General features: G+C 38.9%; 2 protein-coding genes and 1 long non-coding RNA gene across 3 annotated transcripts; all 3 read right to left on the bottom strand.

Annotated features, from left to right (window-relative positions):
- Window positions 1-5,424: 5,424 nt before the first annotated feature.
- On the bottom strand, window positions 5,425-10,355 carry LOC144664223 (polycystin-1-like protein 2). The gene is made up of 4 exons (XM_078525332.1): window positions 10,350-10,355; window positions 8,918-10,171; window positions 8,209-8,377; window positions 5,425-7,049 (listed from the first exon to the last, which is right to left on the bottom strand). Exons 1-4 carry the CDS (start codon window positions 10,353-10,355, stop codon window positions 5,425-5,427), a joined length of 3,054 nt encoding a protein of 1,017 aa, XP_078381458.1.
- A 1,469-nt stretch (window positions 10,356-11,824) lies between these two features.
- On the bottom strand, window positions 11,825-69,680 carry LOC144664222 (sperm receptor for egg jelly-like). The gene is made up of 14 exons (XM_078525331.1): window positions 69,664-69,680; window positions 65,227-65,278; window positions 56,815-57,021; window positions 26,530-26,688; window positions 20,552-20,854; window positions 19,237-19,527; window positions 18,215-18,620; window positions 17,069-17,690; window positions 16,350-16,505; window positions 15,828-15,953; window positions 13,805-13,981; window positions 12,887-13,135; window positions 12,052-12,330; window positions 11,825-11,965 (listed from the first exon to the last, which is right to left on the bottom strand). The coding sequence occupies exons 1-14, from the start codon at window positions 69,664-69,666 to the stop codon at window positions 11,825-11,827; spliced, it is 3,171 nt and encodes a 1,056-aa protein (XP_078381457.1). The 5' UTR covers window positions 69,667-69,680.
- On the bottom strand, window positions 34,132-45,738 carry LOC144663613 (uncharacterized). The gene is made up of 3 exons (XR_013572638.1): window positions 45,306-45,738; window positions 45,078-45,233; window positions 34,132-35,865 (listed from the first exon to the last, which is right to left on the bottom strand). It is a non-coding gene; the product is annotated as an uncharacterized LOC144663613 (long non-coding RNA).
- Window positions 69,681-72,089: the final 2,409 nt, after the last annotated feature.

Genomic DNA, 72,089 nt, shown 5'->3' with positions numbered 1-72,089 from the left:
AGCAGAGGAAATAGTTGACAAATTAATCACGAAAAATAACCTGCTGGCTCTATCTCTGTTCATTTTTTTGTATTTCTTGCAGATTGAACTATTATCTGATCGTTTTCTGCAAAAATTTACATATGGAAGATAGAGTAAAGTGTTAACGGTTTTCTGGTTCACACGTAGCCAAAATTTAATTTTCAAATCTTAGGGCCTAGTGTTGTGGTTTTAAAGATAATTCGCCTTTTGTCGCTTTGTCTTGTTGCCGTTCCTCCTTTCACTTGCCTAAGCACGACACCCTCATATTTTGGATGTTATTGTTTTCGGGAAGGTTGTATGCGCACTTAAATACTTAGAAATAATCTTAATCTTTACAAGAACAAAATTTGATCTCAATTTCATAAAAAATATATTTACTGTCATATTTTTATTTCTATCCGTCTGGGGATGCTCCCGGATAAAATGAATAAAACAACTTAATTTACGTATCTAAATAAAAAACTTTAGACCATTTACGGGATCAAATCATCTAAGGGCCTTTTTACAAGCAGGTAGAGTAACCCTAGTGGTAGTGTTGCCCTAGCAAGAGGGTTAGAAGATAGCCCGGGTTTACAAGCAAAAATTCGCAGGTAGGGTAACCCTACTACCCGGGTCAACTTACACCGGTTACGCTTCAGTTAACCTTGTAAAATTTTGTCGTAAGAAGCTGTTATTCGAAAATAATTCCGTTCCAGTGCAAAAATACGACAAATTGGGAATGAACACGATGTTTCTTGGTCATAATTCGCTGTTTTTGTCGGTATTTTTAAACATATTTAGCTTCTTGGAGCCAAAATGAAGGTGTCCCGGGTAGGCGAGTTATCCCCAGCACAGCGTTTACAAGGCGCTAGGGTTACCCTGGCGCTAGGGTAACCCTAGCGCTCAGCTAGTGCTAGGGTAACCCTAGCTGCCTTGTGAACACGTCAACGAAAAAAAGAAGAAATGTGGGAGCGCTAGGGTAACCCTAGCACTAGGGTTACCCTACCTGCTTGTAAACAGGCCCTAAATATTGAAAATATTAGCTCCAGCAGTTCGCGTATTGAAAAGGTCTTTTCACTAAGTCTGTGTTTATCATATCGTGTATATAAAGTAATTATTTAATAATTTAATATTTATAGAAACAAAAAATTTGTTTCAATATTAACTAAAATTGTTATCCTTTAAGTTTTATTTCTTGGGTCCGGAATATTACAAAAGGTGATTTATTTTAGTAATTGGCTCTTTCGTGCAGTTAAAATATTCAAATAGCGTTGACAAACTAACCATTAGCGAACAGCATGTTTTGACCCAGTTATTTTATTTCATAACTGAAATTCTTATCTTATTTTGACTACTGGATGAAAAAATGAAATTTTGAGGTCTCAAACTAAAAAAAGCGAGTTAAATAATATTTTGATAAAAAGGTAACCAGCTAAAAGCCAAACTTGAATAAAACGCAGTGGTTGACAAAATAATACATATTAACCAGTTGTTCTATTTGGAACACCAACTTATCTCGTACTCCATGTGACCAAAAAGAAAAAGGCCGGTAAACACCCGCTTAAAAACTTATTGTCCAGTAAAAAAACAACCACGAAAAAACTTATTATTTCATTTATGCAAATCAGAAAGCCTCACAATTATTTACCCATTGAGTCCAATTGGTACGTTAATTAACTGTCATAAAAATGAAGGGTTCCTTTCGAATATCTAATCCCAAAAGATTCCCTTATTCGTACAATTATTTTACAGAAAAGTAAAGAAGTACTTTGATGTTATCCTTCATAGCTGTCCAACATTCCCTTTTTTATTTCACAGAACGGAAAGAGAACTTTTCTGTATCCAATAGAAAAAGAGCTACTTAAACCGTATTGAATTTCTTTTTTGTCCAGGCAAAAAAGAACCCACACGAAATGTTTTCAAATTTGCAAACTGTCTCTCATCTGCTCAAAGGTTCCCTTTTCGCGTTGTTGTTTGATCATTTTCTCCTTGCAAAATGACGACCGCTTCTCCGCCTTTACTCACGAACTCGTCTGACCCAGATGCAGAAGATTGCCATTACTTGAAAGATCTTGTCTGGCGAAAGACGTACGTAACAGAACACACGTACAGATATCAAGTTGCTTTAATTTGTGTTAATTCTCTGGCAATTATTCCCACGATCCTGTTGAACGCGTTGGTCATCTTGCGCCGACTGCAGACCAATTCAAACATCCTCTTGGCGTGTTTGGCCGGGACAGATTTACTGACTGGGCTGGTTGTTCAACCCATTGCTATCGCGGTAGAAGTTAAGCGAGCATTCGGCATCGAGCCGTTTTGTACATAAGAAACGGTATCCACCATTGCCCTCATTGCATCATGGTATGCTTCGTTGAGTCATCTCGTGTTGATCAGTATTGACCGCTATATTGCTGTAAAGGATGCCATGAGGTACCGGGAAATTGTTACAAAACAGCGAATAAAAAAGGGTTATTACTGTGTTTTTTATAATTCAGGAAATTCTGTTGGCAGTAATGGTCAATGGAACTAAAATTTACTCAGTATTTTGGACGTTCGCTTGTGTAATAACTTCTCGGCTTTTTTAACATTTCTGGTATCTGTCACTGTTATCTGTATACATTTTCTCAGAAACACGGCGACAGAAGAAACGTCTGCAAACGGAACAGCTGTCTCAAGAAGAAGGATTAAGAAGGACAACAAGGCAGCTAACACCCTAGGTTTTATTTTAGCTGCGTAAATAGTAACTTACTTGCCTAAAATAATTAACAATTGGTTCATGCTTTAGCGTGCTCCATCGAGTAATGGAGCACACGGGAAGTTTTGAGAGCACGAAAGGAGCGTAAAAAAATTAATTAAAATGTTTACTCCCGAGTGGAAGAAAATTAAAACAAAACAACCCCGAACAGCCGAACATATTCCAAGGGTTAAAAGAGTCAAAGAATTCGGTTCCATGCTTAGTTTTAAGTATTTTTGTGGACCGATTTTATTTGTAATTGATGTAAATAAACATTTATATTTGAAAACGGTAGTTGAATGAAGCGCCCGATGAAGTAAACTTTTCCCGAGCGGCAAAATCACAACAGAGCCGTAGACGCTTTGGTGTAAATGCTTAAAACGCGAAAACTTTCGTCAGGCAGCTAGTTTTTAGTGCCATCGAGCTGTTGTCATTCATGGTTGGCCCATTCTTCCACGTTAGGGCCGTATGAGCTTTACTCAGTTAGATTTTCACTAGTCGATTACGTCATCAGCGTGCTCCATCGGGATTTTGAGCACGCTTACGTATACTGAATTTGATTGCGCGGCTCTGCTAGCTATGTCATAATACTACTTATAGTGGCAACTTTTTCTAGTGACACATTTAACCCAAGCGTTACAGTGACTTTTTTTTTCAGTTGGTCCTCGAGTTTCATTTTGTTGGGTTCTTTTGTTAACCCTGTTATTTACTGTTGGCGAAATAAGAAGCTTCGACGCGCTTTTCTTGAGATTTTTCATGTAAGACAACCAGTAAACAGAGCACCAGACATTGAGATGATAGAAATACAACGCCATCGACCTGAAATTCAGCCTTCCACTTGTGAGGCTTTTTCGCTGGCCGCAGCAAACCAAGAACCAGTTTTGCTGTCATTCAGTCATCTGAAAGTCGAAGAAATTGTTCGTATAGAGGAAGTGGATAACTAAATCTTGTAAATAGCACAATTTTAATGCTGAACTTGTATGTTTAATACGTCATCCTTTAATGTGAATGAAGGGAAATTGGTATCTACAAAATGTTGTTAAAGATGATGCAAATAAATATTTTGAGACTCGTGGAATTGCGTTTTTTGTTCTGTTTTGATGGATATTCTCTAATGTTAAGCATGTTTCAAGTTTACCAAAAGGTAGTCAGAAAAATGTAAACCCAGTTGAAATAAATGAAAAGTGCTGATTAAGGTTTATGATGTGTTTGAGATAAAATGCTGTAGATCGCGGTGAAATGTTAGGATTGGGAAATGAAAGGTTGTAGGGATGTTAGGACAGGTGTTTGTGTGAGTGTAAACAAGAAAATGCGGGGGCACCTTTAGTGAAAAGTATTTCTAGCTTTAAAAAAAAATCTGTAAGAGCATTTAGAAATATCTTGTTACATGTTAATCAGGCACTTTGGTAAAGTTTTTTGAGGTACCTTAGCGCAGTTTTCCAAAAATAAATATTCTAAAACCTTATACAACGTTAGAGCTCCTTTTACCTTACGGGAAATTAATCTTCAACAACGATCTTTCAAAAAAAAACAACTAAGTTATTGTTTTATTGTTTTCATGGGATATTGACTGTTGATGGTGAGAACACCACTAAACTCTTGTCAAGAATTCACTCACTTTTTTCTCAAAATTTTTTGCCTTTTAAGTGTTTTTTTCTAAAACTATGTTTACAGTACTCAAATCAGTAAACTTTGACGTTGGGAAATGAATACAGATTGTTTGAATACATTTCGAGAAAATAATCTTGGAATGAAAACAAAGAATACCAAAATCTTTGCATTTGTAACCTTTGTTGCTAAGAAACCTATAAAAACAAACCTATGGCCATATTTGATCGTTGTAGTGCAATTTGGCATAAATCGAAGATTGCCTTCCGACAGAATTCTAATTTTTAAAACCCGCGTGCTGAGACTGCGGGATTTTTTGGACCTTCTCTGACCCCTATGTAACTTCCATAATATTTAAGCAATCACAATAAAACTTATAGGATAATTATAGTATGTCTAAACATCTTTCTTTTGGTATACGTCACCTGGGATGACGACGTCACATCACGTGACAATTACATCATGATGTCAAAACAACCGCCATCTTGGATCCGCCATCTTGTATTTCAACAAGTTTTCCAAAATGCCAGAAAACCACGCAAAACTACTGCAAAGTACACAAAATCAATAAAACTGTGCTTAATTTCATTAATAGAAACACGAAAATTACAAAATTTGGAAGACATGCCTATCAAAATGCCGTTACCATGGTGATGTCAAGTTCCTGACACAACATCCTTTCCTTCCAAATTATTTCCAGATAAATTGTAGATAAACTCACAGAGTTTGGCAGGGTTTGGTTGAAATTATAAGCGTTCAAAGTCAGCGCGGGCCTCAAGAGCCCCCCGGTCTGATCATGAATAGGGTTAAAAATGTAAATTATTAAAAACATACTAAAAAAATTTCAAATATTTCTCGAATGTTAGCACCTTTGACAAAAAAATTTAATACTTTTGAACGTTTTAATTTTCATAGAAACAGCCTCAATCGAAACTCAAACTGCGGAGAAAATGGAGAAATAAAATGGTAAAAGCTATGCCAATTAACGTATCATGTCAAAATCACCGTCCTGGTGCTGATTTTCTCTAGTTTATCTTGGATAGTGTAATTGTGAACTATCAGTCTCGTAGCTGAAACAAAACTCACAGTTCGTAGCATATGGAAAGAAAAGTGTCTTCCTCTTCGTAATAATCTTGAAAGATATCTTCTAATAGAGTAAATAATTGGGTTTCTCTCTTTCTCAGTTTCTTTAAATGCCATTTTGTAATAATACCAGTGTCGCGAGCGTGCCTAAGCTGTCCAATAGCGCCACTGACTCTATCGTAAAATGATTTTCTTTTCGTCGTTTCTGGCTTTGTTAGTGATGATGATTCATGATCGCTGTTTTGAATTGAGGCTGCAATCACTATGGCTCTGCTTTTTGAATCAGTGTCAACGGTCGTCATGGCACCAGAGTTTTCGGTGCGATTCTCTTCACCTCTAACATGTGATCTTGATCGTTTGCCCTTTGAGGTCGACCTTTGCTTTAGGCCATTGCTGATAGCGTCAAAAAACCTCTTATTCTTTTTATCGTTAGAATTACGCTCATCTACGAGGGCATAAAGTTCGTTGTTAATAACAGAACTCTTGGCATCCGACAGTGCATCGTTAATTGCAGCAATAAAGAAGTTCATGAACATTATCGTGAGGCTTATAAGAAGAAAAGCTGCAAATATTCTGCCAAATGTATGATTTGCGTCTACCAGCTCGTTGATCGGCCTTGCCTTGACCCGGCCTAAGATTAGCTCAAGCTGGAAGTATGTAGCTTTCAGAAACGATGAATATCTTTCCGATCCCGTGCCAAAGATTAGAATGCCAAAATGCAGAAAAGCTATAAAACCAATGGCAAGGACGATAACATAGGATCGAAGAAGCTTTGCAGATACTTTTAGTGTTCTTGAGAATACAGCAACGTGCTCATTAAAACGAATTAGCCGCAAAAGCTTCAATGTTACTAAAAACAGCAGAATTCCTAAAACGCCTTTCTCTGCCTCCGTCCAAACTATGACTCCTTGGAAACTAACATTTGCATAAACGTTTTCTTTCAATTTTCTAACTGTCGAGACGGCTTCAGCTGATCGGACAATATTCATTACCACAGCTAGTACTGAGACAACAACTTGAAACATTTCCACCCAATTCCAGAATGATTTGAAAAAACGTGATCGTAGTTTATAAACCCTGTAGCATATTCTTCCCACATAAAGCAAGGCGAATATGATGAGTAACAGTACGCACACAAGATAAAATTCGTGCGATCCAGTTTCCTTAGAATGCACAGAAATAATTTTTATCCTCTCGAACGACGCACTGTAACTCGTAGGTTGGATTTCGTAGAAATAAGTGCCAACAACTAAAAGATTTGTAGAAGGGTTGAAAGCAGTGAACTCTAAAATGACAGGGCGGGATTTTCGATCCAACCAACTCTGCCTCTGTAACGTTTCGATAATGCCGAGGGCGATTTTCTTCTCGTAACCCAGATCGGCTACGAATCCTCCCCCAGGGTAAAGAGAAAACTGTCCCCACTTTGGTACTGCGTCAGTTTTTCCAGGCTTCTGATAACGCCATGGCTTTGGACAAAGACGAAGAAGTTCGTCTTGTTTCGTTGAGTTGTCGACTGGAATCCAACCTGGTTTGTTGAAAGGGGAAGTTTCTTTCTTTTTCTCTGAGTACGCACCATAGCAGACAGGAAAGGTTGGCTTCATATAGTCCAAAACATCACAGGGCTCTGGAAAATTCAAGAACAAGTGCATTGATACATTAAACAGAAGTGGTTAAAAAAAATTCAAGCTGAGATTTACATAGAAAAAAAAGTCTTTATCAGAGCGTCAGATTGCTTTCGCGCGAACGAAAAATGATACCGTACTCACGTGCACACTCCATTGCATTGCCCCGAAGCAGTAAAATAAAGGGAAGAAAACCTATGTTTCGATCCGCTTTTCGTCTTTATAATAACATAGTGGTAAAGTAAAGCGGGCGGATGTAGTATTGAGTAAATTTGTAAACTGTTTTGAGAACAAGGAAATAATACCAACTTTCCTTACTACGAACTGGGCAAGCGAGTTTAATTAGCTGTTTTTTACCATAAAGCAAGAATAAATATGGCTGTTGTATTCTCAACAAACACGTGCGACAAGGCCATGCACATTCGTGCGTTTTTTAAAGCACTTTCCTGCGCGCCGAAATTGTGGGTGACACATCGTCATGCTTCTTTCTATTATATACGCTATTATGTATTATGATTAACTGAGCGCTTTTATGCCGGCTCAATTAATTTAGAAAAACAACGCACAGGCTAAATTTAGGGCCTCTTCATATGAGCCCGGTTGACCGGGTTGGCTCAGTTACCGAGATCTCGTCTTACTCATATTTCCTTTGTAAACACTTGATTTGTTCATATGAGAAGGTGAGCCAGCCCAGTTAAAGAGATCTCGGTTGTATGAACCGAGATCTCGGCAACTGGGCTAGCAGGATGAAATTTTTTCCATATGAACACTCCAGCACGGTCACCATGGACGGTCAAAATGGCATAAATTTGCCTAGTATGCATTTCCACTTCAAAAGTATGCGTATTATGTTTAATAAGCTTTATAAGAAAAGTCACAAGTAGTTATAAAGCAAAGATAGTTGCGAACGATGCAACTTTTTTGTGTCGCCATTTTGATTTTGGCTCTTGAAATTCATCCCGGTCAACCGCGATGAGATTTACCATAAGAACAGACTACAAAATTCGTCCTGGCAACCGAAAAGGAACTTTATCTGTTCTTAACAGGGGCTATAGGACACGATATGAAAATTGCATGTTTAACTAAGGCCATGCAAAACGTCTTTTGTGAATAGTGATTAGATTGAGGAACTGAAATAAACTCATGTGTTAAACTACTTACTTGGTTTAACTCTTAGCTGCCTTAATCGAGGCATTCCAACAAGAACAGAATGTTTGTTGCCGATGTATATACTTTGTTCTTCCTGATGTCCATTGTACCACTTCCCAGCATAAACTCCTGGGAGGAAAACATCACGTAACCAATTCCAGTAAAGAGAGTTGTTAAAAACCTAGTTTAAAGATGATGAGTTTGAGTCAGTAAGAAAGTAAAGCTGGGTATAATTATAGACAAAATACAGTTACCAAAAACCAAATTTGCATATGTGTATGTAAAATAATATTTAAATTTGAAATTTAGCAAATAATACAAAAGCAATAAATTCACAACGTGCAGCTGAACAGAAAATTAAACGGCTTTGGAGACATCATGTCAAGGAAAAATTATTACTGAATTTCCCAACTTTTTGCAAGTCTCGCTAACTAAAAATCCCAACGATCCTTCATTGGTAAGGAAAGCTTGCGCTAACTGGACTGGGGCACAGGGTGCAGAGAGCATCGGAGTGGGTTTTAAACTAACTTAACTTAAAAGTCTTTGTTATGTGTGGAAAATCGACCTCTTTGAGGTCTCTTTCTTCAAACGATCTGGCCATTTTAATATTTGATATTCTAATGGTAACATTGTTTTCACATATTTCTGATAGCACGTGACGCAAAAGGTCCAAATGGTCATGAACAGACTGCCTTGGACTCTTCTTGATATTAACACTTACCTCGTGGAATCCTGGTAGGCCATCACGGGTCGACTTTGCCATCAAATATTGGTGATCACTTTGATTTCCATAACACACCACCATCAGAATAAAAACAAATGTACAGTACACAATGATCTCGAAGTAAAAACTCGCCGTGTTCTGTTTCTTCGCCTGAAGTCTTCTCATTTTTTCCACTTTAGATAAATCCATCGTCCATAATCTTTCTTTGGAGCACTGGACATTTTGAGCTTCTTCAAGGATTGAATAGCCATCGCTATTACTTCTTTTCAACCTAATGATTGCTGCCAGAAAGACAGCTGTAAGGAATACTTTGACAGGTTCATTAACTGCAACATCTTGTGTAAATGATATCACCATTGAAGACAACCATTGTTGACTGATGCTTCTTCCCCAAACAAGGCTGTAAAAGATAGAAAATGCCGCAGAAACAGCACAAGTACAAAAACAAAGAAACCAAGCAACGTAAACAAGTACATTATGCACAGAACATGAACACGTAAGTTGATCAGTCGTTCTCGAGCTCCCCTTTTGGAACAAAAATGCGATTAGAATGTTAATTGGTGCAACAACAAGGGCGCTTTGAATTCCAATGATAACCTGTTTCCAAGAGAATTTTAATGGTCCGACTTGGATGGTCTGTTCTGATTTTCCGTTTAGCTCATAGAACATAGCATTGGCCAACATGGCTGACATGAGTAGTGAAAGGCAGCACGATGCACGCTGTACTCTTGAAAATGGGTCTCTTGGTAGCTTCGCTATCACTGACACCCAAATATGTTTCTCTGTAAGGCCCTTCCACCACCGTTTTGACACATTTGTTTTGAAAGTAGCTTCATTTGCAGATAGTTCTAACATTTTCTCAATTCGCCCATCGCCCCGCTCAAGAGCTAACCACTCGTTGTTTGAAAATGTCCACGATTCCTGGGTTTGCTTGTCCATAATGACAAGGTCGTCAAGAAACCACGATGGACTTGTTCCAGAGTTATCGTGTCCTATTTGCACGGCCTGTATTAAACCCAAGGGTCTATCAACAGCCAGAACAAAGACTTCCGAGCCTCCTCGATAAAAAGGCGAGTCATCTGTACCAGCTTCATTGCTAAGTTGTATAACTCCTGTGCTTCCCTCCGCACCATATATCTCCATGGCAACCTTGGCTGTTGTACCAGAATTCCACCAGATCCCAGTTGTTATGGTGACATCATATTCGTATGTGCTACTTGATGACGCGGGCAGTTGTTTTGAAAGGGAAGTCTAAAAGTAAAATTCTTAAATCAGTTTAAATGGACAACACAATTGGACAGCAAACATTAGATTCAGTTAGTAAACCCCTACTGGCGCCTAGGGTTACATTAATATAATCTCATTACTTCATGCAAAGATATCTGCAATGTCTATACTAATGTTGGCTCAGAGAAGCTAAATCCCATACGGCCATATTATCCTAGGGAAATTAATTTGAATTATAATATAAACAGCAGTAAAATACCAGGTAATCTTCCGCGCGAAAAAAAATCATATCTTCACACGTGAGAATAACATGTTATCTCTACATGTGAAGATATCGGTTTCAAAACATTTTCTGACAAGTTCGCCCGGTCCAATGCTGAATAAGCCAAAGTAAATCGATTTTAAGTCAAAACATCTTCGGATCTTCCTCGGCAAACTTCGGCAATCTTCGGAAACATTCGGAAAAGTCGGAAACATTTGTACGACCTTCGGACAACATTTTGTAAACCTTCGGAAATCTTCGGAAAATCGTCAAAAACATCGTAATTAGTAGGTTTATATAATAAACAGAATATTACATGGTTGGTTGGAGATATGAAATTTATCTTCTCGTGTTCAAATTGTTATCTCATAAACACTCGAAGATAAATTTCATATCTCCACGCAGCCATGTAATATCCTGTATTTCTCCCGATATTTTTTCTTTACTCTATACTATATGTCTTTCAGATGAGAGGAACCGGCCTTGAGATCCTATTTGCTAGCGGAACATGAAGGGTCATATGTTATGATTCCTTGACAAATGCATTGTTTCATAATACCACCACAAGAAAATCTTGTATTCGAATTGCTTAACCTGTGTGCGTTAAATTCTCCATTCCGTTAGCCATAATATACTTACTTTTAAGGCATCTATTTTGTCCGCTCTTCTGGCTACAACAAGAACCAAAAAATAGGCTATGACAGCCACAGCCACTGTCACAATTACCGCCACATTTCCTGTCTCTTCAAGTTTCTTGAATTCCACAAGCACTCTGTCGAAGTCGATGGGATTTGGTTTGATGAGAAGGCTTCCTCCAAATGACGTCAAATGATTACAAGAACACTTAACAGAACCGTTCACGGACGCATATAGAACCTGCCAAAAAGTTAAAAAATTTAAAACTCAACTAAGTTCCATCAAAGTTTAGATGTAGTTTATGAGGAAGAATGTCAGATATTCTAGTTCATAAATCATATGACTGTAGCCTCGTCAAAGCCCATGCTGGTGAACTAGTTTTTCTGCTTAGATTACGTATGCCGAAAGTACTTATACCTAGTAAAAGTAGAATGGCCATTTGGCTAACGAAGATTAGGTAATGGTACGTACAGTTATACACCCGACTCAAATGGGGCAATGTGTATGTGTGTAAAATCATAATTTACTTATAAAGCTAATTCCAGTGCAATTCGTGCTGACTTACCCTACAGCCATCTGTTCTCCACTTCTGTCGTATGTCTGACCAATAAACGCAGCTTCCCATTGCCACTCTCAAAGTATAGTTCTGATCAGTACTTGGCTCATAAACAGGGACCACACTTACATTTTGACTTTGGGGTGGAATAGGTGGTGGGCTTTTTACCTCAATACAGGATCTTTTTTGTCGTCGTTGATCAAAACACGAACGTTTTTGTCTCCTATGAGGCTTCGTACTGTTGCTGTGGGTTACCACTGCTAAATAATAATTTCCAGGTTTCTTTGCAAGGAATTCCATTGGAGTTTGATAGTTGGAAGAACAACCATTTTTGAAGTCTTGATCCATTTTTGTCCAAGTACATCTTTCATTGCTGGATATAGTGGCATTAAAATCGTGTTCTTTGATGGTTGGTCGATGACCGAATCTTATGTACATGGTCAAATTTACGGATTTGTCTTCGGGTGCAATGTCAAGGTTTACTATTGTATTTTCGTAATCAACCTTTACGACATGAAAGCTAAAAGAGTTGTTCTTCGTAAAGAAATGTGACATTTTCACGGGTTGGCTTTGGTCATTAAGTGGAATTTCGATGATAACATCACTTGATAGTTGCTCTATTTCCACAACCTGTTGTTCGTCATCTTTCAAGTCCAAGGATAACACATTGGAGTCCACTCGCTCCCTCGTCTTGTCCCAGGCGAAAGGATTAAATGGTATGGATAACATCTGAAACATCATAAAAAACTGCTGTCAGTGATGAAAAACAGTTGTGATGTGCGCAATATTTGAGATGAAACAAAATCCCAGAGATAATTTTTTTTCTGTTTTCTTGTTTTCTAGCGAAATGTTTACTCGTCGGTTACTGCTAAAAATAACGAAACAATTAGGGATTTTTATCTGATATTAATACTACAGTGATAAAATTAACTATCAAGCTAACAAACCAAAGAAACAAACAAAAAAGGGAACTATTGAATTTCCAGTTTCCGTCATTCTACATCGGCTTGTTCAATGTTTGTGTTAATTCATTTCTTTTGGTTAGTAGGTTGTTTTTCTTTGCCAGTTATGACAGAACATTTATATTCCATACTTTGTACTGGGCTTGTTTTACTAGCCACATTATAAAGATAATGACAATCTGCGATTTTTGTTGTTTTGGCATATTTATGTTACTTTTCCAACAGCTGGAGGGGATAAAAATGGGGTGCACAGATGCCTGCCTGGAAAGTTAGTTTTTCAGATGATATTTGTTTTTGTTAACAGTTTCAAAAAGCATCATTACCTGAGTATCCACAAAACTATTGTTGGCGACCCGGGAGACCAGAACATTACTCTCTGCTGGTAAAACGAATTTGCCATTGTCACTTTCAATCTTTAGTCCAGCAAGTTTCGAAGGTGTATGACGTCCTAACATAAAGGCCATACCACTTGTCTGAATGGAGATAACTTCTTCATCCGGGAGTCTTGTCTCTAGTACCGCATCACTCACAGTGCTTACAAGGTGCATGCAGCGTTTAACCAAATGTTTACCCTACAGGAAGAAAGAAAATGTTTGTTGCAAATAGGAATTTGATGTCTTCAATCCGATCTATTACTTATCTGTTTATTTAGTTATTGAAGAATTAGTCAGAGTTTTTTTGGTATTGTGTGACATAAGGTTACGATACCGCGTTGTCAAAGGGTAGGGACAAGACAATTAAATATTGGACCACCCCCTAGCGTTCACGAGCTTTGCACGAGGTCACGCATCAAGCGGACACAGCTACCATTTCTTTTTCCCACCTCATCCCCTGGCCCATACCGATTTTTCTAGTCTTGCGCTTTGGTTGCCCTCACCTTTACTGAGCAAATTCATTATTTGTAAATTCAGGACAACAATAGTCACTTCGCTAATCTTGTAATGAAGTGGCTGTGAGCCTTTGATCATATCCATACATTTGTTCAATTTATATTAACAATTATAGAGGCTATGATACTTTTTGCTCAGAGCAATTGTAACTAAATCATTGTGTGTTTTTGTTTAACTTTTTGCCAAACAGACCGAGCGCGGGTAATGCAGCACTCAGCGTTATTTTTTTATGTTTCACGCTTATCGTTCCTGCAAATTGACAATGCTGTTAGTATTCCGGGCTCAGATTTGTTGAAAGGGAAAAGGAGGACGACGGCTTTTTTTGTCAGCATATAAGTAGCTGTTACTTACCTGACCAGAATCTGAGTTTCTAGAAGCAATCACTGCACCAACTTTTAGCATGTTGTTCAGACAGGAGCCAAGGTTTTCAGCTGATTTTGTAATCAATGGTATATCGACAACATTCTTAGCTTTCGCTTTGGACATCAAGAGTGACGTCATCGAGTCGATCGAAGATAGCGAGGTGACCTGAATCATATAAAAGAGAAGAATTTGTTGTTGCTCTCTAGCCCAGTAGAGTTAGTTCAAAGCATGATCAAGTGGTATTCACACAAGAATTATAAACATATCAAACTTGCAGTGACCCTAATTACTTTCGAAGCCAGTTAGCTATAAGTGTTTTATTACTCGGACTGGAAGCTTAGGGTTGTCCTTTCAGTTGCATTTAATTAATAACTCTATTTTACCCAGAATCTGATTTTTCAGGTAAGATTCTTCTTTCTATGTTATTTTGTCACATTTTCGTTCCAGTAATTTTGCGGTATTAGTAATATATAGTTAAGCAATAGACCGAAGTTTCTAGGGCTTTACTAAAAACTGGGGTTTATTGCTGTTATGAAATAACTATAGAAAACGTTCGTCAAGGAAATGGGAATCCATTTTATTTTTCGTGATCAAATGTCTTATTCTCAACAAGTTCATCGGATGACGCGGTAAACCAGTCACAGCGGCTGAAAGAAAAAAACACAGGTTCAGCTCCGCGCACAAAATTCACGAATCGACGCGACAAAAACGTTTAAAAGTTCTCTTAAAGCAATATAAGTCATAAGAAAGGCAAGGAAAAAGGCAAACTGTCACGGTACAAAATGTATTCAACGATTTTAAAGTTCTTTGAAGTGGAAATCTAGCGAATTATGGCCGGAGTCATTCATCGCGAAAGAAAAAGACTACACGAAAACTTTGCAAGTTTACAAATTTCACAGACTGACGAAGGTATTGAGAATAAAGTTTAGTTCCACAAACTCTGCTCTAGAAATTTGTTATGAATTTATTTATTCCATTTTTCTTCGTTTTCGCCGAAACACGGACTTGGCAGAAAGGACTGAAAGCACATAAAACTAACAGTTTTAGAATGCAGTTCAAGCGCGTACAAGGACTCGGCGTATCAAAATAATTCAAGAATGCTTTCATCGCGACCAATTTGATGCAGTTTTATTCCTTTCAAATAACATTTCTGAGTAAATGTTGAATGAAACGATCTCCATGTTTTAAATATTTTTTTTCTGGACCTGTTCATTCTGTTCCTTCTCATAAGGGGTTTTTTAATTTGTCTCTGCGTTTTCGTTTTTCTCTAGTTCCTTCTCTCCAACTGTGGTGGGCGGGAAAATTTATTTATGTGATCCATCCTCAGTATTAAAACTTTCATAATGATCATTTACGAGAGCCATATCCTCTGTTTTAACCGTTACATAGATCAAAAGACGACATAAAACTAACTTTTTTAATTCTTCGTCCTCATGCGTGGTCGAGCGTAGCGGTACGGCCATGTCTGGAAGCGCGAGTTTACCGGTACAATAGTGTATAGGTGTTTTGACCAATTTGACCAATCAGAGCGCGCGTAGTATCTGAGTTATTTTATAACATTCAATGAAGCGGGTCGAGGATGGCGAAGTTACGTCATATGCTTTCTTATGACGTCAAATCAGCTTGTGGATTTTTTTATCTTGTTCATGTAAGGTAAGCACAGGGCAAAATGCTTTTCAGCGGTCTTATAATAACGAAAATCCAAGTAAGCCGAGGGGATTTCCATAGTACCCACGAGTTTCCCGAGGGTTAGGGTAAAGAGTCTGTTATCAGTTTTACTTAGTTTCAACTGTTTTTTTTTTTCGTAAAGGATGTGCTAAATTACAATTCAATTTTGAGTCTCAAGAGGTCAGTAAATTGCTGGAAAATCATACCAACGGACTCTCATGGAGACTTCTGCTTTCGTCGATGACACCATTCTAAAAAAGTTACATTTCCACAACAAACGCAGACATTTACAGTGCGACACACCAGTCTCTAGCAGTGCCAAATTAATTAAAAATGTACTCACCAAGGTCTTTTCAGACACCGTTTCTGTATCTTGAGTTGCAGAACCAAGTACGGAGGAACTTTGCAAAAGATCTGGAAGGGTTTTCACTTGAAAGGTAGCAATCTTCTGCACGATCAATTCTTTAGTCTGCATAATTTTTAGATATTAACATTAGACCTATGCCATAATTTTCAGTCGGGTTAATAATTCAATTCAGGAACAGCTCCAAATACTCCCATTATCAAAAGACAATGTAGAAATTATGCCAGGAAGATACTGATGATGACAGGTTTTTACTTAACAATATTATCTGCCGCTTAAATACGATTTTTTGATAGGTAAATTTTATCATTCTACTCTTTTTTACGTAAATTTTAATAATGTTTATCAATTTGGCCTTTAGCCTCACAACGCAATTCGTAGAGCATCACATTGGTGACACATGGGAGTTCATGAAGTTTATGAGTTTAGAAGTTTCCAGGATTGCCATGAGAGACTTTACAATAGGGATATTACAGACCCAAAGCCTCTTTTGCCCTTTACCTTTGTTTTTTCGATCCGGTCCAAAGTGGAATGTCTGGAAATTGCTCGCAAAATGGTATTTGCAATTTGAACCGCTCTGTTAAGGTCATCCATCTGGTCTAAATCATCCAGATGGCTTTGAATGGTGTTAGAAGTGACGTCCTTGAATGGCCTAACCTACATGTTTATAGAAGATGAGAAAATTGAAATCGCAAGAACGACAACAACATTTTCAATAAAAACAATGACAATAATAGTTACAACAAAGGAGCCGTAACGTATTGGCGGCAAAAGTAGAATTTTTTCTGGGGTTTCTGCTATCACGGAAACATAAAATATATTTGTATACAAAACAACTGTTGGTCGCCTTCAAAATAAAAATCGATAATAAAAATGTAATTTTAAAACTAAGGTTCTCACTTTTGAAAGGTAGTAATTCAAACTTGCTTTGGAGGACGCATTAAAAGATTCAAGATTTACAGACCCTTGTAGCTATATAGCAAGGTCATGCAATACAATTGACCTTTTTAAAAGAAATATTAAAAGGCCAGGAAATTGGCTCAATGTTCAACGTACTTCCATCAAATACTTTATGGAACTGTCTCTATCAATTTATCATTATCTATAAGTTTAATGAATTAAGGCTATTTATGGAAACGAAAAACGCCTATAAAAGATTCAAGAAGAGGGTTCTTTTTGATTCCTGCAAATTCTATCTTTTAGAAATCATTTTGAATTACTGTGGTTGGTAAGTTATCACCTCCCTGAGCAGACAAGTTTACGTATGTCGTAGAGGCACCGGTGCTATCAGTCACAGTTACAGTAAAATTCAACGTGAAGTTATGTGCCATGTCTCCAGACGGCAACAGAGAAACAACTGAGGTGTTTAAGCCATAATATACCAGACGTTTCAACCCTTTGTAAAGTTGATATTGGAACTGATAGGACAAGGGAAAGTTGTAACTAGTCCAGCCACTGCAACTCAGATGGAAGTAGGTCCTCAATGAAATTCCTGACTTAGGTTCTATGGTACATGTCCCTCCTCCAGGAGGCAATGACGTTGTAAAATCGTATGCACTTATTCCGGCAAAGCCATGTGCATTTGTAACAAGTACTGCCAATCGGTAGTTTTTGCCTCCGATGAGTGAACTCTCCTTTATAACAATCCAGCTTGAATTTAGAGGTGTGCTTGTAATCAATTGTAAATCATTTCTTCTTTTCCATACAATCGGATTAGACTGGTTTCCTTGGTAGAGTATCCAGTTGTACGATGTTATGTTGGAGCACTGTGAACCTTGGCACACTGTTTCAATACTCAGTTTCACAGAAGGGACTAATTTTGGACCGCAATTTATTAGGCATCTACAAACCAAATAAAACAGTTTATTTACACTTTTAATCAAAGGGACAATTAACAAACCAAATTACTGTTGGTTGGTTGGTTTTTTAAATCCGGACCCTAAATACGTCATTTTCCATAACTTTTTTTGGCAGACCTGTCCGTTTGCTCATTTTAAGCGGTAAATTATCATATCAAATGATATGTTTTGCGACTTTTACTTTTCTCGTTTTTTTAAAATTAAAATGAAAAACTCTTTCACTAGTAAAACTGATACGTTTTTCTCAATATGCAGTCGTGCTTTCCTTAAAAAAAACTATTTCGACAGCCCAAAAAATAAATACCTATTCGTGCGACACATTCCCGGTGGGAGTCAGGGGTGTAAACGTCGGGGAAATCTCCTAAAGTTTATTGACATAATAGAATCACTCAATCCAATTACAGCGCCCACGACTCGCCAGTTAAAATAGTTTTATTACATTACTACTGCCATTAGTGGCTAATCAGGAGTATAAGGCTGATACATATAAAATACGAAGTTTCATACCTTTGATATATTCTAGGTGGATCTCCTTTAACAAGATGAACAACTTGAATCGCGCTTGCAGTGCGATAACCTTTGGCTACGGTCAAAGTGAAAACAAATGTCTCACTGCCGTTTGTCGCATTAGTGTTGATCGAAATGATGCGACCAAATGTAACCTTTTTATTTTGCATGGCTGATAAATTTACTGGTGGAAACGAGCTTTGTTTTAACAAATGGAGACTAGACTTGTTGTTTCTTGGTATGCTGCCGTAACGCCAAGTAAAGTTCATCCCTTTGTTATCACCAGTTTCGGGGTCATAGGATAGCGAGCCGTTCATCGTAATGTTTTCGGTCAATCCTCGGATGACTTCGGCCCCTCCGTAGATGATCGCCACCAGGTTTTGTCGCCTTTTACACAGACTTCCATCTACAAACGTAATAAAGGACAAAAATAAAAAATGTATCTGCCAAAATGCAGGTCAACAAATTAAAAATGCTTTGGATTAAGTGATGTTAACTTTTAAATCCTTGATTTTCTTGTCACACTAGTTCCAAATGAATGAATGAATGAATGAATGAATGAATGAATGAATGAATGAATGAATGAATGAATGAATGAATGAATGAATGAATGAATGAATGAATGAATGAATGAATGAATGAATGAATGAATGATTTGTAAAGATAAGGGGGGTGTAGGATCTCAACAGATAGTGTAGATAGACCAATTCTTCCTCTAAACTAAACTAAATCAGGAGCAAGTGAAAAAATGAGAAAATTAAGGGGTGGGAGGAAATTAGCGAAAATAAAGTGTATAAAAAAACTAAAATCAAATTTGCAACCCTTCTATCCTCCCCTTCCAAAAGAGATAGTGTTTTACCAAAGCAATTTATGGAGATAAAACGGCTTTTATTCAGCAATTCAGTTAACTTCAGCATGATAACTGATAAATGAGGAGTTAAAACAAGCGATTCGCCCTCGGTCTCAAAACAATATCCTTTTTGTCATCACTTGCAAATAAATAATATTAGTTTTTTACCAACCTGTATAGCTAAGTTTGTTGCAAAAGTCAGAGTTGCAAGAGGAGGTATCACAACATTCTAGTAAATTAGAGCTCATTCCTTCCATACAACTTCTCTGTAGCTTTTCGCAGTTTTGTTTAGTATTGCACCCCATCACGAAATTTTCCATGCTACTGTTTACTCTCTGGTAACGCCAAAAACATCGGTCCTCGTATACTTTACACACAACTTGGGCGCTGCTGTTTTTGGATACCACTTCATCGCGGCATTTTTGGCCTGAGCCGAGACAACTATAGCACTTCAGTGGTCGGGCTGCAAGCGAAGTATTGGAGAAAACAAAGACAAAACGTATTGTTAACAGCACAACAAATTTTTATGAAAAGTTATGATAAGACTATAAAAGTATTAGCGTGGTTAGGCAAAGTGGGCCAGCTGGAAAATCTGGACTGGACTCTGGACGTTAATACTTTATTTTTATTCAATTATTAAACTATTTTAGTTATTTAACAAAGTTAATATTGAACTAACCATCTAATTTTATTCCATTATTAGAAAAAATGTCAAATAATCTCCGAATTCTTGCAAAATCATGAATAGATTTTTAATCCTCGCTTAGGCCATAAAGTAAAATAAAACCGGAAAGTTAGAAAAGACTAGAAAACATATAAATAAAAGAGACAAGTTATATTTTATTAGTTTTAGTGTAAGAAAGAAAACAGACGTCAACGCAGTGTGAACAATTCGTGACCTTACTGGCGGCGAAGTATCCTATATGGTAACCGTTTGTACGCTTCAATAAAACGCAAAAAAGGAAATAATGCTACACCAGGCGACGCAAGCTCTCTCTTTTCCTCAGACTTACAACGCCAGCTGAATTTTGTTACTCACCCAAATGAGTTGGTAAAAATTAAGGCGAAAAAAATTGACGGTCAACTTCAACGTAGTTTCAGAAGCCTTTAAGAAGGGAGAAGCCACGAGCCAAGCGGCCCACACTGCCGGAGCTTATCCCGGTTTCCGTAGCATTAAGCGGCTAGGAATATTTCTACCCCCATGAATGGGATGCTAGTCCATTGCAGGGTCCCCCCCCCCAGCATTATGTCGCCGGTACCCATTTATACACCTGGGTGGAGAGAAGATATTACAATAATATTTTTATCCTCGTAATGTAATGTCGGAAACAACAACAGCAGCAACAACAACAACAAAGGCGACAATAATGACCAAAAAATTAACAGCAACAGCAACGGAAATAATAATAAAAAAAAAACATAAAAATTACTTACATCCTGAAATTAATAAAAGGTACACACTCGTAAACATAACTATCTTTACATACCTTTTACTTTGATGAAGGTGTAATCTGTCACATTGTACGATTTGATATTTCGCCACAACACCTCAAGAACACAAGTGTAATTCCCTTCATCACTTTCAACAACTTTTTCGCGAATGAGGGGAAGGACTGGGTCAACCAGATCTGTCTTACCATACAAGACCACTCCATTTTTTAACCATGATATCCTCTTCAGTCTTGCGAAGGCAGGGTGACCTCTGTCAGTTACGTTGCAGGTTATTGTGACATTATCATCGTGTTCCAGGACAACGGATTCAGAGACAACAATTTGGGGAATTTCTGATCCTATACGATTGCCATAATTAAATCAACAAGAAAATAAATACATTATTTGCTGCAAATAAAATTTTAGGCGACAATTTAGCCATTATTGTAATGTAGAGGGAGGCTGGGAACATGGAATCGAGGGTGCTGATTTGAATTTTGAATTAAAGATGGCGTCTACAACTAATGTCGCATTTATGGATCGACGTATAATTGATGTCGCGTTCTTAAATTTCGTTGACACACATTTTTTTCATCAATCTTCCTCCTTCCCATTCCTGCCTCTTTCATGTTCTATGCTGTTTAATATTCTAGCGGTTGATTGCCCTCACCTTCGCCGGCAGTACATGTTTAATGAAAGTTTGAGTTCGTATTTTGTATTGATGTTCATAGTTTAATAAACCAGCTATGCTTTTTGTATTGTCTTTACGAACGGAGCACAGCCACGTTTCATTCTGATTAAGGTTTGATATTTTGTGGGCAAATTGGAGCATTAATAAAGTTTCTAATTTTAATTGTAATCTCCATATTCCACATTTTCACCACGAGTTTCAACACGTGTTGAAAACATTTAAAATAGTAACAACAAAAAATGCATTTAACTTATATGGCCCCCGTGGGGCTCATTTCTTTTTAAAACTAATTGAATCTTTGGCCAAAGAATGCGACTTTACTTAATGGCAGCGCTTTCATTTCTAGAAGTTTTACTGTCCCGAGCAATTAATTTTACATTTAGTCTTGTTGAATGTAAACAAGTTGAATACATCATAAATCGGGGTGGGTGGTGGGGTGGTGTGTGGGAGGGGGGCGGTGGAGGGAGTGTTGGGGTTGTTAGGAGCCGGTGAAGCCTGGAGCTCGAAATGGAGCCCTGAAGCCCATAAAATACCTTCTTACAAGACTTCTTGGATCGACAAAGTGCCTACTCGATAAACAATCAACAATACATCCTTCTGACCTTTACTATTCCCAGAGGTCTGTTAAACGGCCGATATTAAACCTATGCAAAACAAGGAAACTAGGAACTCCCTAATAATAATAGACCAACATTCTTGCCACATGCATTGGCAAAGGTGTGCGAGAGAGTTGTATATAATCAGTTTGTCATCTATCTAACAATCAAGCAGAGGCAAACAACAAAAAGAAAACGGCGGAAAAAATGTTACTCCACTTAAACGTCATTTCTTCATACGACTGATACAGTTCCTTAATAAGGAATTGATAATAAGGACTAAACTGCCTGTGTGCTCTAAGATATGAGCAAAGTTTTCGATAACGTTGACAACCAAATATTTCCCTTTTAACAACAATATGTTGGCGCCTTGAATAGCGAGCTGCAATGGTTTAACCCCTAACTCTCAAACAGATACCAATTTGTACGAGACACCCTTGTTTCTGATCCACCACCAGTTGAAAACAGCGTCCCCAGGGTATTATCCTGGGCCCTTTGTCATCAAGTATATATCTGACCGATTTTCCAAGAACCTGGCGCCCAAGGCCCGAAACAGCCCGGGCCGAGTACAAGTCCCCAGCCCGGCCCCCCAGGCCAGAAGGTTGTCACCCCAGGAGCCCAGCTGGCAGCTGCAGCACACAAAATTGCTCAAAGGGGCCAGAACCTGGCTAGGCCCAGCAGTCAAAAGTGACACCCTCCCCTCCCCCAGCTTTTGACGGCTACCCGACAGCTGGACACCAGCAGATAGCCCAGTGCCTGGGCAAGGTCCCCATACCATGGTTGACATTAAGCTCCCTCAAGTTAAGGTTGCTGGCTTAGGCTTGAACTCTGGCTTCGCCCAAGTTCAAGCGAAAAACTGGCAGCCAGGTTTCTGCGAATTCTCTGAGATATCAGGCCCAGAAAGGCTCCAGGAAGCCAATTTCACTAGCCGGGGGCCCAGACATGCAGCCAAAGTGCAACCCAGGAGTTTGGGGCGCCAGTCGGTAGCTTTTGGGCCCCTAATATCTGACCGATTTTCCAAGAACCTGGCGCCCAAGGCCCAAAACAGCCCGGGGCGAGCACAAGTCCCCAGCCCTCCCCCCAGGATAGAAGGTTGTCACCCCAGGAGCCCAGCTGGCAGCTGAAACACCGGCAGGGTGCTTTCTACACAGGAAACCCTGGACCGGTGTCATTCAAAATATTCATAGACTACACAGGTGCACTCAAAGTTCACACAAAATTGCTCAAAGGGGCCAGAACCTAGCTAGGCCTAGCGGTCAAAAGTGACACCCTCCCCTCCCCCCACTGCCTGGGGAAAAAAAACGATGGCAGACTGATGGGGACCTTGCCCAGTGCCTGGGCAAGGTCCCCATACCATGGTTGACATAAAGCCCCCTCAAGTTAAGGTTGCTGGCTAGGCTAGTTCAAGCGAACACTGGACTGTTGAAGAGTTCAACGATGATCTCCTTTAGGTGTTGGTTATAACTGAATACAGACAAGCCAAACTTTCTGGGAGCCGACAAATCATTTAAAAACTTCACGAGTGTCGTTTGTCTGTGTTTGGAGTGAACATCTTCCTCATGTATGCAATCAGCCAAAAGCGCAATCCCGGATCAATAATTGCCTTTTGATGATCATAGCCTTGCGCAAACTAATCACGTCAAACATTGCATTGTCAAAAGTTTAGTGTTTAGCGTAATAAATGCCCTACTTTACTGTTCAAACTTTTGGGCAAATTGAAGGCTGTACAAACTTTGCTTTCCAAATTATCATGGCGCAAGGAAATTTGATTATGTAACTTCTCTCTTAAAAAGTCTCTCTTCGCCCTCTGCGAAGAACCAATATTATTATCACCAAGGTATTATGAAATGCTTAGTCATTTTTTATTCATTTTTAGTCAATTATTGTTTAGTTATATTTTTATCGTTTTTTTGTCATGCAACTGTGTTCTGATAACTTTAACGTTAATTGATCATTCCTAAATAGCCCCATTGTGGCGAGGTGACAATTTATGAAAGGATGTATGTGTGTTGATATTGCAGACAGGTGCCTTATTAGATAGAGTGAATTACTTCAAATCAGACATCTGTTAGACTCCTACAAAATGAATAAATTGGATGTTTTAACCCTCGGACGTACAAGCAAATTCATACCCCACCATCATACAAGGGGCGGGGGGGTTGGGTGGAAGGAAACCCTCCCGGAGTTTTCATTCTATTAAAGCGCAGCGAAATAATTTTGCACTGAGTAGAAAGCCCGTAGCTTACGCTGTGACATCATATGACGTCACGTGACGTCATTGAAGCCACCATCTTGGATCCGCCATCTTGGATTCCAACATTTTCTTAGAAAGTTACAAAATAATGGAAATTGATGCAAAATCAAGCCAGAATGCTTGTGAAATGCAAAAATAAACAACTCGTGCCATTCTGATACGAAAAAACTGGAAAAATAAAGAAAAATGTAAAAAGGACAATTTTTGGCAAGACCTGCCATGGCAACGTCAAATATCATGGTCACATGGTTGACTATCAAAATGTCCGCAAGGAATGGATGAACAGCTGCTAAAAGTTTCAGCATTCTAGAGTAAATCCCTTTTTCTCAAAATTTTGAAAAACCTTCGGAGAGGTGGCATCCACCCCCCCCCCCCCCCTCTTGTACGTCCGAGGGTTAAACACGCTTTCACAACGTATTAACTATAAATTACGCGTGGTGTATCAATAAAGTTACGTCGTTTTCATGTTCAGAAATTGCCATGATCAGCCATGTTAATAATGAGATGGAATATAGTGGGGTAAATTCTGAAGATCAAACAGATATAGCAGAAATGCTAAACTCCTTTTTCACAGAAGTTGGGCCAAGCCTTAGTGGAGACGTAACAGAAGTTGATAAATCCTTCGACGAATTTCTTACCGCAACTGATAAAAATTTTGTTTTTGAAAAAACAACACCTACACGTGTTTTTGCACTACAATCAAAGCTTTGTAGGTCAAAGGCAACAGGATTAGATAATATTTCAGCGAAACTTCTAAGGGAATGTCCTGATTTACTGGCGGAATCTCTCACTCATATATTTAATCAATCCCTAATGACCGGTATCTTTCCCGATGAGTGGAAATCTGCCAGAGTCACTCCATTGTATAAACATTCTGGGAAACCTTCTGATCCGACGAATTATCGGCCAATATCAGTAATTCCAGTTGTGGCCAAAGTCTTTGAACGGATAATCTACGATCAACTTTATCATTATTTAACAAAAACCAACTTTCTCTCGTGCCATCAATTTGGTTTTCGATCTCTGCATTCCACGCTCACCGCACTTATCGAAGCTACAGATAGCTGGGCCTTGGATATAGACCGTGGTCTTGTTAATGTTGTAGTCTTTTTAAATCTCAAAAAGGCATTTGATACAGTAGATCACGATATTTTGTTGCGAAAATTGCAATACTATGGGATTTGTTGGACCAGTCATCAATGGTTTGCTTCTTATTTAGATAATCGAACACAGATTTGTCATATTAATTCTTGTAAGTCAACTCCGAAATGTCTAAGATGTGGTGTTCCCCAGGGAACAATTTTGGGACCTCTTCTGTTTTTGATATATATTAATGACTTACCACACTGTCTGACATATTCGGAACCCAGAATGTACGCAGATGATACTAGCCTAACACTTGCTAGCACTGACATTGAGCATATAAATTATCGCCTTAATCACGACCTGAGAAATGTGTACGAATGGCTGTCTGCTAACAAGCTTACTCTAAATATGACGAAAACAGAGTTTATGCTTATTGCATCAAGGCAGAGGTTATCACAATTTACGGAAAGTCCCTTTCTTACTATAAATGAGAACGCAATAGAACAAGTAGCCTCCGCTAAATCCCTCGGAGTTTATGTTGATCAAAATACAAACTGGGAGTGTCATATTGAAAACATTTCTAAGAAGATAGCTTGTGCCATTGGTGCAATTAAACGAATTTGGCATCTCACTCCATTTAATATTTTAATCAAAGTTTATAATAGCCTTATTCCACCACAATTTGATTATTGCAACGTAGTGTGGGGAAGCTGTAACAAGGGTCTTTCTGAAAAACTGCAAAGGCTTCAAAACCGCGCAGCTCGTACCCTAATGTCTGCCAGCTATGATAGTAATTTAGATGATTTGTTCCGGACACTGGGGTGGCGAAGACTCTATTATCAAAGATTGGAACAGAAGTCTATCCTAATGTATAAAACATTACATGGTATGACTCCTGATTATCTGAGATCGAGATTCGTATATCGTGACGATGTTAGTGCTTATCGTTTAAGGAATACCGAAAACAAATTAGTTCTTCCACAACCTCGAACTGATTATCTCAAGAAAAGTTTTTCGTACAGCGGAGCTCAGTTGTGGAACAACTTACCTATAGACCTAAGACAAGCATCTTCACTGGCCGATTTCAAATCTAAATTAAGTCGGCACGGTGCAATATCTAAATTTTAAGTAAATTTTAGACACGGCCTCCATGAAAAGCAGACTTTTCTTTTTTTTTTGTTATTTGAATTTGTTGTTATTAAATTTTTGTAGTTAGTTAGATAGGTAGATAGTTCAGTAACTTAATTGACTGATGGAAAAACCGTGTATAAATAAAGTTATCTTATCTTATCTTATCTTATGCTAAAGAGGGGGGGGGGGACAGTAGAGATTCACACTAATAACATTATTGAAATATTTTCCAAGTCGGAACTTTAACTGCAGGCCTGGATCGGTCAGGGCACTTACTTTGTATGACAATGACGCCGAAGCCATGCCGCGCTCTTGCTACTGGATCACCCACTGCAAAAGCGTGGCACTCATAAGACCCTAAAGCCCCATAAATGCCGTCATCCTCCATCGTAATGTTTCGGAAGTGCAGAGTGACAAAAATCTTCGTTTTGTTATCTGCAGGTGAAAGAGATTAGCTTCAAGTTAGGTAGTGTCCAGTAGCGTTGTCTTGTTTTAATTACTTTAATATAAAAGTGATATTCGCTTATCGGAGCAGATAAAGTACGCGGAGAAATAATTGGTAAATAAACCTCTTTAGGCGGCGTGTGTATTTGACAACTATTACACGAGCGCGCGTTGGATATGAGATGGTAGATAACCAACTCGGCGCTACGCGCCTCGTTGGCTATAACGATCTCATATCCAACAACAACGAGTGGAATAATAGTTTTATTAAAAACGCCCTAAGAATTGTAATATTTGAGCTCCCCAGCTGTTTTTGTTGACGCGTATTCGCTACTGTTTTCGTGGTGAATGGCATATGAGCTCATATACCATTGCCTGTTAACCAAGCAAAACTCAGGAATAGCAATATACCATTGCTAGTTTTTAATAAGAGCTCGTTTTTTAGGCGCATTTAAAAACTCAATGCGTTTACATTTCTATATTAAAAAATCGGTTAGTTTAAACTAATATAATGTAATAATTTCCTAAGACAGAAATAACAGTTGTCCTGCACCGATTCAAAGCGGCTCTCTGATTGGCTGATTTTGGCTGATTTTATAAATTTTGTACCGAGACGTACCGAACCAATCACACGCGAGCTTTGGTTGTGCAGTCAAAGTTGGTCGGCGAAACGGTTGCTGTTATTTAGGTATGTTCGTCTGTTCGACGAGAAGCATCGTTTTGTACGATATTTCAGTTGAGATTGTCAGTTTTGTAAGCTTTGGATGTTTTCTTGTTATTGTGTTTGCACTGTTTGAGTTATATCGTGTTGTTTATGGTACACTAGGTACGCCCGGTACGGCCAGTACCAGAAGTGGCGCTAGCTGCTCTGGCAAAGTTTGCGGCATTCACAACATTCACAGAGCTACGTATTGTAAGAATGTTGAATAGAAAAACTAATGTGCGAGCAGTAAAACAGTCACTTTGAACTTCAAAACGTCGCTCTTGATGGAAAAATGCCCAAGATTGTTTTAGAGCATCCTCGGAGACCCAGGGGCAGTTAGTGGAGGCGACGGGCAGCTTATCGGGACGACGGGATTTTCCGGCGAAAGTTTACAACAAGAGCGTAACAGCCCCTGGGCACTTTGTCTTACCGAACCAGTTCCAGAAGCGTTTGAACTCCTTCGTCCTGATTGGCCAGAAAAAATATTCTTCTGGCCAATCAGCGAGGAGAACCAGCCAAGAGACTCTGATGTCTTCTTATTTACACGAAGTAGTATTCTCCTTCGATCGACGAAGTTGCTTGGCCAGTGAAACGGAGAGATTATTTTGGTGAACGGTTTCAGAAAAAATTCAACGAAGCGTAAGAAATCACCAAATGAAAGCTAGGCGCAAGGAAACAAATACCCATCGCCAAATTTTCACGGCAGCCTTTTTGAAGGTATGGTGAATTTTTCTAGCTAAAACAGGATACACGACTTCCACTTTCAATTGCAACGTTGGTTGCTTGTCGAGTAGACAATGTTACATAATTTTTTTTCGATCGTTGAACGACTTCTGAAACTTTCCATGATTTGGGAATCTTCGATGCAAGGGCCACGCAACTATATCGATCGAACGTGGGAACGATCGGCGAGTTGGACTGCTCGCAGTTTGCTTCCTTGTTTTCGCGTCCAACTGAATCACTCTCATTTTCGCACGCTACGGGTTTGAGGTGAATAGCGTTTCAAAGCGTACATTCGAACATATCTCACGGGTCTGCACCATCATCTCTTCAAGCACTTTTTTTAAAATCAAACGAAGTTCACCGATACAACACAATATCTGCAGCAAAAGGTAACTTCTTTCAAAAAGATGCAAAGTTGGAAATTCAAAAGCGTTCCTTTTCTCGTTTCCGAATAACATTGCACTGGCCTTACGAGACAAACCTGAGACAGTTTACCGAAAAACAATTCATGACTCAATGCTCAATTTACTTTCAGCTGAGGATGACTATGTTGAAATCAATAAAATTATTGACTTTGTAAATATATTTATTTATTTTCTCTTTTTCATTTTCTTCGTCACCTCCAGCCTCGAATAGCTAGGCTAATTGCGGGAGGTGAAAAATATTGTAAATAATTTGATTGCCTAAATAAAGTTTTGTTGTTGTTGTTGTTGTTGTTGTTGATCTCTGTGGACAAGCTTAAAGCGAAGCAAAGGCTCATCATTGAGAAAAGCAATTGTGGCGAAAAGAGATGTTTTTGGGCAATTGCCTACGGGCTACAGAAGGAGCTTAGCCTTTCAACTTTTGCTTGGAGTATTGAAATCGTTAAATCGTTCACAAGGGTATGAATTCCCTGCCAATCCGTTGGTTATTGTTGTTTCACCTCCTGTTTCAATTGTCGAAGACCAGGTAAAGTTTTTCCAAAACTTATCACTTTCTATTGTAGATACGTTGACGACACACTTCTCTTGATAAAACCTGACACAATCGACATCATTCTAGAACTTTTCCACAAGTTTGACAAGAACATCCGCTTTACTTATGACCTCTTTGAAAATACCATTCCGCACTTTCTGGATATCAACATTTTAACTAACGGCATCGGAATCTACCGTAAGGACACCTTTACAGGCCAATACACAAACTTTGACTGTTTTGTCCCATGGCGCCAGAAAATTTCTTGGATTAAAGCCCTAGTCAACCGCATCCACAGTATCTGTTCACCTAACATGCTTAAATCTGAACTAAAACGGCTCAAAACGATCATATCTTGGAACAATTTTCCCTCGCGCATTGCAAACGCGCTAATTCGATGGTTCTCTTACGATGCCCTGAATAAGATCCGTACAGCAGCGAACAAAGACAAGGAAGACTCCATAACCATCTGGCTTTCTGTCCCGTACATCGGAGACAAAACGTCCCAACTCTTAAGATCCTTCAAAAGAAAGCTTCGCAGATGTCTTACAAACTCTAACATCGAGATAAAAGTACGCGAGAAAACAACGAAACTATGTTTCTATACGAACAATAAAGATCGAGTTCCACTTCTGAATAAATCACATGTTGTTTACAAATTTAAATGCCCTGGCTGCCAATCAGCGTACATCGGCAAAACGGACAGAACTCTTTTCGTCCGAACACATGAACACGCAATCTCTGACAAAGAGAGCGCAATTTACAAACACCTGCGAACGTGTGACCATTTACTTTTTATTCGTAATTTGTGTAATTTACCGGATAATTTAAACACTGAGATTGCTCCACCTTCTATCAGTAATGACAAAGAATATTTCACCCATGTTGTCCGTGACAATACAACGGTATTAGACTGTGACCACAACTGGAATCTTCTTCTATACAAAGAGGCTTATTATATCAAACGCCTAGCACCTTCCCTGAACAATGGACTAAAATCCAGCAGAGAACTCTATCTATTCTCCTGAGTAAACTTATTGTTTCCGTCTCCTCACTCACAGTATTTAAGATCTAGCTTGTATGTTAATTTTATTAGTCTGATGATGGTATAGCTTATACCGAAATATTACAATCTATTTATCAAGATCTTAATTTGTGGTCTTCATTGTTGGACACAATGAACTTATTCGGGTTATCCTTCGTCCTTTATGTCAGGTGAAGTTTCTCAGGCCACTTGGAATTAAGGCTGTTATTTACGAAGACGAAACCAAAACGACAGATGGAGAGATATTGGATAGAAAGGGAGAGTCTGCTGTGCTTAATGGTTCTCCAAAGAAATTTACCAAAACACTACTGTTGCTGTTGTTTGTGATGAGGTATATACAACTGTTTATTTGCAAGTAGATGGTTTTGCGTACTAGGAAAAGCCTGTATATTCTATTTTCATAGTCTGTACTAAATAGTAATCATAGTAGATCCCCTTATTAAAAATCAGTGAAGTTATGTCTAAAAGCTGATAGACACATCATAACAAAATGTTTTTCCCCTTTGTTTAGACCAAACAAATGAAGCCTTGAGGCTTCTTCGTGATGAGAACTCTTCGACAAGGCTTTTGTAATTTCTGTAATTTGTACTAAACTTTAAGCTGGTTGCAAATGTTTGGCTTCTTCACTATAATAAGCTGTAATAAGTGCCCAATAAGTGTTAACTAAAAGAGCTGCAAACATTTTATTAATCGGGCGTGGCCGATTTATAATTTACCCTTTGGGCGTCCTAGACGATAGTCTCCTGCCGGTCAAAAACGACGGAGATAGCCTGGGCCAATCGGTTTCATTTCAGTTTTGACAGTAAATCGTTGTAGGCACACTGGGTCGACTTTTGGGCTAATCTGCAATCTGGTTCTCTTCTTTGCTTCGGCGGGAGGACAGAGAAAAAAGCTTAAGGGGTAAAGTACTAATAATCACCATTGTGAAACTGTAGTTGCTTTGACAAGTTGAAGCTATTCTTGTAAATAAAAGGGGCAACGTCATTCATGTCACGCAATGTTCTTGTGGGAAACTTTAAAAATAGACGCTTTGCTGGTTTCTACAAATAGGCAATAGCAGTGTGATCTGGCGGTACATTTTTTTAGGCGGACTCCACTTTAAAACTATTTTTTTAGTGTGTCGATTTTCATTTCCTCACAGTTGGGCGTCAAAATCGCCTGTCACAAAGAGAAGAATGTTTGCACAACATGTTTTGAATATATTTTAGATTTGCCTGGTGACGTTAGTAAGGCACTTCTCAAGACGTCAGCAAAACATTGGCAATGTACAGTATTGGTGTGAACTTGAATGGAATTTTTTTACGAGATCGGTAAAGCTATCGAATGAAAAGATGACTTCAAAATGAAAACTTCGAATAATTATAATTAAATACCAATTGAATTTTATTTTAATTAAATTTTATCACGGCCTGAATGCATGTCATGGCTTTGAAAGTCTTCGATTTCAAAAGGTTGCTTGGTCTCATTTTCGATAAAAAAATTCATCTCAAACATTTTGCCTGTCGTGTGACGCACGTTAATCTGTTTTTGAATAGTTTGAAATTGTGTTTTTAAGATTTTATTCTTGACTATTAATATTATGTAACTCTTGCGAAGAAAGATTTAACTGATGAGGAACTAGTACTGTTATTTTCCGGATATTCCGATCTTTTATTCGACAAATGAATTATTTTTTGGCTCGTCATTCAAGCGTTTTGAGTTTAGTTTTGGAATCGGGGAAATTTATTTCCCGTTTAGGGATGACCCGACATGGCAGAATATGAGTGGAACTTGAATAGGGCTGGTGGCCTGCCGAAACAACCGGCTACTTGCCAAACTTTGGCCGTCTACTTTTGTCTCTCTTTACCCTAAGCGTTGACAAAAAATAAATGAAATAATGGAAAGATGCCGCAAAAATACTGCACGACATCCGTGTCTAATGTCTGAGTCGAATTGTAAACGCATTGCAAGAGTTTTTAATATGTTCACCTTTAAAATACGCAATGCGGTGAAATCTACATCTTTTGATGAGAAATTCCGGAAGCGACATCTGTGTTCAAAACAGGAATTTTTGCACAACTTAAAGTTCCGAAAAAAGACCACATGTTTTGTAAAAATCACAGACAAATATGATCAGGAAAATAAAACAGGCCAATGGGTTTTATTCACGAAATTACAACTTTCTTAAGAAAGAGTTTGTAAACAAGACAGTGGAATCAAATTACATTTCACACGAAATTTGCATACATTTGAACTTGCAAAAAAAGAAGTATCTCTGCCGAGACATAATAGCGAAACCTTGCATTAATAATCATTGTATTCTGATCTGATTGTTATTTTTTATGCATTAACTATTTGAAAGTGGTTCTCATTTTCATTCACTGCTTGAAGTATTTATAGACGTGAAAACATTCACTTAATAATCAAATTACATTCTGCACGAAATATTTTGAATCCTTTCGTCCCGAAACTTTGAGGAAATTGAAATCTTTGTTGGACAGTACTGCATAAAAGCAGGTCATAGAATTGAATAAGAAGATAAGAACCATATTGATAAAGGACATTTGAAAACTTTATTTTGGCTCATTTTGACGAAATTCAGAATTTTCAAAGACTGCCAGTAAACGGCTGTATCTTTTCTGTCTCAAAAGATTTTGCTGCGGTTTCGAACAAGCTAATTTTTCAACATATGGTGGCGGGTAGAAGTCGGTTCGTTCTGAATTTTTCAATACGATGTACAAGTTACAGGTCAATATACAGACCCTCTGTAAAGTAAAAAACGTTTTGGGAACAAACCGTTGTGAACTTATTTTCTATGTTGATCAGTAAAAATCCTTACCACGACATGGGGCTTGTTATCAAGTTCGTAAGTACGTTAATACTGCAAGGTGTATAACCTCAGAGAATTATTATCAAGTGTGTTTTGTTTTATTAGCGGTTTATACTCTAAGGTCTTGGTATAGGAGATCAAAATTAAGGCAAATTTCTGTTATTCTCTAATTTCTTGGCACAGATTAGTACGCGCATAAACGAAAAACCAAGAAAAAAGGATACTGAAACGGTCAGGAAATGTATGCAAACATTGAATTGAATGAAAAAGGCCGAAAATAGCATTTTCAAGCATCTAAATGCACCCAAAACGCTGGTGAGGATGGAGGTAATTGGAGTAGAAAGCTCGATGGGATAGGGTGGAGTAAAAGACTGCAGGAGAGGGGAGGGAGGGGAAGGATGGGAGTAGAAAGGGAGGGACAGGTGGGGGTGAAAGGCTACGGAGAGGGAAAGGGAGGAAGAATTAAAATCTATGCTTGGTTATATCACACAACTTTTGACTTCTGTTGTTTTCTCACAAGAACAAAACTTAAGGTGGGGTTCTACCTGAATTTGAATGAAATTTCAAGAGATTTAGGGACGGACCATTAGAAAAGTGATGGGGGGGGGGGGAAAGCAAAAAAAAAATTCATGCAAGGCGAAATGCCAAGAAAAAAAATTCGTGCAAAGGGGAAGGCAAAGAAAACAAGAACATTGAGAAGCTTGAGAAGCTTAAAATCGGGCGCTTTGCCTTGAAAGGCAGGGTTCAGTACAGCAGAAACCACGAAGCAGTTACTTAAGTAGCACTCAGTCCGACTGTGTTTGTGTAAGTCACAGGGCTTGCATGAGCTGTATTAGTGTGCATAATATAATATCTAGAACGTTGTCGAGATTGCATTATTACTTAATGACATGATGGTTTCAATTTATAAATGTATCTCACACAATACAAATAAACGATTGAAGTAGACGACTAGACAATGTAAAGTTTGACTTAGCAAAGTGCAGTGTATTGGTAATACTGTAAGGTGCGGTTTCAACTGACGGTCGTGTGCTTTTCGGTATTTTCCAGGCATTGCACTTTGATGGGACAGTACTACAACTGTTTACCGGGGAACTACTATTGTCAAGAAAATGATTACAACTTGTTGATGAATGATTGAACATTTGTTTCATACCATTACTGTAATAGCAATTGATGAAGGCTTTTAGTACTGAACCAAAGTATAAGGACTGGGAAATACTGAAACCCATTATCAGCCACCTTAAACGGAAATATCTTGTTGGTGTTTCAAGGAATACAAGGAAACTTCACTCATCCCATGTATCTATGTATTGCGGTATTTTGTAATTTTTTGAGTGATTTTTGGGGATGTTTGGCAGGTGATAGTTTTTTTAAAAGAATTAGTAAAATTTAGACAACTAAGAAATATTGAAAATTTAATGTGAATTTAACATTGGAATTTGAAGTTAGAAATTGGCAGACGGACACCAAACAGTCCCGTGACATCCTGGAGTGTTTTTGCATGGGGGTCAACTGTGTGATGATGTTTCCATTTTTTTCTTCAATCCCCACTGATAAAGAACTGTTGTTGGTGTTATGTTGGTGTTATCACATGTCAAGCCTTTAACAAGGTATGAAAGAACACAAGGATTTAAATTATTCTGGTGCTCAATTTTTGCGTAACTAAAATTAATGTTACTCAAATTCCTGATGGATTCTGTCTTAAACTGTTACGAGCTTAGTATTTCCAAATTATTGCATGTCAATGTAAGGCAAGACAAGACATGCCTTGGTTCTTATGTAATTCTCTTAAAAACACATAAGATATTGACTATAATTTTGTCTGTGCTATGGCAATTCACAGTGGGGTGGTCTTGATGTGTCTTTAACTTGTAGACTGGACTGGACTAGTAAAACGCGGACTTGTAAAACGCCTCTAGACACTTCGAATTCCTTGGCCACAATCATCTTACGGCTCTCTTCAATACATAATGTCTCAAAAAAAAACAGTAACCTCAGAAAGAAGTCAGAAGCAAATAAGGTCGAAAGACCGAATTTGAACATATAACGGCAAATGTTCTAATGTCACGAACGTAGGAGTCGTGTAGGCCCGTCACCTTTATTTACCACATACTGCCCCCAAATTAAAACAGTACCCTCAGAAAGAAGTCAGAAGCAAATAAGGTCGAAAGACCGAACTTAAACATTTAACGGCAAATATTCCAATGTCACGAACGTAGGAGTCGTGTAGGCCCGTCACCTTTATTTACGATTGACTGTTGATTTCTGGACGGGCCCCGTTCTACCTCGTGCGAGCAATACAAACGACTACACTCAACAGACGTCAAGTAGTGGAAAGAAAGAAACATATGCACACAACTCATAGCATCAATCCCGTTGTTTTAGTAGGGGTTTGCAGAACGAACATGTGCTATACTGCAAAAACATCTCCACGCTAAAACAGACCATAGAGTGCTCAAAAAAGCTAGAAATATGCCGTCGAAGAAACACACAAGAGCTTCAAACACAAATTGTTTCGCTCGCTAAACCGTTTAGTTTCCGTTTAGTGTCCGCGTTCTACAAGTCCGTGCTTAACAAGCCCTCGTTTTACAAGTCCGCGTTTTACAAGTCCGCGTTTTACTAGTCCTCGTTTTACAAGTCCGCGTTTTACTAGTCCGCGTTTTACTAGTCCTCCTTTTACAAGTCCGCGTTTTACTAGTTCGCGTTATACTAGTCCGCGTTTTACAAGTCCGAGTTTTACTAGTCCGCGTTTTACTAGTCCAGTCCAGTCCTCGAAATACAGTATGCCAAAACTCCCCGCCCTCTAAAGATAAGTCCTTGACGGTTCTTGTCGTTTTTCGGTGCCTATTCATCTTCGGCATCTTTCTCATCCACCTCTCGTTCTGTCCTGTGTCTGTCATCACACGAAAGAAAAGCTGATTCTCAAAAAATCTGCCACAAAAGGAAATTGACAAAAACAATATGAAAACCATATATCGAAAGTTTCTTATTCTAAAATTTTATCATACGTCTTAATTCAGAGCTACAAAGGAGTTCCTCCTTTTGAGTTATTGATACTGTTCTTACAGTACCTCTTTCCACTAGCGAAATTTTACAAAATTCCTTCGCGGCGAAAAGGTAGCGCGAATCCAGAACAGACTCCAATCGAGAGTGGGTTAATTCTAGATTACTATTAATTAACTATTACAACATTCATTTTTAAAATAGTTTCCCAAGCCGACTAAGCTAACTAAACGTCGAGTGTATCTTTCAGTAAACAAAACATGCCGTTATGACGCCGGAAATCCAGCTCACGCATACTATACCCCGTGACTCACGCAAACCTCCGACTTACGTGCTACTACAGTCATTCCTTTCTAAACATTTTTTTTTGACCACCACCGTACCTTTCTACCCAAAAAACTCATGAAACCGCCCGGTTTTAACCTGTTTTAACCTTTCAAAAATTAGAGCGTTCGAAACTAAATAAGATCCGTAATCACAAACAACATACAGCCGTTTACCAGCACTCTTTAAAACTCCTGAAACCCTTCAAAATCAGGCAAAATAAATCTTTGAAATAACCTTTATCAATGTTTCTTATTTTTTATTCAGTTCTATAAAATGCCTTTCATACACTACTGTCAAACAAAAATTTCAATTTCCTCAAAGTTTCAAGACAAAAGAATAAATATTTCGTGCACAATGTAATTTGATTAAGCCAATATTATCACGTCTAAAAATACTTCAAGCAATTCAGTGAAAACCCGTTTTTTTTTCGTATCAACGAAAACCACTTTCGAATAATCAATACATGAAAATAACAATAAGATCAAAAGGAAGAAAGGAACCTTCCTAATTATTTGAAGACTTTCAAAGCCGTGATATTATGCATCCAATCCGCGATAAAATTTAACTACAACAAAATCCAAGTTCTCATTTTGAATTCCATTTTTTTCAGTTGATACCTTTATCCAACTTGTGAAAAATTCCATTCAAGTTCCTATTAATACTGTACATTCCCAATGTTTTGCTCAGGTCTTCAGAAGCGTCTTACTAACCAAATCTAAAATAATTCCAAAACATGCTGTACAAACATTCTACTCTTTGTGACAAACGACTTGACGACCAATTGTTCGAAATGAAAATCGACACAGTTCTTCCTAAATAAAAAAAAAGTTTTACGGCGGAGTCAGGCTCAAAAAATATACCGCAAGATCACACCCCCATTCATAGTCAGAAACCAGCAAACCATCTAGTTTGCTAAAAAAAACACTGCGTGACATCAATGACGTTACCTTTTTTCATTTACAAAAATAACTTTAACTTGTCAAAGTAAGTGCAATTTCACAATGGTGAATATATCGGCCCAGTTCTCGGCCGGGTCCAGTTCTCGGCCACTTTGTGTTTAACGCGTTTTTTCACACTCCAGTTGAATCAAAAAGAAAAGGTATTTCCTTCAAACGATAGACTGATTCATGTGCTTTAAGCATCTTGAGTTTGATCGTTCAATTCGATATAGAAAGCTCACACGTCGAGTTTACGCGGAGGTAGTTGTTTGTTTACGGCTCCAAATTCATGGATGTAGTTAAATTCGTATTTTATCCAAAAGCCCCCACCATACGAGCTAATTTTTGGCATGTGAAACGTAGAATAATTCAGCTTTCTGCTTTAGTTAACTTTTCGTTGAACCGTTGTATTTTTTGGTCTTAATTTACTTCGAAATTTTTTCTTGCGACGTTTGCGTATTTGCCAGTTCTCGGCCACCCTGCTCGCTATCACAGCTTAGCGCTTGGTTTTTAATATAATTTCATCTGCTGCTGCCAGAATGAAAGAAATAAATGTTTTAAAAATAAAGTTCAATCTTATCTCTAAGTTTTGAGCTGACTCTTGTCTTGTCTATTATTTCTACAACACCTAAATATTTCAAGACCTTTTCACTGCAAAATAAACCATCTAAATGCACGGGTCACACAATGCGGTTTTGCCAGAACCTGCACATAGGCAACTAGGCGCGTTAAAATCCTTCTTTTCTAAAGTAAAACAAAGCATCATAAAAATAATTTGGGATCGATATAGTATAAATAGGTTTACAGAGTGATTTTATGACTGTGAAAATTAATTGAGCATTTTTTTACAGATAATTACGCACAAGCTTTTTAGTGGCTGAGAACTGGGCCAAGGTGGCCGAGAACTGGGCCCACAAATGGAGCTTTTATTTTTATTATTGCTCGGGCAAATTAATTTTTGACCGGTCGATAGCTTTACACCAAAAAGCTGAATAATGTAGCTAGCTCTGGGAGAAATTTCAAGTTCCTACGGTTCTTCTGAGGTAAGAAATACAAGTTTACGTCAAAAGTGGCCGAGAGCTGGGCCAAGGTGGCCGAGAACTGGGCCCACAAATGGAGCTTTTATTTTTATTATTGCTCGGGCAAATTAATTTTTGACCGGTCGATAGCTTTACACCAAAAAGCTGAATAATGTAGCTAGCTCTGGGAGAAATTTCAAGTTCCTGCGGTTCTTCTGAGGTAAGAAATACAAGTTTACGTCAAAAGTGGCCGAGAACTGGGCCAAGGTGGCCGAGAACTGGGCCCACAAATGGAGCTTTTATTTTTATTATTGCTCGGGCAAATTAATTTTTGACCGGTCGATAGCTTTACACCAAAAAGCTGAATAATGTAGCTAGCTCTGGGAGAAATTTCAAGTTCCTGCGGTTCTTCTGAGGTAAGAAATACAAGTTTACGTCAAAAGTGGCCGAGAACTGGGCCCCATACTGTACTTTGCACCGTAAGCTTTTTTCTCTGTCCTTCCGCCGAAGCAAAAAAACACAACCTGATTACACATTAACCCAAAAGTCGACCAAGTGTGCCTGCAACGATTTCCTGTCAAAACTAAAATGAAAACCATTGCGGTATGCGTCACCCGTAGCGGTTTTGTAGCAACCCCGAGCTATCCCCGTCTTTTTGGCCGCGCCAGGAGACTACGCTCTAGGACGACCAAAGGGTAAACCTTAAATCGGCCACGCCCGATTAAAAATTCATGCGGAAGGAAAGTTCCTATTAAGCACTAAAAACACCTGTAATTTTAAACTTGATGAGATCGACTTTTCGACGAAATATATCACAGGCAGCCCAAGCTCACGTTTGGAGCGGTCGGTAGGTATAAATTGGTGTTGCGTAACACTAGACCGTTGAGAATATTATAAGGCTTTGTATGGGATTTGGGTCGATTTTGCCGTATTTATGCTTAAAATACTGTAAATACACAAAATAAACTTACTTTTGCCATTTGCTGTGTCCTCTTGCCTGTTTTGCGTCTAGAAGTGGTGTTTTAGTCGATTTTTCTCTTCCCTGTTCCTTCCTTCCTAAGACGGAGTCAAGGCAGAACACTGGCATGATTTTTAGCCCGAAAATCGGTCCCAACGGCGTCTTTTCATTTCTCACGTAAAGGTCGTTAGCTTTCCTCCTCCCACGAATCCACAGCTTTGGAAAATCTCAATGCATACCCTTTGAAATAAACCGATTTCCACGACTAATCCATAGGTTTCGGAGGTCTGCAACTCCTATGTAATTCGAAGTGGACACGACCGTTTCAAACTTGGCTTAGCGGCCTGGCCTGGTGTCAAATCCACATACGTCCACGGGAGGGAAGGTAAAAATTACTTAGTCGCAACCCGAAACTTTTGCAAAGAAAACATCAAGATTCGCCAGGAAAAACCCTTCCTTCATTTCAATTTCATGAACCGAACCGATGTTTACGTTTTACCGCTTTGCGATTGGTTAATAAGTTCAATGGAGAAACGTCCTAACACAGTGGGGAGGGGCGAAAGTTTCGGATTGCGACTAAGTAATTTTTACCTTCCCTCCCGTGGACGAATGTGGATTTGACACCAGGCCAGGCCGCTAAGCCGAGTTTGAAACGGTCGTGTCCACTTCGAATTACACAGGAGTTGCAGACCTCCGAAACCTATGGATTAGTCGTGGAAATCGGTTTATTTCAAAGGGTATGCATTGAGATTTTCCAAAGCTGTGGATTCGTGGGAGGAGGAAAGCTAACGACCTTTACGTGAGAAATGAAAAGACGCCGTTGGGACCGATTTTCGGGCTAAAAATCGCCGCTCGATGGCGGATCGATCGCCATGCCAGTGTTCTGCCTTGACTCCGTCTTAGGAAGGAAGGAACAGGGAAGAGAAAAATCGACTAAAACACCACTTCTAGACGCAAAACAGGCAAGAGGACACAGCAAATGGCAAAAGTAAGTTTATTTTGTGTATTTACAGTATTTTAAGCATAAATACGGCAAAATCGACCCAAATCCCATACAAAGCCTTATAATATTCTCAACGGTCTAGTGTTACGCAACACCAATTTATACCTACCGACCGCTCCAAACGTGAGCTTGGGCTGCCTGTGAATATTTCAGGGAGAATGCTGAAAATAGCATTTCCGAGCCTAGAAATTTCAAAATTTTCTGGGGGAACATGCCCCCAGACCCCCCTACAGACAAGCGTTTCCGATCCACCGCTCAACTTCTTGTTTCATTAAAGCAATTTATATTAAGCCTGGCTCTCCGACAAGCAAAACATTTCTTCCCATACGCCGATAAAATTCACCAACATTTGTAAGACATTCGGTATAAATTGCTGTTAACAAATGCATACAGGGTGAAGAAAACAATCAGTATATCTTGGTATATCATGGTATAAAAACAGTACATGGCATTTGATTTAAGCCATTCTTAATATTTTCTTTTTTACAGATATAATGATCAAAAATGGCCTTTAAGGGACTGGTCAATAAGTGTGTGTGTGGGGGGGGGAGGGGTGTAGGCCATGTTGTTTTGGTCTTTAACATAGTAGGGGGTGAATCATTTTAGTGAAAATCCCCATTGGTCTTCATCAGTATAAATTGATAAATTCCTTGACGTGAGAAGTTTTAGATGTATTTCTATCGATTTTAGAAGGCCCAAATATAAAAATTTTCCGGGGGAGCATGCCCCGACCCCCTAGAAAGTGTGTGATCATAGCATCACTTTTGGTGGGCTCTCTCAAGCTGTCGCTTTTCTAATTGCTCCGACCCACCCCTCAGTACTTTAATATTAACCAGTCCCTATAGGATTTAATCAATGAATAACTACATTTTTGGGAAATATTTAAACTATTTAGCAAATAATGATCAACAAAGCAACATTTGTCAAAAGCATGGTATAAAGCAACAATACATGCCATCCGGTTTAAAAAAAATTTTGTCTGAAAAAACATTTGTCTAAAAAAAAATTCGAGCAAAGGGTTACACCCGCAAAAAAAATTCCTGCACAAGCAATGGGTGTAAAAAAAAATTCGTGCAAGCCGAAAATCCCCCACCCCCCCCCCCCCCCTCCTATCACTTTTCTAATGGTCCGCCCCTTAAAGAAGGGATTATAGAAAAAAATGGAAACACCATCAAACAGTTGACCCCCTTCGAAAGCGCACTCCAGGTTGTCAGGGGACTGTTTGGTGTCCGTCGGCCAATTTTTAACTTCAAATTCTTATATTTCTTATTTGTCTAAATGTTACTCATCCTTTGAGAAAATCTATCGCCCCCCCGACATCCCCCCAAATCGCCCAAAATTAACAAAATACTGCAAAACATAGATATATGAGATAAGTAAAGCTTTTTTGGATTTCTTGAAACGCAGCTGAAATGGTTTTCAGTATTTTCCAGCCCTTATACTTTGGGTCAGTACTACTATTCTTCATCAGTTGCTATTACAGTAATGGTATGAAACAAATACCTAATCATTGGTCAACTAGTTGTGACCATTTTCTTGACAATAGTAGTTACCTGATAAAGAGTATCGCGAAAAGGCTGCACTTTGCTTAGTGTAAAAAATTTATATTTTCTAGTCGTCTAGCTCAATCGTTTATTTTTACATGTATTGTGCGAAATATATTTATAAATTGAGAACATTATGTCAATTAGTAATAATGCAATCTTGAAAACATTCCAGATATTATGTTCTACCAGGGTTCTACACACTATTAGAATATAGCCGCTGTATACGCGCGATGGAATTCCAGCGGGCATTATTTTTTATAGAACATAGCTAAAAACGATAGAAGCCCGGTACCCCGGATGTGCGAATTGTTTGTCGAATTTCGCTGAACAACTTCGCCTCTATTCTCTTGTTTTGTTGTTTAAATGATGCTTTAAAGCAGCACGTTTTTATCAGAAACGTTTTACTTGCTTAAATGGAAGTAAGACAGTGCCAAAGGAAGCGACAGATGAAGAAAAATCGTTGAAATTTGTTGTTTTTCTTTGGAGTTGTGTACGCCACTATATTGCCGTGAACTGCCCGAAATTGATTGGAAATTATTTGGCAAAACAAGCCGGACTCTAGAAACCTTTTTTAGCCACAATCTGAAGACAGAACACTCCACCTTTCGACTTTTGTTCTTTTTAAATCGAAATTAGAGGCGAATTTGAAAAACTTGCTGCGAAACGAACGCATGAATTTTTTTCATTTGAATGAAATTGAAGTAGGCTTAACCAAACTTGAATGCGTAAATGTTTCAACTAGATTTGTCGGCTTTGTGAGAATCTTTTGGTAGTCGGAGAAAGGACTATAAATAGGAAATATGAATGAAATGGTATCTCGGTTTATTTATAAAGAAGCCGCCAAAGAAAAGAATAAACTTTCACTTTACCGATGTTGCGTGCGTTTGTAAATGCCGTGAGCGGCCGCGAGTCATGTTAGTTCTGTGCTCTTTTTAATGCTAAATTCTAAACCCACTAGAAGATGGTTTTCCTATGTCCTATAAGAAAACAATGCACTTTTGAGGTCTAGAAAAGCAGCTGAATGCCCTCGCCTACGGCTCGGGCATCCACTAGCAGCTTTTCTAGACCTCAAGCGAGCATTATTTTCTTATAGAACATGGAAAACCAACTTCTAGTAGGTAAATGCAGCTCATGCAGACTGTGACTAAAGTGACTGTTTTTTCCAGTGATTTTTACTGTACTGTGCCCCCCTTTCTTAATTATTAACCGCCCGATTTTAAGCTTCCCAAGCTTCTTGTTTATTAATACGTGCATATACATGTAGTACCAAAAATTAAAAGTCAGTGGAATGTATGCTGGACAGCTCTTTTAGTTAACAATTGCGCTCCGTGCTCAAACTTCCTTTCTCCCTCCCCTTCGAACGCCGGCCATGCATGCAGGCTACTTTTAATTTCACTAATTAAAATATGATTGTCACATACAACAGGTAGTTATTGCTTGTTCATAATTTTATGTTTCCTTCTAATATTCTACTTGTATAACTTAATTAATGATATTAGTATACCTACACTAAGTATACAGGAACTTTCTATCAACACTCTTCAAATAAGAGCGGTACTGCAATTCTCAAAAATCAGAAACTCCCTTCATGCAACAAAAGGAGCTAAAGGGCACTGCACAAGTTGCAGATCAGGGAGAGGGCTCCTGGGTGACCCCCCTCCCCCCCCCCCCTCACCCTTCACCCATATGGGCAAGAATTTTTAAGCAAACTACTGTGAACAATAATATAGGTTCCCAAATGGAAGATAAAATTTTCACCCCCCCCCCCCCCCCTTCCCCCACATACATATATGCCCATGTACATAATACACAAAACCTGTATTTTCAAATTTGTAAGCTTAGGTGTAAAGTTACAGTGCAGTGCAGTCGGTACACTCGGTACACTTGGTACGCTCGGTACAGTCCCGGTACACTCGGTACACTCGGTACAGTCGGTACAGTCGGAACGGCTATGGCGGCCGGCTAAGGCCGGTACCGCCATAGTACGGTCATAGCCGTGCTTACCGATGCTTACCGATGTTTGCCCATGCTATTATAAATCCCCATGATAAGCCATAAAGGTTATTTAGATCGGATGTAAATTAGAGGAACTGCTAACGAAGAAAGCAATCACCACAAAACAGATAAAGTCTTTATTTTAATGACTAATTTTCTATTGTTCTCGTGAATCAGCCAATTAGAGAGCCGCTTTGCACCGGTGCGGGACTGCTCACTAATAAAAAAACAAGTGAGACAGCCAATCAAAATTAAGGTTACATGGAAGCTAGGTAATACTAAAAATAGATCAAAAATAAAATTTCCGAAACAAAAATGTTTTTTGTGCAGATTTAAAAGTCGAAAGAGATGGCGCATTTTTGACAGAGTCCGGTAGGCTTTTCCATAGTATAGGTGCAGAGAAAGATAAGGCACGTTCACCGTATGTCACAGAGTTCACAGTAGCCTGACTGTAAAGAGTAGTTTAGAAGATGAACGTAAGATCCGTTGCGGGCGATATTGTTGTAGAAGGGGCGACAAGTAGGCTGGGCAGAGTCCATATTGGAAGGTAAATAAACGAAATGACCTCGATTTGGCTTCAGAAATGTACACTGATATTTGTGCTTGGACATGATATGTTCCGCGAAAATCACGGTTTTCATCGCGCTTTTCTCACGGAAAATTGTCCGCTTATCGGATCAGATTAAGTACGCGGACTAATATCAGTGCATATTTTTGCGCCAAATTGAGGCAAATGCTTGTTTAGTTCAGATCCACAGCTAAGTGGTCCAAGTGGCTGTTTTTTACTTTGGGGTGATTACTTTAAGTTATCAAGCGAAAGCGCTAACAACCTGAAATGGTCAAATAGATGACAGGCAATCTCAGCTTCTAAGTAACAAAAAGGGTAGTTTGAGTTCAAGACGAGAGTCATGCGCTTTTTTAAGAGAATGTCTCCTTTAGATCCACAAACTTAATTTGGCTCAGTAAATAGAATTCGCTCAAAATCCCTCCAGTAATTTCTTATTATAAGTAAGTAACAAATATGGAATTAGACTGGAGAAAAAATGTTTTCTTTATGAAATCTGGATGAAAACCTTTTACACCTTCTGGTGGCCTTGATGGCCATTGGCCGGATCGTGAAATTTGGTAAAGTCCAACCATTCGCTCTAATACAAATATTGCAGCGACATCGCTTAAATACCGATTCTTGTGAACAAAAAGCCTTGGCCTTTTAAACTGGAGGAACCGCATTGAACAACTTTGATTATCAAGAAAGAGACGAGGATCTAAAGTTTGGCTATTTTGGACGTTTAAGGCCAGCTCAAATTGTCCTTAACTTTATGTAGAAAAATATCAAAAGTGGCTCGTACTCACAAGTTAAACTGCATATCAGCGGCAAGCTCCATCCTTCTGCTCTGAGAATATGTAAAAATATTTGGCCGTTCTCTACTCCTTCGGTTGTTGACAAGGGGCGAAACAAGTGCTACTCGGCGGATTTCGCCATGTTGTCATCATAACAATTCGAACCAACTTCAGTACCAAAGAGAGGAGAATTTTGTTAGATCATTAGTACATTTATCTCGCAGCGAAGGAAGAAATCACCTTGCAATCCGCTTTTATCTGAACGGAAATTATCACGTCGAGATAGTCCATTTTACAGCAACTTTTACAGCAACATATCGATCTTCTACTGTCAGCCATCTTGGTTTTAACATCCGCTGACCAGTTTAGTCGGTCAGTATAAAACACCACGGACTGCGGACTGCGGACTGCGGACTGCGGACTGCGGACTACGGACTGGGTATAAACACAAATGCGGACTCAAACTGCGGACTGGGTATAGAATACGGACTACGGTATAAAATGCGGACTGAGCATATAAAATGCGTTTAAATGCAAACCACGGCTAGAAATAACGACTTTTTTATCGACGGTTGTTGAAGGCGGCACGAAGAAAAGCACAAAAACTGCTCGTCAAGATTCACAGCAAAATCAAAATTTATTTTTTCTTTCACGATAAATACAATTCCAGTGCCGTAGCAAGGGGAGGGGCCGGGAGGCACGTGCCCCCCCCCCCTGTTTTTCCCCCAAAAAGTAAAAACAGACCCGTATGAAATGTTGAAAATAAAATCTCCCCAAAGGTTTGAAACAATAACATTTGTACTTCTTTTCATTTTTGAGTCTAATGCTTGCGTGCGCTTTGCGCATGCGCATTAGACTCTTTGTTATATGAAAAAAGCTGTTAGCAATCCCAAGGGAATGGTTCGGGATCGATAATCGTTCGCTGTAATGTAGAAAACAATGATCAGCTGCAAGAACGGACTCCGTACGGACACGCACGATTAGTTTCAATTAAAAACAGCCAATCAGCGACACGTGTTCCCACGCATAATTAAAAGTTCTTTCTCAAGTCACGATTATTCAATACTTGAACAGGACGAAATAATTTTCCAGTTAAGACATTTGTAAGCTTTTTGTGAAAATAAATCTTCGTTTTCAGTTCAGTTAAGCACTTGTGTTTTCGTCTTGCTTAAAAAGCAAGACGTCTTTGAGAAAAAATATTTCGACGGCGACTCGCGTTTATTTACACAATGCGACCAAATATTTATTTTGTTTTAAAAGATAGAAAACTTTACCTCGGTTTTTGTATTTAAGTCATTCGAATTTTGACCAATTTTTTCTTTACAGTGCAAACAAAAACCTTCAAAAATAAAAGATGTACATGGATAAATGTAAATCAAGTTACGCGACTAAATCAAAATGCGTTTGTTTGGCCGCTTTGCAGTATTACACTGTCCCGGGGTTTGCCATACACTGAAATCGAATTTCATGCTTTTACGACTCTCAGAGATCTTAAGTTCTTCTTACAGCTAGAAAAATCATAAAATGGTTACATTGATATGGAAGTGATGATTCGCGAAATTTGTACATCATGATAAACAGTCTTCGCTCCTGTGTATGGTAGCTCGATAATAATTGCCTAGTTTCCAGCGTTCAAAAGGTCATCATTATATTGACGTGAGCATTTACACCCGTTTTTAGGAAAATCTGTCACTAAGTGCTTACAGTACAATGGAGTAACAGTCACTATTTCAAGTGCTTTTATTGCAAAATCTGTTTCAAGAGTCATCATCAAAATGGTGAAAAATCTGAAAGAAAACGATGTGAAGTTCTTCAACCCTTGTTGTAATGAACATGCTTTTTGTAAATCGTCACGCAATCTTGTCCAAATGTTTAATCGTTTCTGCTTTTACGGACAATACGGAAGAAGTAACATCAACTCCTGTTCATACTTTAAATTTTGTGAAGCATATAACATTTATGACTGTTTCGTTTTCATCCATAATCATCCACGATGCCCCTAGCTTGCTATAAGCATTTTAAATTAAACTCCCGAACACAAACCTCTAACCAATTTTAACCGGCTTACGAAAACCGCGCAATCTGTATCACTATGCCATACGGCATTAGACTCATGTCACCCTTGGTGACCTATTTTTAACGTACGTAGGGTGAGGCACCACAATATTAAACAGCCAAAAAATAAACTAAACGACCTAAACTTTGGGAAGTTTTCAAAAAATGACCTGCCGATGAAGTCTACGTTTGCCTCTAAGGCGACTCAGACAGTAAAATAACTACGAACTCACTATGATGACTCTGAAAGGTGAAACATTTGGTAGTTTCAAGATACAGAGACAGTCGGTTTTCTATTTTGTAATTGACGTTGCAAGTGTTATACTCTCTTCAATGTGCATTGGTTTGCTGAGACTGTGTAGGAAGAAAATAATTCGCGATTTGCGTAAATCACAAATAGCTCTTGGAGAACGCTGGAAATAGCATTTCCAAGCCTTTAGATTTCAAAATTTTCTGGGGGGCATGCCCCCACACCCCCCTAGCGGCTCGCGCCTCCGGCGCTCGTGTGCCCCCCAGTTATTTTACCCTTGCTACGGCACTCAAAAATGCTCTGCTCGGTATCTGTGAAAGAAGAGGCTTACCTTAATTAACGCTAACATCGTTCTTGAAATTTGACTGGTTCGCCTTCAAAACATTCGTCCGTTCCACTGGATATTTTCTGAGAAATATACTGTGAGATTTCGAGAATTTACTTGCGAGCTTTCCGCCGCCATATTGGATTTGCGACATATATAAGTGCTTGTTTTTCAAAAGAAGACACAATGCTCAATCTGCACTCTTTCAACTTGAATTTTTTCTCTGCGTCTAGAGAAATAACTACTTCGGATATCTATTTCGTCAATACGTGAGATAACTAAAAAAACAAAAATAAAAGAGAAGAAACCTTGAGGGAAATCACCAACGTGAAAAGCTACCTTTTGCTGTGGAAAACGTATAGTCAGGTCGCTTAGCGCAAAGTTTTGGAGAAATCGTTACATGGTTGATAAAAGCACCAAACTTTGCAGAATGATTCTTTAAAGACTATTAAATAATTTTATCCGTGGCTTCACCTGAATTTTTTCTTGCAATTTGGAAAATTTGCTAAACGTTTTTGACCACGAACAAACTCTCAAGCAGCGCTACCACGCCATTTTGAATTGATGCAATGACAGTTGGACAGAAGCAAATATTCCTCTACTCCGTAAGTAATTTGCAGTTCTATGCTTAAATGTTGTAAAAATATATGTAAATTGAAGACATTGTTGAAGGTTTCGCTAAAATTTCAATTTTTAGATGCAGTAATCTAAAATGTTTATTATGGTAATTATGCGCTTGTAGTTTGTGGCCGCCCAGGGAAGCGGAACATGCTTAAAGAAGCCTTGAAGAAACGAGATTACACAGAGGTCGCACAAGGTTTTGGTCAAGCTAAGGCAGCTTCAATAATAAGAAAATACATTTTCAGCAACGAGGCATATAAATTTATGGATCGTTTCCATAAAATAGTCAAGGAGCGTCGTTACCATCTAGCCTCAAAACCTTAATGTTCTTAATTTTCAAGGGTTACGGTTTGAAAAAGAAAGATAAGCACGAGTCCAAAGCATGCCTTACCGTTGATCAGCCTATTGTCTACAACACGAAGAAAAAAATCAAAGGAATCCAATACATAAACAAGGCACTCATAGGAGCGTGAACCGCCTCTGCCTGTCTACATTGACCTGAACATACATAGATTGACGAGATGCAAGCGGATCATCCAGCATTTACACCAGTTGGAAATTTCTATTTCCTATGTCAGGGTCACACAGCTTGAAGAGTGCGAGCGCTTTGACGAGGATGGAGTTGTAGCCCTTGCCTGCGAAAGGTCTGTTCACTGTTGGTGCCTTAGACAACCTTCAAAAAGCGGCTCTTTTCTTGTTACCGCATCAGTCTCCTCCAGTTTCCAACTGAGAACCAACCAGGTATAAGTACACAACCAGTTACAATTCCTCCATCTGTACCTAGAAAGCTCTCTGCCTTGTTCCACGCTTTGTCTGGTTATAACATCACATCCAGATTTAGGGGAAAGGGCAGACTTGACAGGCATTTAAAGAGGAAACAGAAACACTTCCCTATTTAGCCTCCCATGCGATTGAGTCCCTTGATGCCGACTGTGAGCACTTCCGAAAAACTGAACGGCTGGTTATTATCGTTTATGACAAAGAGAGTTCGTCCTTGTTCCTTAACAAAACTAAGCTTGAACTTTTCTGTCTTAAGAACGTTCATTGAGAAGATGCCACCGAAGGACAATGCTTTGCTTTAACTCACAAGACGGGCGTTCAACCTAGGACACTTGTACTGATACTGAGCAAAATATCCCTTCACCTTATAAACACCTTATCGAGTTTCACTCTCTTTATATTTTTCATGTTTTTATGTTAATTTTTGGATCAAGGGGGTGGCTAGCCACCCAATCTAATGCCACTAGATCCACCCATGTCTAGGATATTACAATTAATTAATTTTTTCAAGCCTTAAGCCGCCGCATTTTTTCTTTTGTCATTAAAAAAGGACTGCGTGGGATGCTAAATATTTGATAAAGGCCTGCACAAAATAGCGACGGACAGCCCCTGAAAAATCTAGTTGACCGCTTACGAAAGGGCACATTGCAGAACAACTTATATGAATTTATGCAAATGAGCTCAAAACGTTTAGTTTTAAATTTCAAGGAAAATAAAAAAAATCGGGTGGAGCCACGGATAAACTTGAAACAAGAATCGAAAAGAGGCTGCATGCAATACTCTCACAGTGCCTCTCTCCACCCAGGTGTATAAATGGGTACCGGCGAATTTACTGCTGGGGGGTAACCCTGCGATGGACTAGCATCCCATCCAGGGGGAGTAGCAATACTCCTAGTCGCTTAATGCTACGGAAACCGGGATAAGCTCCGGCTGTATTGGCCACTTGGCTCGGACACAGACTTAAAACGGCAGCTCGATTTTGCGATTCAAAACTCCGGTTCCAAACTCGAATGTTGAGAGGATTATCGTCTGGCTTCACGTGGCAGACACGTACGAATTTTGCCGAATTTTGCTTGTTTTCGCTACACTACGTAACACACGGTTTGTTTTAACGTTTCGCCATTCGCTTATCCAACACCCCTCGGACTCCTGTAATACCAAAAAAGAGGTACGAAATTTCAAGTACTGAAGAATTTAAAAAATTCTACTGGCAGAAGAGAAAAACATACGGGGAAAAACGTCTGACCCGGATTTCATTGTCATGCAAATTTGGGTTGTTTGTCAAATTCCCACGTGCCTGCCGCTTGAGGCTGGCCAGATATGCAGTTGAATAACGGTAACTAACTCGAACCTTCAAAGGAGATCGAAAAACGTTTGAGATATCAGGAGTTCGAGTTAGCAAGGGTACTAAATTATTAGGGAAAAAAACACCTGAAGGATCAGAGAAAGTTCGAGTTTAGCAGGAGGTTCGAGTTATCTGTAATGAAATCGACAACATTATATTAAGTTTTGAGTCGAGTCTCCACTGCAACTCCGATCCAAGAATCAAAGACTAAAGCGAATGAAACAAACACAAATTTTAAGTTCCTCACAATTGGAGGAATTTTAATGTGTTTTGACAGTACTTGGCTGTAATCTACGAGCAGGCTTTCTGTAGGAAAAAGGCTAACTTTATCGAGCTAGGTGAGAAGGTGAGACAACTTTGATGCTCAGTTTATACAGCCTTGCTTCTAATTATTTTTTAACATCAGGTCACGTTTGGTAGCATTTGGCATGCTTGGTCTGCATTTTATACCGTAGTCTGTGTTTTATACCCAGTCCGTAGTCCGTAGTCCGCAGTCCGCAGTCCGCAGTCCATGTTTTATACTGACCGACTAAACTGGTCAGCGGATGTTAAAACCAAGATGGCTGACAGTAGAAGATCGATATGTTGCTGTAAAAGTTGCTGTAAAATGGACTATCTCGACGTGATAATTTCCGTTCAGATAAAAGCGGATTGCAAGGTGATTTATTCCTTCGCTGCGGAGATAAATGTACTAGTGATCTAACAGAATTCTCCTCCTTTTGGTACTGAAGTTGGTTCGAATTGTTATGATGACAACATGGCGAAATCCGCCGAGTAGCACTTGTTTCGCCCCTTGTCAACAACCGAAGGAGTAGAGAACGGCCAAATATTTTTACATATTTTCAGAGCAGAAGGATGGAGCTTGCCGCTGATATGCAGTTTAACTTGTGAGTACGAGCCACTTTTGATATTTTACTACATAAAGTTAAGGAAAATTTGAACTGGCCTTTAACATCCAAAATAGCCAAACTTTAGATCCTCGTCTCTTCCTTGATAAGCAAAGTTGTTCAATGCGGTTCATTCAGTTTAAAAGGCCAAGGCTTGATGTTCACAAGTATCGGTATTTAAGAGGCTCCGACTGAGAATATGAAGAATCGTTGGACAGGCTGGGAAAATCGAAAATCTTGAAACTTTGCCTGAATAACACCTTTGGGGAACTATGTTCGAAAATATTATTCTCATCTTCTAGGAATTTATGGTTTTCGAGAAATTAAGAAAAAACGAAAATAACGGTTTTAGCTCATTAAATATGCAAAAAATATGCGTAAAAATGGCAAAGTTCTCGATATTCCTATAAGAGCAATTTTCAATGCTTTGAATCGAAATAAACTTAAAATAATAGCTTGACCTTTCTTCTATCAGGCAACATAAACTTTCAATTTTTTCCGGCTATTTTGAGGTTTCCTTAGCCTTTTAAAATATTGCTTTATCAAGCACTTAGGGAAAGGGCAAAAATTGAGAAACTTTGGAGGCCGAAAAAGCACCTTGATATGTCCGATATCGAGTCAAACTAAACACTGTGCAAAAGCGCAATGTCTCTTCTGTTATAATATCAAATAAAAAATCTGGGTACTCAAGATTCACACAAATGAGAAACGAAAGTTTACGACCTCCTCGTGTCTAATTTGCATAAAGCTAATTTTTGAATTTGTTCTCCGCTAAGTGATCTGGTCCGCTAAATTTAAATTTGGGAGCTATGATTTGCACAAAGAAAGCAATTTTAAACTTTATTTGATTTTGTTGACGTCTTATGCCTATCAACAGGTTATATAGACGCGAAGAAAGAAGAAAAAACAGTAAAATTATCGACTGAGCTAATTGCGTGACCTGCGTCACGGTATGAATTTTCTTGTCAATAATTGAATTAAAAAGATCGGAGGCAAGATTTGTTTGTTAGGATTCTTACATTTCAAATTTAAGATTAAAGATTAAGATAATAATATCATTCATTTACCTGAAATTAGGAATGATTTGTATATTTTATTTACTCGCATAACTTACGTCAAAAATATAAATCGTGTAGTTATTATTAATTTGGAAGTTTACTTTTAACGAACATAAACGTAAATAATTATTAAAACTATAATGGACATATATCGCTGTTAGATCCGTTCAGTTGTCATTAATGGAAATAAAATACGAAAAGTTTCTCATCTTGTTTTAAAACAACTATATAAAAGGTTTCGATCGTGCAAAATCCATTCATTCATTCAGATGTACATCACAAAATTAGATTAAAGAGACCGAACATGTAAACAGCTACAGGACCCGCCGCCAGGACATTTAACACAAAGCACGAAATTATTCGGCTGAAATTTAAAAATAGAATGACCCTTTACAGTTGTGCCTTTCTTGTTGGTGGGGCTTGGTCCAAGCCCAGAAAATCCAGAATTTGTCCAGTTTGTCACAAAATTTTCAGCAGGCATGAGTTAAATTTTGCGTGTGATTTTTCCATCGCCTGTGCTCATTAAAATCAAGCGTCCGGGCACGATTTCAAAACAAGTGAAATCTTGGGTTGTAGAATGCGTGTTAAGTTAAAGCATAGTTAGTAGAACAGTCAATAAAAACTAATACTCTGCCTTTGAAGGCGCATTTAATACTTGTGATAAAATTTTACTTATTTGCTTGTAACTTGAAACCCGAGACGTCGCGAAACTTTGATTAGCCTGCGGTATTGTTAGGCTTTTTTAAAAGTGCCCAACGGCAAGCGCTTGTTCTGAAGGCTAGTAGGGTAGGTCAACTGTCATTTTATAACTTAAAACCAATATTAAATTTACAATATTAAAGAAAGTGTTTTAACTTAAAAGTCTAGGAAATACTATACTATACTATAGTAATCATGTAGGCTATTATTCATTAAATTTTTATTTGGAAGTTGTTACTGTGGGTTTAAACCTAAATTAAGTAACAAAAAGGTAATGCTTATGTGATCTAGCTCAAACTATACCCGTCTCTTGTAAAACAGAGCAGGGTTGCTTGCTATTCCGCGATCCTCCCGAGTGAAAGAAGGCTTATGGCTCACAATTTCCATTGGTATAGAACATCTTTGCTCTCCAGTACTCCGCCAGCGAAGGAGCGTGTTCTTGTATTTATGACAAACTGTCATATGTTCTTGGCATTCTTGCGCTACAAAAATCCCAAGGTATTGGATAGTTAAGCTTGCATTAATTCAGTTACCCAAACATAGATGTGGTTCAAAGAAAAAAAAGTTACCTTACCTGTACGGGCAACTAACAATTTTCCTTCGCTATCGATGCTTTCAGTATCTGTCAGACAAGATGTAACAAAATTTGAAGTGTGCTTTTGCATGGTAATTTACAAACTGAACAAATTCTGGATTTTCTGGGCTTGGACTCCTGAAGCCCCACCAACAAGAGAGGCACAACTGTAAAGGGTCATTCTATTTTTAAATTTCAGCCGAATAATTTTGTGCTTTGTGTTAAATGTCCTGGCGCCGAGTTCTGTCGCTGTGTACGTGTTCGGTCTCTTTAAATTAAATTATAAATTAATTTAATTTTGTGATGTGCATCTGAATAAATGAATGAATGTTTTTTGCACGATCGAAACCTTTTATATAGTTGTTTTAAAACAAGATGAGAAACTCTTTGTATTTTATTTCCGTTATAAATGACAACTGAACGGAAACTAACAGCGATATATGTTCATAATATTTATGTACGTTTATGTTTATAACTGAAGTCAACTTACGGCTGTACTACGCAATACTACGCAAGTTACGGCTTTGACGTGAGTTACCCGCCAGAGTAAATAAAAGGTACAAATCATTCCCAATTTCAGGTAAGCGAATGATATTATTATCTCATTCTTTAATCTTAAATTTGAAATGCAACTGAGTCCTAACAAACAAATCAAATTCAATTGTTGACAAGAAAATTTATAACGTGACGCAGGTCACGCAATGAGCTCAGTCGATGATTTTACTGTTTTTTCTTCTTTCTTCGTGTTTATATAACCTGTTGATAGGCATAAGACGTCAACAAAATCAAATAAAGTTTAAACTTGCTTTATTTGTGCAAATCATAGCTCCCAAATTTAAATTTAGCGGACCAGATCACTTAGCGGAGGACGAATTCAAAAATTAGCTTTATGCAAATTAGACACGAGGAGGTCGTAAACTTTCGTTTCTCATTTGTGTGAATCTTGAGTACCCAGATTTTTTATTTGATATTATAACAGAAGAGACATTGCGCTTTTGCACAGTGTTTAGTTTGACTCGATATCGGACATATCAAGGTGCTTTTTCGGCCTCCAAAGTTTCTCAATTTTTGCTCTTTCCCGAAGTGCTTGATAAAGCAATATTTTAAAGGGCGAAGGAAACCTCAAAATAGCCGGAAAAAATTGAAAGTTTATGTTGCCTGGTAGAAGAAAGGTCAAGCTATTATTTTAAGTTTATTTCGATTCAAAGCATTGAAAATTGCTCTTATAGGAATATCGAGAACTTTGCCATTTTTACGCATATTTTTTGCATATTTAATGAGCTAAAACCGTTATTTTCGTTTTTTCTTAATTTCTCGAAAACCATAAATTCCTAGAAGATGAGAATAATATTTTCGAACATAGTTCCCCAAAGGTGTTATTCAGGCAAAGTTTTAAGATTTTCGATTTTCCCAGCCTGTCCAACGATTCTTCATATTCTCAGTCGGAGCCTCTTAAGCGATGTAGCTGCAATATTTGTATTAGAGTGAATGGTTGGACTTAACCAAATTTCACGATCCGGCCAATGGCCATCGACGCCACCAGGAGGTGTAAAAAGTTTTCATCCAGATTTCATAAAGAAAACAATTTTTCTCCAGTCTAATTTCATATTTGTTACTTACTTATAATAAGAAATTACTGGAGGGATTTTGAGCGAATTCTATTTATTGAGCCAAATTAAGTTTGTGGATCTTAAGGAGACATTCTCTTAAGAACGTTATCGCGGCTTCTATGGCACTGGCGGAACGTCATCATCATAAGTCTCTTCGCGCCTGTAGGCGCATAAGGCCCCCTCCGAATGGGGTCACCACCTTATCGTGGTGGAGCGGTTTGTGTGTCTCAATGACCCCTAGAGCTATGTCGGCTGGGGTCTTGTACTCCTGGTAGGGCCACCCATGGCGAACAGGTCGAAGGGTAGAGACCAGACAAAGAGTGACCCCCTGGTCCTCCAGGTTGGGGTTGGGCGTAGGGTTAACAACCCTACCCCACAAAAAAACAGAATTGTTACAGAAACCAAAAACGTCGACTGGCGGAACTTACGTTCTTTTTATTAGAACAGATCGTATTTATCCAACTCTCAAACGTTTTAATGCACCCTTCTTGATTACTTAACAATTATTCCATGAGCCCGCGTTGGATACGAGGTGGTAAATAGCCAACGAGGCGCGAAGCGCCGAGTTGGCTATAACGACTTGTATCAAGGGCGAATGAAATAATTGTTTTATTAAATTCGTCTCAAGTTTAAATCGACTGGACATTTCATTTTGATGTAAACGAAGTGATATTATGAGGAGGCGCGAAAATTTCTGGCGCGGTATTCACTTCTTGAGTTGAATGAAACATACGAGGAAAGCGAGCGAGAGAGTTTTCTTCCCAAGATTTTCCTCGAACAATCCCCTCTAAAGTCGTCTAAATATCCTGGAAATTGTGACAACAGTTAATATTTACGACAAGATCCGAAGCAAAACCTTTTCTGGAAACTACAAGTCTTGTGCAAGTCGAACGAAGCAAGTCTTTACATTGTACTTCTTTACGGCTCCACGGCTTTTATCAAGACTGCTATATTATTTGATGCGAAATTGAGCTCAAAGTGGAACAGGTTTATTGAAGTATAAAAGGACAAAACCAAGATTGAAAGGTAACAAACTTTACTGAAGTGCTGAGCCTAGTTTTATGACGTACACTGAATGAAACTGTGTCAGTTTGCCGTTCTTTCGTAAATTATTTGCTGCTTTTCTACTTTATTCACTCGCTCTTGTTGCGCGTTTAAAAGTATTATTAATTAAACTTTTCGGATCTATCCTTTTGTTTTGCGTAGTTAAATTTACTATGGCATTTCTGTAGTTTTTGTAGGCACCGCTGATTATTTCTTGTTCATAAAGCTCGCCAAATTTGCTGTTTTCAATCATTTTTCTGATGGAACTGTCGCTTCCCGCAGAAAAATTTTACGCTGAGCGGCACTTGCCGCACTCATTTCCCATATAAGGTCAAAGATAGGTATATGAGCTGATAACCGGGATTCAGTAAACCAATCAGAAAGCTAGAAATGCAATATCCGAGGTTGAGAATTTAATAATATCTGATAACTACATTGAAAAGAAAAAAAACTTTTTTGACGTTAAGTAAAATAAGTGGAAACTTAGATTCATCTACCTACCATGCTCTTCTGTTCGGTTTGTGAAGTACAAGTTGTCATTAGCTGTAAGCTCATGAGATCTGTTAAACTCGTCTCTCCTAACAAACTTGATTTTCTCAGGAACCTTTACTCCAGATGAATCAAAAGCTACACACGTCACTTTTGCTCTAGAGAACTCCACTGCATAAATATTCTCAGGAAATGGTTCAACCATCCCGAAATTATCAGCTATAAGGAAAAACCAGTATAAAAAAAGGAAAATTGCCTGTTAGCGGATAGCGTGTTACAGTCGGGATTCTAGCCCTTAAAATGTCAAAGTTTAAGCGATAATGAGCAAGATACGAAGCTCGCAAGGTGCCCCTCTCCACTCCGGAGTATAACTAGCTAGGTACCGGCAAAATACCAGGTCCTTCGTAGGCCCTGTCCCAGTGCCCGTAGCCTCTCGCATATGCTCATGGGTACCAGCCAAACGCTGGGTGTAACAAACGATAAACAACCTTAAGCTGCGTTCACATTAGGCCGAAACATGATTATTAGTCTCATCACGAATGAAACATGTTTCGTTGTGGAAAGTGTTCACATCAGGCAATGCATTGCGCGAATCATGATTGAAACATGATTAGTCTGATCATGATCGAAACTACCTCACGAGGTAGTTTTAATCATGATCAGACTAAACAAGTTTAAAATGGCGGACAAGCGGTGAGGTGGCGAGTGCCCAAAAGCTTCAAATTTGGACTTTCTATATGACCAAATGTTTATTTAAAATATCGGCTAATAAAGCGAAACAATATGAATTATCGGTGATGGATAGAAAACAGAATATTTGGCAGAATATCGCCGCGAAGTTTACGACGGCGGCTGTTGCGGCGAATGTTTGTTTAAGCTGCGCCCCACAGGGAATAATTAGTTATTCGTCCTACGGGACTTTGACTTATTAGTATGCTAGTTTTCGTGTTTAGTTTAGAGTTTTTTTTGCATTCGTTGTTCGCTGGTGGATACGAAAAGGTCGTTCGAATGACAGTTAACGAGTCGTTTCGTTCCGTTTCGAATTAGTAAATCGGAGTCGTTGTAACACAAATTGGTCCTTCGAGCCGGATTAAAGCGTTTGTCGATATCGGATGGCCGACAAAGACGTAGTCGCTGACGGAGAAAACGTGGCCGTCGAAATCGAGAAAGCAGATGACATTGAGTCATGGACATCGCGACAAATTGAGTATCTTCAGCGTAGGAGAGCAGCCTTCAAAGGAGTGATTACGAAAAACTCCAAGAAAGCAAAGGATATCATTGCCAGGAATGGCAGTCGAACAGTTATTCGATGCGTAAAGGAACGTGTGTCACAAGCGTTACAAAACGCTTATCAAACAACTCAAGACATCATTGCTTTGCATGGCGACAATGTTCATCGGCGAGTTGAGGCGGAAGAATGGTTAGATCAATTACGGAGCGAATTCGAGGATATCGTCGACACAATTGAAGAGTTCTTGGAACGTCGTGCAGATGAACCGCCATCTGTTTTCGGAGAATTGACCGTCGATCGATTGAGCGACGAGGATGACAAAGCCAGTCAGCCTTCGCACGTGTCTGATGGTTCGCGCGCCTCTAGTGCAGCAGAGAAGCTTGCAAAGGCGGAGATAGCTGCTTTTAAGGCGAAACAAGAAGAAAAAAGATTGAAAGAGGAATTAAAATTGCAAGAAACAGCAGCGAAATTAAAGATTCAACAGGAAAAAGACGAGGTCGAACGCTTGAAGATGGAAGCCGAATTATTGTCGAAATGTGCGGGTTCCAAAGTCAAGAAATCTGAGAAGCCTTCTCATTAAGATAGCAAGAGGACCTCTGATTCGGAGAAAACAGAGAGCGAAGAAGACGAAGAATTCGATTCGAAAGATGTTGACAGAATGTTCAAAGGAATTAAAAAAACCCACATTGACTGTGTTCAGCGGAGACAAAGACCTTTATCACGATTGGAAAGCGCAGTTTGAAATATTTGTGGATCAGATGAAAGTTCCGGCTAAAACTAAAATGATGATGCTGAAAAATTCCCTGTCTGGTAAACCTCTTCGAGTTGTTGAGCGCTTGGGCTACACACCAAGACAATATCAAACCGCCTTGGAGAAACTTGACCAGAAATACGGAGGAGAAAAGCGATTGATGCAACGTCATCTCGAGGCCATATTACGGGCTTCACCGGTCGAAGAAGCTAATCTGAAGGAGTTAGAGATTAACTGACGTTGTGGCTAAGCTTGAGGATAATGACCAGCATCAGGAGCTCACCGGAGTTTCAGCGCTTTACATAGCAGTGCAACAAAAGGTACCAGAGTCCCTTCTTGTTTCATACCAAGAGTGGTTACACAGAGAACCAAGAAAGGATGGACTTACCACGTTTTCGAAATGGTTGCAGAAACAAGTTGTTTACCGCATGGACGTCGAAGAAGTTAAAGAGAGGACAAAGAAAAAGAAGGAAGAAAGCTTTGAGTCGAAGAAATCAAAGAAGGGAGCTGCCCACACTACCACAACCAAGCCCTCTCACAAGTGTGTTCTCTGTCATGGACCCCATCAAATTACATCGTGCAAGAAGTGGGGCGAAACATCCGTGAAAGATAGATGAGAAGTAGCCAAAGAGAATGGTCTTTGTTTTAGTTGCTTGAGTTCGGGTCACCAAGGAAAGAACTGTCCGGAGAACAATCGTTGTGGAATTAATGACTGTAAAGGCACCCACCACTTCCATCTGCACTTTGAACAACGACCTAATCCGCCTGAACGTGTGGACGCCGCAGTGGGAACACGGAGTGCTTTCGGTGAGTCTGAAGGAGACGTTGTGTTACGAACTGTGCCAGTTTTGCTTGTAGGTCCAGAAGGGCAAGCTATTAAAGTCAACGCTTTCCTAGACGATGGGTCGGATTCGACTTATGTCCGAGATGACATCATTACAGCCCTTGGCCTCGTCGCTAATGAAAGAAACCTCAAACTATCAACTCTGACTGACAGTTGTGTTCCTCTCAAAAGCAAGAAAGTGACGCTGACAATAAAGAGCCTCGATGGCGAGACCCAGTCCACCGTTGAAGCATGGACATTGCAAGAAATGTGTCAGGGCCTGTCAATTCCAGACTGGAACCAACACAAGATCAAATGGGATCATCTTAAGAACATTGCATTCCCTAAAATCCCTGGCAGGAAAACGATTGACATTCTTATTGGGTCAGACCATCTCGAATTGTCCTTAGCCTTGTCAGAGTGCTATGGGCCAATTGGAGCACCAGTGGCAAGGAAAACGCCCTTGGGTTGGACCTGTGTTGGACGTTTACCCGCCCTGCCTTCAGCTAAGAGAAATGCTTTCGCCAGAACCTTCCGAACGCAGACCTTAAGTGAGACACGCCTTGATGAACAATTGCGAGAAATGTGGGAGATTGACTCTCTCGGAGTTCGAAATTCGGACGTTAACCAATTAAGTCAAGAAGAGATCTCAGCAATGGCTAGGGCGGAAAAGTCAAGGCGATGGATCGGAGGACGTTACGAGGTCGCAATTCCGTGGAAGGAAGAATTACCCTCTGTACCTGATAACAGAGAAGAGGCAGAGAAACGTCTGTACTCGCTTGAGAAGAGCCTACTCAAAAAGCCGGAGGTTGCACAGCGTTACAAGGAAGCAATGAACGCGAACATTGACAAGGGCTATATCCGAAAGCTAGAGACTGACGTTGTGAATGACGGTCCAAGCTGGTATCTTCCTTACTTCCCAGTCATCCGAGAGGATAGAGAGACCACAAAAGTACGCATAGTATTTGACTCAGCTGCGAAATGCAAAGGAATGTCGTTGAATGACGCGATGCTTACCGGACCTAAGCTTCAGAGAGATGTTCTGGAGATTCTCCTTCGTTTTCGACAGAAACCTGTTGCTCTAGTAGCAGACATTAAGGAGATGTTCTCTCAAATTGTCCTCGCTGAAAAAGACCGCAGGTATCACAGACTGTTATGGAGGGACCTGGATGTGTCAAAGCCTGTTGATGTTTATGAAGCAGTTCGCCTAGTGTTTGGAGACAGAGCATCCCCTTACCTCGCTCAGTTCGTAGTTCGCAGTCACGCCCAAGACTTTGTAGACAAGTACCCAACAGCAGCTCAGGTTATGATTCAAGATATGTACATGGATGACATTCTGGATTCAGAAGATTCAGAAACAGATGCTATTCTCGTGCGTGAGGACTTAACTAAACTCCTGAGTGACGCGGGTTTCCACGCTCAAAAGTGGTGTAGTAATCGAATGAAAGTGCTAGAAGGGATTCCAGAGAAAGATCGAGCAACTGGAGTGAAGTTCGACGAATCAGAGCTGCCGAGTGTCAAAACATTAGGCGTTAAATGGAATGCTAGCGAAGATGTGTTTACTTTCGCTGTCAAGGAAATCAACTTGTCCGTCTACACGAAACGAGGACTGTTGAGTCGTATTGCCACACGGTTTGATCCGCTCCAGTTCTTAGCCCCATACACCATCAGAGCGAAGATAGCATTACAAGAATCTTGGTTGAGAGGCCTTGACTGGGATGAAGAGTTTCCTGACGACTTGAAAGCGTCCACTCAGCAATGGGTAAAACAGTTACCCGAAGCTCCAAAGGTGAAAATACCACGTTGCTATCGACACGATGAGGAAGTAGAACGAGTATCGCTTCATACGTTCGTCGACGCTTCCTGACTATCTTATGCTGCAGTCAGCTACGCCAGATACACATATGTGAGTGGTCGCATTTCCGCCGCCCTAGTAACAGCCAAAGCAAGAGTAGCACCGATCAAAGCTGTGAGCATCCCGCGCCTTGAATTAATGACGGCAGTGCTTGGAGTGCGACTAACTGAAACAGTATCTGAGAAACTAGAAATACCGCTAAGTGAACACACCATGTGGACTGACAGCATGGATGTGATCTACTGGATCAGAGGTCATTCAAGACGACTGAAATCGTTTGTTGCTAATCGAGTAGCAGAAATTCAGCGAAAATCACGCCCAACACAATGGCGTCACGTGCCAAGTAAAGAAAACCCTGCTGGTGACGCAACGAGGGGTCTCGACCTTACAGATTTGTCAGCTGAGAGCCGCTGGTTCCGGGGACCTGCCTTCTTATACGAGGGATGGGAATCCTGGCCCTCGGAAAGTCGACCTGGTCAGACTGATTGCACTGAAGAAGGCAAACAAGAATTGTTGAAAATCAATCTCACGTTTGAAAGCAAGAAATCGCTTCCATTGCTTGACGCCGAGAAGTTTTCGTCCTGGCTCAGATTATTAAGAATCACCGCTTATGTCCTGCGATTTATATCCAAGTGTAAGACAGCAGGACTCCAGAAAAAGCAGAGAAATATGTCAAGTGATAACCAGGCGAAAAATATCGGGCCAAACGCTAACCTGAAAGAAACCCTAGAACCAGAGGAAATCAAGAATGTAGAGAAGTACTGAGTTCGCGAAGTTCAAAGAGAACGCTTTACGGAAGAGCTGACGAATTTGAAAGGAGGAGGAACTGTCTCTAAAAGTAGCCAGCTTTGGAGATTGTCGCCGTTTATGGACAGTGATGGAATCTTGCGTGTGGGTGGAAGGCTAGAGTTGTCCAGTTTACCTTATGATGCTAAACACCCGGTTATATTACCGAAGAAACATCACATTTCGAAGCTCGTCGTTGCACACGTTCATAATCAAGGACATCACAACCTTGGAGTGAACTTTACTGTTGCTGAGCTACGACAAAAATTCTGGATTGTCAATGGCAGAGAAGAAATCAAGCGATGGGAACGAGAGTGCAACTTCTGTAAGCTTCAAGGAAAACGCAGAGGTGAACAAATCATGGCGCCCCTACCAGATGTCAGGCTGGGAACCTCGTTGCGATGTTTCGCCCATTGCGGAGTCGATTTTGCTGGTCCATTCGTTGTCAAGCTGACAAGAAAAGTGTCCGCGAAGCGTTATTTGTGTCTCCTTACTTGTGCGAGTTCACGAGCAGTTCATTTGGAGGTAGCCTTTTAGTTGGATACAGCAAGTTTCCTGAAGGCATTTTCCAGGATTGTCCGAAGGCGTGGCAAACCGGAAATAATGATTAGTGACAATGGCACGAACTTCACATCAGCCGAGAAAGAATTACGAGAACTTGTTTCAAATCTGGATAAAACCAAGATCTAAGAGCAGACAAGCAATGACGGAATTCGGTGGCGTTTTAACCCACCTGGCGGATACTATCATGGAGGGGTTTTCGAGGCCTCAATTAAATCGGCGAAGAGAGCCTTGCGCGCTATCCTAGGAGAGACCAAAGTTACGGATGAAGAGCTTTTGACAGCTGTCGTCGAAGTAGAGGGGATTTTGAATTCTCGTCCACTCACCTATTGTAGCAGTGATCCAAACGACGAACATGTCCTAACTCCTAACCATTTCCTGTATGGCCAAGCAGGAGGACAACTCGCACCACGAGTCGTCGACGAAATTGCATTCAATCCCAGAAATCGCTGGCGTTTTGTTCATGATCTTATTAACAAGTGTTGGAGAAGATGGATGAAAGAGTACCTTTCAACGCTGAACACTCGCAGTAAATGGGTTGATCAGAAACGCAATGTTGCTCCTGGAGATGTTGTCCTCTTAGTCGATACCAGTAATCCAAAGGGGCAGTGGCCTTTGGGACGAATTCAAGAAGTGTTTCCAGGACCTGATGGTCAAGTCAGAGTTGTACGCGTCAGGACCGCAGGAAAGGATTACGTGAGACCCATTACGAAACTGTGCCCACTGGAACTTTAAGGAAGAGAATAGGAACAGAACTATAACCCTGTTCGAGGGGGAGAATATTGCGGCGAATGTTTGTTTAAGCTGCGCCCCACAGGAAATAATTAGTTATTCGTCCTACGGGACTTTGACTTATTAGTATGCTAGTTTTCGTGTTTAGTTAAGAGTATTTTTGCATTCGTTGTTCGCTGGTGGATACGAAAAGGTCGTTCGAATACAAGTTATCGAGTCGTTTCGTTCCGTTTCGAATTAGTAAATCGGAGTCGTTGTAACAGCGGCTACAACCGCGCAGCATTGCAGCATTGCAATGCAAAAACAAACTTCACAGAATGAAATCTTCTGTTACCAACTCAGTGATAGCACAAATTCTGACAATACTGTCTTCTTGCTTAACTCTTGAAAGCCCTGCTTCATCGAAGGGCTTGAAAATAGACAGAAAGACAAAGATTTAAAGGAAATTTTATTGTAATTTCGAGGTAACGATTATGCAAGAACCGTGAAACCGCATAAATTACACACCAGGCATGAAACTTGTTTGAAACTGACACCTTATGTGAACAATGTAATAACAAACATGCTTAGGTGAAAGATGTTTCGTTGAGACATGTTTATTCTAAACATGTTTCGGGTTAAATGTGAACGCAGCTTTATTCATACCAGTTCTTGTGGGAACTTAATTCTCGATAATTCCGCGTTCCTACTGTACGTTTGAATCGAATTGTTTATTGTTATCGAATTGTTATCAACAGGACAAGATGTATTTTCTGGTGAACTTTCGACGAAGTGTTGAAGTGATTCGGTGTTTGATGTATTGAACTATTTGGCTGGGAGTCGACGTTACTTCGAATGCGAAGCTACAAACGTTAAGCTGGAGTATCCGATGCAAAGGTGATAGATATTTTTATCTGTAGAATGTGAACAATTGGACAGATAGAGGGTTAAACTGGTCTAAGTCATGATTTACTCTGGGCAGAACTTTATTTTTGTCAAAATTTGCGGTTTTATATTCTCGTTATATTAATTAATTTTCCGATTTCAGTGGTTCATAGCCCCTTTGATTTTTATTTTTGGCTCCGGCGAGGCCCAGAAAAAAATTCCAAAGGCCATCATCGCAAATTCGAGAACTACAGTAAAACCCTGGTAACTTGAACTCTCAAGGGAAACGAAAAACAGTTCGAGTTAGCGGGGTTTCAAGTTATCGGGGTCGATGAAATAAATTATTCAATTTGCCATGTTAATAATTGATAGTTCATCGATTTTTCAGTACTTCAGTACATAGTACAGTTCAATTTAAACTCATCTCACTTCATACATACATTTTTGTGATAAGAGTGGAAAATGACTGTCAGATACGTGATCTTTTCGTTGATCTAATTTAAAATCAAATTGCTGTAGTGTTCGTTTTAGTGTTTAAATCCGATCACATGACAAGAAGAGCTAATGGGATATTTCGATAGGCATTCGTGGAGAGCTGCAAGAGCCATAATTCAAGTTATCGGGGTAAATTTGATCCAAATTTTGATCAAGGGAAACGAAATTTAGTTCGAGTTGGCGGGGTTTTCGAGCTATCCGAGTTCGAGTTACCGGGATTCTACTGTAGCTGGAAACTTAAGATATAAATCGATTAGGCCTATACTTATAAACGTCATTCAGATTTAAATAATACATTTTGTTATCAAGTTTAGTTTTAACCATACCTTCACAAACGCACGATATCCAGAGGACGAACACCAATAAAACCACTTGCATCTTCAAGTAAAAAAATAAAGTTTCCATTAAAAGAACTGCGTCATTATAAAATTAAAGAAAACAACGACCTTTTTCGTATTAAAGTACGAGTACGAATACGATTCCTCAAAGTTACTGCGCCTGCTTAAAGTGTATATGACATGAAAAATATTTTCTGCTTATTTGAAAGGCCTATTGAAATACAGAAGAATGGCGTTTTTCTTTTCGAAATATCTTTTTTCGTTTCAGAGATATTGACGTTTTTGTATTATCAGTGATGACGTCATAAGATTTATCTCTAAAAAATGGTAAAATACTGAATAAAAAATATCTCTGGAAATATTGAAGCAGTTTTCTTGAAACTTGGCACCACAAATGTGCATCACAAAAGGAACAAAATGACACCCTTAGTATTGTTGCCATAGCAACTCTTTCAGCTCCAGTCTCTCTCTGTCAAAAAGAAAAATATCCCCATATCTGACCTCTAAAGTGAGACAAAGGTCCTGCTTAGAACAGACATAGTTCCCATATTGACTTAATTCCCACCATCGCTTTGGCTGCGCTAGATGGTTCTTGGTTTAAGACAAAAACTGGGAATTTCAGTTTTTATTGAGACAGCACCAGCGGCAAAACTGTTGTCATGGCAACAGCCTTAAGAGTAACATTTTGTTTCTTTTGTGATGCACATTTGTGGTGCCAAGTTCCAAGAAGTGCCAAGTGCCAAGTTCCACTGCTTTAATATTTCCAGAGATATTGTTTATTCAGTATTTTACCATTTTTTAGAGTCAAATCTTATGACGTCATCACTGATCTAATTTGCATAATACAAAAACGTCAATATCTCTGAAACGAAAAAAGATATTTCGAAAAGAAAAACGCCATTCTTCTGTATTTCGAAAGGCCTTTCAAATAAGCAGAAAATATTTTTCATGTCATATACACCTTAAGATGTTCCCGCGCCATATCATAATAAGATCAATCTCGTTTCCAAACCCATCGCAGTATCTGGCAGTAAAATTGTTTTTAAAGTTGAAAGTCGTACTAGCATTCGTTTTCGATTTCGTAACGGTAATGCTATTTGAAAGTTCCTTGTTCTAGTGTGCCGAAAATGTTATAATTACAAATATGGTAACTACATGGTTTAATTCACCTTTCATGATAACAGATTATGCGTCGTGTTAAATGCGTTAAATGAGTTTTTACTTTTTACTTTTTAATCAATAAAAAAAATAATTAATATTTTGAAATAGGAAGCCACATCAGCTCTAGCTGGCGCCCATGTGGCTCTTCTATCCAAACATACCAAACTCGGTTTGTCATTGTTAAACTCCAAAATCTATTAGTTTCAATTAAGCAATTGATAAAGCCTTTTTAGTCAGCGAAAACGCGGGTATAAAAGGTGACTGGATGGTGAAAGATTATGCTTAAAATAAATATAATCTAAACTCATTAGGGAACGACTGTTGTCTGTCAACATATACCGTAAAGATCTTAACTTTATGCATCATTATCACAGCCACGAACTGGGAAGATTGTACATGTTACGTCTTCTAGGAAGCTGTCTTCGACAAAAATTTGATATGTAGATGTCATAAGCTTCTGTTATCAGCTTGAAATCATGAGTCGTTTCACTTGCAGCTTCCTCGATTAAGCTTTAAAGCATTGTCGGTGTGACTGTAATCATATAATAAGGTAAATTATAAGTAAATAACGCCAATTTAATTTGATAACGTTCACTTAAGGATGAAAGGTTTCTTAAAAGTAGTCACGGAATATAATTTTTTGATGTCGCTAGAGACAAAACTACACCTCAATCCAGATGCGAACGACTCGACGGTATGGTAAAATAAAGCAACTTCATTGAATAAATAGAATACAGAATGCATTGGAATAACATAAAAGAAGATAAAATGAAACGTGGATCGTTAATAAACAACGGGACATAAAGCTCGAAACCGTGGTAGTGCCTTGGCTGCATAGTTCTGCGAATAAAGTACAAACACTGAACGTGTTTTTAATGTTTTTCATGTCGTGCATGTCATTTGTTGTTTAGTTTGCAGCAGGTAGCTTAATTGATCTTAATGGCACATAATGACTTTACTTAGACGCATAAACACAAATCATATAGCTAGATAAAATCTCAATGTATAATCACTAGTTTCGAAACATATTGATATTTAATGTTTCTGTAAGGAAAAGTTGATAGATTCTTGTCATTTAAAAAAGTTCCTTAGCAGTCAAGGAATAAAAATTTGCATATTGACATGTTGATTCCTCCCACTGGTCACGTCCCGAATTAGTATACAGTGCCCATAGATATCTGTGATCCTCGAGCAAACAATTATTAACAATCTAGTATTCTTATTCTTCGGTGTATACCTAGTATACCAAACGCGAGAAAAGTTGTTTAATCTGAAATTTTAGGGCCAGCATCGAGGAAACGGCCGTTCTTTAAGGCCTAAAACTGTTCCTGTTTCTGACAAAAAAGGGTTTTGGATCAAGCTACGATTTCGAAATTTACCGTAAAGCCCGGGCAAACGTGGAACTTCACATGAAACGAACTAAACTGAGCCAATTAAGTTCATGATAAGTTCGACGTTTGACTCAGTTGAGTTCGTCCGAATGAACTAAGATCGACCAACACGTTCTATGCGTCTGTTATGTATTTTAGCCTCGAAATATTCGTTCATGCTGCTCTGAATGTGGTTCAGATGTCGGTTCGACGAATTATGTTCGAAGTTTGACCCAACGGTCGAGCTTTGCCTGTTTGGGTTTAACGTTTGGCCTGAGCCTAAGAAATGTTGATAAATATAATAGGAAAAAATGTAAACACCATTTTTCGTCAGGATGACTCACAAAAAAACACACGTTTGATGAGATAAATGTTAGGAAGAAGAATTTTTTCCTGTTATAGGCGAAAATATTACACAATTCAGAAGATTGTAACAATTGTGATTTCTACTCATATAAATCCAGAGAATCTCTAGTAGACTGTTACTTAATTGGGTGTTTTAGATCTAATACAATTCAATCTACTCTTTAACATTTACTGTCTTTGTTACTAGAGACATGAACTACACTTGTATTCAAATGCAAACAACACGACGGAATTAATGTGCCATTAGTGCGCGCACATCCTTTATAAAAATAAAAATATAATCTTGAGGCTGTTTTCGATATCATTAAGCTTGGTTTTCACTAGCGACGCAAGCACAAGCGCAATCACAAGCGCGATCACGCAAAAAGGAAAAAAATTGATCCTTGTGCTTCTGCTTGCCGCAAGCACAAGCATGAGCATCCAAATGCAATGCGCTTGTGCTTTTGCTTGAGTCGAAGCCGTTTTCACGGAGAAATAAGAGCTTTTATGCTTGCGCTTGTGCTTGTGCTTGTGCTTGCGTCGCTAGTGAAAACCAAGCTTTACGCTTTAACAGGTGTAATGTTATAAAGTTCGTTAACTAGCCTGTGTGTCATCTTCTGTTTTGTTTGAGGGTGGTTTCACCGAGCTTAGTAGCGTTTATGCGACCCTAATTATATCCACTGACGCAACTATAATACGATACAATCTACCTGTATGACGACTAGTCCTACAGAATATGTATAAAATGATATGTACTTTAAATTATCTAATACGAAACATCGTTAGATGTATAGGATATAATATTTTTTAAGTATAAAACTTTTTTTTAGCTGTTAAACTGTTAACTGTTGTCGAGTAGAACTAGACACCATATCTCTTTGACACATTCAAGGCACTAAATAAAACTTAAAACTGTAAGATAGCTGAATATATCAATTCGGACTCCCGCAATTTTACAATTCACTAAGTTATTTTTCATGCAACAGCGATCTTACAGTTTTATTAAGTGTGTCGAACGGGTCAAAAAGACGTTATGTCTAGTTCTACTCGTTATTCTAACACGTTTTTGCGGCACAGGGCGGCAAAATTCTTAATGCCAGACAAAAACTCACGAAATATATAAATCTACATTGTTCAACGTCAACGCATAATAAATAAATACTACTTAAATATAAAAATAAATAAATATACTTAAATATAAAAAGCTCCTCAAAACAGCCAAGGAATATATATTTTTTTCATATTTAAATGTCGCTAGAGACATGGACTACACTCGAATTCTAATGCAAACGACATGATGTAAGGTAAAATAAAGTAAATGAAATAAAATAGAATATAAAATGCAACAGAATAAAATGAAAAGAAAGATAAAATAAAAAGTGCATTGTTAATTTGTTGAACAATAGCACAGAAAGCTTGAAACAAACGGATGAAACTGTAAAATTCGACGCAACGAAAATTACAAAAAAAAATTCCATTGTTAACAACAAGAACACAGTTAAAATAAATTACTCCGCGGAACCTTTGGGAAAGATAGAAAGATACATACCATTATTATTTCTTGCTTAGTTCAATAACGTGGCTCTCACAGAACAACACGATATGACTGTAAGATTTTCGAAATGTGTAGTGACTGTTTTATAAACTACTGAACATGTCATGCATGCTATTTGTCAATTGAGTTGCAGCAGGTGGTTCAATTGAGCTTAATATCACATTATGACTACACTTAGACCAATAAGCGAAAATCGTATTGTTAGATAAGATCGAAATGTGAAATGACTAAGTCCGAAATATATAGATTCTTTTCCTTTGAATACTGTTTTGATCATGATTTTGGGAGGAAATGTAAAAGAGCCGTGTCATTTGATAGGGAAAGTGAATTGGGTATTCCTAATTGAATTTCATGTCATGTGATAAGGAGGTTAAAATTTCATACCGTTCACTTAAGGATGAAAGTTCCTTTAAAGCAGTCGAGGAATATAGATTCGAGGAATATAAATTTTCATATTGAAAAAGCACAGAACCCCCCCCCCCCCGGCTCCAATTAGTATACAATGCCCATGTATACCCAATATCTCCAGTCAAGAGGAAGGTTGCTTTACCTGTAATTGCAGGGCCAGGGCCGAGGAGACCGAAGACTTTTCAGGCCTGACAACGTGTTCCTGTTTTTGACAAAATTGTTTTCAGATCATTTTCTTTCATTCTTTTTTCCGTTCCGTTTTTTTTGAAGATAAACACACTTTATTGATAGAGTAACTAATATTCATAATGGCAAGTTGAATATTAGGTTTCAGGGCCCTTCTATTTGGAACTCGTAAAGTCGTAAAGTTTGACAGCGTTTGGCTGAATATTAAAAAAGTTGTTAGCGTTCAAAGTCAGCGCGGGCACTTTCAACCACCCCCCCCCCCCCCCCCCCCGGCCCGGTCTGGATAGGGTTAAGCTTTAAACCACTGCCGGTGTGACTATAATCATATAATTAGGTAAATTTTAAGTAAATAACGCCAATTTAATTTGATAACGTTTACTTAGGAATGAAAGGTTTTTTTTTTTAAAGCAGTCACGGAATATAATTTTTGATGTCGCTAGAGACAAAACTACACCTCAATCCAGATGCGAACGACTCGACGGTATGGTAAAAAAAAGGATGATAAAATTAATGAAACGTAGATCATTAATGAACAATGGGACATAAAGCTTGGAACAGTTATTAAACTGTAAAACTAGACATGACGAAAATGATGACAAGTTTCATTAGCTTTTGTTGGAACAGCAACACTGTTTAAAATAAATTACTACACAACACCTTTGGAGAGGATAAAAGGATAACTGCAATTATTATTTCTTGCTTGTCTTAATAATGTGATTTACACTGAACAACACGATATGACTGTGCTATTTTCAAAAAGTGTAGTGACTGTTTTATAAACTACTGAACCTATCATGCATGTCATTTGTTGTTTGGTTTGCAGCAAGGAGCTTAAGTGATCTTAATGGCACGTAATGACTATACTTAGACGCATAAACGCAAATCATATTTAACAAATAAAGAAGCCTAAGCCGTGTTTTATACTGTCATAAAACACGACGGGCATTTGAGAACACGAGGAAATGTAGAAAACATGAGCCGGAGGCGAATATTTTTTACATTTCTCGAGTGGAGTGAAACATGGCTTAACTTAGGCTTCTTTCTTTGCTTTATGATATAGATTTTACACGCCGGGAGTGAAAAGTTTTATTAAAAATAAGGTCTTGTAAATGTACAACGAGGGAAAACCAGAAAACCAGAAAACCAGAAAACTGACACAATTTCATTCAATGTTCGACGTAAAATAAGGCTAAGCATTTCAGGTAAGTTTGTAACCTTTCAATCTTGATCTTGTCTTTTTGGACTTCAATAAACTTCACCGACTCTGAGTGCAATTTCGTCTCAGCATAATATAATAGTCTCGATTAAAGCCGTCCCTTGCTTCGTTCGACTTGAACAAGGCGTATAATTTCCAGAAAAGCTATTGCTTCGGATCTTCCCGTAAACCTTAATTGTTGTCACATTTTTCAAGCATGAATAGACGATTTAAAAGGGGATTGTCGAAGAAAAACTTCGAAAGAAAACTCTCTCACTCGCTTTCCTTACGAGTTTCATTCAACCGGGAAAGAAGTGAACACCGCGCCACAATTTTTCCCGCCTCCTTATAATTTTACTTCGTTTACATCAAAATGAAATGTTCAGTGGATTTATACTTAAAAATGAATTTAATAAAACAATTATTCCATTCGCCCTTGTTGGATACGAGTGGTTGTAGCAAACGAACAGTCAACGACGCGCGAAGCACTCGAGGAAAGCTGACGAAAAACAATAAAATATGATTTTTCTATGTTTTATAGTCTGATAAAACAAAGGTTTTATGCCAATCAGAGCGCGCGTAGACTCCTATCTATATAATAAAGTTAGATAAAATCTCAATGTATGATGAC

This window comes from Oculina patagonica, chromosome 8 (assembly GCF_052425735.1).
Source record: "Oculina patagonica isolate OP01 chromosome 8, crgOcupat, whole genome shotgun sequence".
Taxonomy (NCBI): Eukaryota; Metazoa; Cnidaria; class Anthozoa; order Scleractinia; family Oculinidae; genus Oculina; species Oculina patagonica.
The sequence above is the reverse complement of the archived record's forward strand: the minus strand, read 5'-3'. Positions and strand labels throughout refer to the sequence as shown.

Coding starts and splice junctions, on each gene's coding strand:
- LOC144664223 (XM_078525332.1), bottom strand. Junction 8,378..8,917: donor GCCTACCAGGATTCCACGAG/GTAAGTGTTAAT, acceptor TCTTTAAACTAG/GTTTTTAACAACTCTCTTTA. Junction 7,050..8,208: donor GCAGCTAAGAGTTAAACCAA/GTAAGTAGTTTA, acceptor TGAATTTTCCAG/AGCCCTGTGATGTTTTGGAC.
- LOC144664222 (XM_078525331.1), bottom strand. Junction 26,689..56,814: donor AAACCGAACAGAAGAGCATG/GTAGGTAGATGA, acceptor TTTCACCTGCAG/ATAACAAAACGAAGATTTTT. Junction 13,982..15,827: donor CGGTGTCTGAAAAGACCTTG/GTGAGTACATTT, acceptor TATATGATTCAG/GTCACCTCGCTATCTTCGAT.